This window comes from Protomyctophum bolini (genome assembly GCF_963924005.1).
Source record: "Protomyctophum bolini genome assembly, chromosome: 10".
Classification (NCBI taxonomy): domain Eukaryota; kingdom Metazoa; phylum Chordata; class Actinopteri; order Myctophiformes; family Myctophidae; genus Protomyctophum; species Protomyctophum bolini.
In genome coordinates, this window is record NC_137871.1 from 24543543 (window position 1) to 24615631 (window position 72089).

Genomic DNA, 72089 nt, shown 5'->3' on the forward strand with positions numbered 1-72089 from the left:
TGAACAATAATTCAATCAATAAGGAATTAATGCACCTAGACAGCTAGCATGCATGGTGTTACTGCTGGGCAGAACTACTGTACTATATTTTAGTTCATTGCTAAATGAAATGCAGACACTATGACGTAAAGTTCTCCATTCATTGTCAATGGGAATGCAATGTTTGTGTAGGACAAAGTTTGTGGACAGACACCAAAAGCTGGATATAGGAGCCCAGGTGGGGCTAGCCAAAAATATTGAACACATTTTTCAGCATTTCCTGTAACAGCTTTGGCCATACAATGTTTCCTCCCAACGGAGATGACGTGTGCGTGCACAGTTCTGCATACATACTGTACCTCAGATGAGCATAATGCAAGTGGGCCCCCAAATAATTGGCAAACAACTATGTGTTTTTGTGATAATGTACGACCAATGTCATGGTGTTTTCTCCTTTCTAACCTTAAGAATATGTTAAATATAGGAACCAACTACTTTAGTACCATTTACCCAAGCCCTGAATACGATTTGATCATTTGATCATTAACCCATTAAAACCAGAAAAGCATCTGTGTCATTTTAGATTTTTTTTTGCAGATCTACAAGCTCACATTGTGTCACTTTGTTGAGTGGATTTAGAAGGCATTTGTAGAATCAGTTAAAATGGGCTGCGGACATTTTGGAGATTCAGAAAAGGTTGAGAAAAACTGCTGTATTGCTGACTGACTCTCCTGTCTCCTCTCTCCCCTCATGCAGTGGTTTGCACTAAGAAAGCGGCGGCGCGGGCCGAGCTGTAACCCACGGGCAGGTCAAATTATCATGAATGCAGGCACCGGTCGTATTTTTCCCCAAGATTAGCATCACTAGCAGACGCATGAGGAGTTGCAGTGACATACCGTACTGGAGTGGTTGTGGGCTTGAGTCCCATTCTATTATTACATGTCCTCATCATACAAACACACTGTAGCCTACTGTAATACCTGTGTCATGTACTGTAATACACCTGAAAATAATGTTTTGTAATAAAATTTGTATACAGTATAACCACTGCCTCAATGTTCCATCAATCATTCAGGGGTGTGTGTGTGTGTGTGTGTGTGTGTGTAGCAACCGCAGCAGTGGAAGCTGTGGGGATCCAAATAAAGAGCTGGTCCATTTCACATTGCAGATATATGTGTATGCAGTAGCATACCAATTTTTTGGAGGGACCAGATTAATTGATTCAGGATACAACAGACTGTACATGAGCTCATAGGCCTGTACTGTAGGTTATATACTTATTGACCAAAATAAACTATCCTACTATAAATGCACCACATCTCTGTGTCAGACTGTGTGTGTGTGTGTGTGTGTGTGTGTGTGTGTGTGTGTGTGTGTGTGTGCGTGTGTGTGTGTGTGCGTGTACGTGTACGGTTGTAATGCACGTAACTCGAGAAGTGCCCGGCCTCGAGTCAGTTGGACCCACGGTTCTCCATAGCCCTGGTCCAGTGCGAGTCTCTCACCGACGCCCTGTGAGAGTGCCTTCCACAGCCCTCTAGCAATTTTCTCACTCCCGTGCGAGGGTTTACAATTCCCAGCAAATAAACAAAACAACGTAACTACTCACCGAAACAGAGCCTGCTAGACCTTGGTAAAAGTCTATTCTCGAAGCTGGGAAGCGTCTCAGGTCCCCAGCTTCTCTAAAATGCACTATTTTAGTCATTAAATAAAATTAATCCAACCAGATCGGCGCAGGCAAAACCCGGAAATGCCGTAGTAGAAAAAATGAGTCTTGGCGTTGGCGGTCCGGTACATTGCTGTATTAAAATGGCTCAAAGTCCCAGCTTCGAGAATAGACTTTTACCAAGGTCTAGCAGGCTTTGTTTTTCGGTGAGTAGTTAGTTAGAGTTAGTTTTGTTTATTTGCTGGGAATTGTAAACCCTTGCATGGGAGTGAGAAAATTGCTAGAGGGCTGTGGAAGGCACTTCCACAGGGCATCAGTGAGAGACTCGCTGTAAGCACTGGACCAGGGCTAGGTTCTCCAGAACCACCACAAAAGGCTCTGCTCAGGCTCTGCCAGTGGGCCTAATCAGCCTAAATCCCCTCATCTGTGCATTTTCCAGCCTCTGCCTCAGCCAATTGATTGCCATGGCAACCCCACAACCACAACCCACAAATTGATTACTTAACCACTCCACTTTTCACAGTCAGGGGCTTTTAAGTGTGTGTGTGTGGGGGGGGGGGGGGGGGGGATTTTAAGTTCTCAGTTGAAAAGACAATTAAATAAGCATCTGGGAACAGGGGAATTGTGGTCATTTGAATCAGTTGTTCTCGACATGTCAAACAAAGTCATGGTATCTTCTATGACGGCGTATTAGCCCCATCATGTGCCAGGTGCAGAACCATTCTACAAGGCTGAAGTGTGTCATATTCAAGTTTGGAAGAGAGTATCCTACAGCATCCATCCTTTGCATCACACACCAGACCGTGTGTGATGCTTGCTGTCCAATGTTGTATTATTTATATATATTATTTTAATGTGTTTGGGTTTTTTTGCGGCTTTCGTCATTATTTTATATTTTTTATAGAGGGACAGACAGTAGGCTGACAGGAAATGGGGGAGAGAGATGGGGAAGTGACATGCAGCAAAGGCCGTCGGGATCGGGAGTCGAACCCGCGGCACACTGCCAGACTCTGACTACCGGCCAAGGTGCCTGGACAGCTGAGCCAGGGCCCAGGCATATTATTTTTATGGTAGGACACTCTAGTCCTACCATAGACTCTAGTCCTACCATCATCATTATAACAGATCCATGATGCAATGATCGTTATTATGTTTTGTATGTGTTATGTGTACTGTCATTTTGTTGCAGCAGTTTTGTTTTTGTTGAATTGTCTGTAATAAAAATGTCTTTATGTATGAAGTGTAATGTTTAATTTACGGACCCCCTTGAAAACGAGATGGTTCATTTCAGACAGACAGTTCTCTTCATCCTTCATAAAGCCACTGTTCCACTAATGATTTGAGTTTGTTCCACTAAGGTTTTGAATTAGAGTTTTCAAATTCTGCCATCTCCTACTTCGACCATGTTCTCCTGTGTTGGTTGCCAGTTTGGGCTATCCACACACACTGTGCAAAATGTCAAGCACTAAATTTGCCTGAGTCATGAACTTGGTTTACCTTAGTCATGAACTTGGTTTACCTTAGTCATGCGCTCGATTTTCTTGAGTCATGAACTCGTTTTACCTTAGTCATGCACTGTTTGCCTGAGTCGTGTTTACCTTAGTCATGCGCTTTATTTGCCTGAGTCATGAACTCTGTTTGCCTGATTCATGTGACACAGCAGTATTGCTGTTTACATAATCCTGTAATGTTTTTTGCAAAATTTGGCTGGACCATTTGGACCAATACTGCTCCAGTCCCAATTACAGAAACATCCCTTGCATTAATATTTTTGAGTACATCAGTAGCCCCCTCTACATATTGACATATATAATAAATCAAGTAAACCTAATTTATTTTCCATTACACACTCTTTAACACTCACACAAGCACTGGCACCAATAAAATAACCTGCAGGGGGACTCCCAGCATGAAACCTAGCCTGGTGCGGCCAGACTCATAGCGAGGATTCACTAACGCTTCCTCCTGGGGAGGAAGCTATGAGTCTGGCCGCGCCAGGCTAGGAGAAACCATGTTGCACACAGATTATTTCGGGATGCATTGCCAGAGCCTCCTATGTGGCATGAAGTTGTTCGTTGTAATTTTGATCCATAGAGTCCGAGGTGATATATTCAGAGTGGTGTAAGTTACATAGTAACACATGTGCTTGTGTTGCATATGTCACTACATTCCTGATTCCTGTTTATGACCGTAAGTCAAGGGAGTGTACCTACATGAACTGTACCTACATGAACTGTACCCACATGAACTGTGTTTTTTTAGGATTTATGTATGTTGGACTTTGAGGTCTAAAGAGCAAGCCATGTAGGGAAGGCAGGTGCACACATCAAACCAGGCTCAAGTCTCATTTCCACTGATCCAGAATACAATCAGCAAGTGACAATTCCAAGATGTGTGCTCTGTACAAACTGATGGCACTGGTTGCACTGGCTCTGAGCTGCAGAGCGTAGCTCACACCAGAAGAATGTGAGCCCATGACTCATACACTGACCGCTGCTGAGGTGGACATAGTAAGTGTATTTTAATATACGTCCACTGTCCACTGTCTAAATCTCTCTACCCAGAGGGCACAGCCCTACTAAATCTGCATGTTGGAAAATGTGGTGAGTTCCACACTAACATTTCTGTTGGGCAGAAACTGCCAATCTCTATAATACCTTTAGTGTTTCTAACGCCCTAATTGGATCACACAGTGTCAAACAAAAGTAGCAGATCTACAAGCTACAGTTTTGTACATATAGGAGACTATATAAAATACAGATAGGCTACAGAGATGAGATGAGATTTGCTTGCTGGTGGTAAATTTTGCTGTGATGCTGTCACTCACAGTGGTGAGAAACAGGAGATGTACAGAATACAGACACGAGGAAGAGTCAATTAAGAACCAAACCAAGATAAGAAAATAAATACATAGTCAATATAAAACAAAATACTGAGTTGCTGGCCCTTTGCTTGATTGATTGAATACTTTAGTCGTGGCACAGTAAGAAAGCTAAAAGGATAACACAAAAAATGTCCTGGGGACTTGTTTCCCCTATGCCAAGGACCTATATGTGGTCCTCGATATCTGCAGTGGATCTCTGAATGAATGAATGAATGGTTTTTGAATGGGTAGTGTTTGCAGTGCAAGCCGGATACAGTATAATGTGTTTGTATAATTTGTGTGTGTGTGTGTGTGTGTGTGTGTGTGTGTGTGTGTGTGTGTGTGTGTGTGTGTGTGTGTGTGTGTGTGTGTGTGTGTGTGTGTGCGAGCGCATGTTCCAAAGAGGGAACAGGATGACATTAAGTCCAAGCACAGTGCCTCAGCCGATGTGGTATTCTACAAGACCTGCCCGGACTGCCTGGTCAGAAACTACAAAGCAGTCTACTCTGGACATGAGTCACGAGTCCTCTTCTTCTACAGTAAGTTGCTAGCGCAGTGGGCTTTGAGCAACTAGTCGACTATTCAACTAGTAAATCAACTAGTTGACCTTGTTGGTACTACTTGCCTGTTGAAAAAGAAACACCCCCCCACCCCCTGTTTTTGTAGGCCTCAAGATCAGCTAGAATGCTAGATTATAGTCACCAATGTACACTGTTTTTATACAGGTTTAATGTTTGTGTTTAGTTCATTGTTTGTTTTAAAAACGCCATTGATGAAGAGAATTTTGTTAATGTACAAATATTATGAAAGAAAATAGGTAGTTAAAAAACTAGGCAACTAGTACAAATCACCAGAAGTGAAAGAACACACACACACACACACACACACACACACACACACACACACACACACACACACACACACACACACACACACACACACACACACACACACACACACACACACACACACACACACACACACACACACACACACACACACACATCAATGTTGTCTAATGTATTTGTCTGTGTGTATATTAGGATCAGAAGGCAAACATCACGAAGCTGATAAGCTGGCCACTTCTAAGGACTACATTAAGAAACAAGCTGAATGTCTGAAGTTCTTGCTCGATCGTCACTACATGTACGACGGGACGTCTGGTATGTATTATTATGCTTTAATTCACAGTGAACAAGAGTTCAATAAATTCATGTACCTAGGCAGCATGGTGTCTATCAGCTATTCATTCCGCTCCTTTAAATCAGCTGTCTCTCTCCATGTCAACTAGTAACTACCCTCACTCTCGTTCGCTGGCAGCTAAGTCACTCACGGCCACATTCAATCAGGTGTTCTTTTTAAGCAGTCACTACCCTGTCCTCAGTCTTCATGCTAGCTGACTCTGTGGTTGTTCAGTCTTCATGCTAGCTGACTCTGTGTCTCTGTTGTTCAGATGTCAGCATTCAAATTTCCTCCACCTCCCCAGCCTCCTCCCTGTGGCATTCGTTCTGTAATGGGCAATTTTGTGATTATACATGTGATTTATGGATTGTACTATACTAGCCCTTACCCGTTGTGAGATATTTGCCCCATCTTGTGGCCGCGGGGGGTACTGCACCCAGGCGCATTGCCCATGGGATCGTGTGGTGATGTAAAAACAATATGTGTACAGTAAATATGACAGTTGTGTCTGTAAAAAGTAGCCTAGCTGGATTCTGGGAGCGTGCAGAATTTTTTTGGCATGGAGAGATGTGTGCTAATAGTGTGGCTCGGTCGGAGATAGACCACAGACGGAGACCACGGCTGTAAACGGCTGTAAACGGCTGTTTTAATCCACTAATAAATTCATTATTAATCATTAATGTGTCAAATTGAAAAAAGATGATTGGTGCAGCCAATGATGAGATAACGCTCTGTCAGTGACATTCATTCAGACATTCAGACAGACATTCAGACATTCGCTGAATTATAGTATGATGATGTGGTATCTAGTTCTGTTATGGGTATCTGTGATTATAATATATATTTTATTATTATTTTTCCATCATGGCTATATATATAGTTATATTCCTTAGTAGACTTATTATATAACATTTCCAAATATATAAGTGTCATTTGTTAGGGTTATTCTTTTCTATGATATCTTGAGAGATTATTATTTTGTGTGATGCTGCTTTTGTGAATCTATACTCTCATAGTATTTTCAAGTTCCATTATTGACTTTTATTTTATTTTATTCAATCCAGTTATGTAAATGTTGCCGTAATTCCTCTTATTCTGTTAATAAAATACATTATGCTGCAAAGTGGTTGTCCTCCATCCAAAATGTTGCGAGCTCCTAGCCATAAGGGCCGTAACACTGCTGGAAAAGGAAAATCAGCATCTCCAGGACCATAAAGCTTGTCAACGTACTGAAGCACACATTTTCAACACTGCAATGTGTGTACATAAACACAAATATCATGTTCAGCCAATAGCATAACATTTCAATGCCCCTATTTTCAGCTCTCTCCTATAATCCATGTACTGTGTAGCTGAATTTAGCAGCAGAAAGCTTTATAATTGGACGGCTGCATCAAAGCAAATTCTAGATGAGAATTATTCTAGCGGTTGCACCACTCTACACATGAAGGTGCTCACTGCTTAGTTGCATTATCCCACATGCCATGATATAGTTTATCAACCTTATAATTGACTATTTTAAGTCCTTAACCAATGCCTCAACCCCAGATGTCTGATCATGGCTATAGTGGTGGTGCATAGTGTTCCCTGGCCCAGTTCCTAATTAATAAAGGAGAGGGGAAAGAGGAGGAAGTTGGGTAATCAAATTGATCCACTCCATTAGAACAACCACGGGTACAACATGTCACAACATTAATTATCAGGTCATAGAAGAAGATTAGATGAGAGAAAACAAGCCAAGAGCCAAAAACAGCCGCACTATATACTCCACACTACAAAACATGTCTTCACAATTTGTACTGTGTGGCTCTAGAGGCTAGCAATCTATGACAGTGTGTGTGTGTGTGTGTGTGTGTGTGTGTGTGTGTGCGCGTCTGTCTGTCCGTCCCGAGCTAATCTCACAAAACTCTGCCAGTAGTCCAGGTACCTCAACTATTTTTATTCATCGTCACCTGTCTTTTTGAAATATTGAAACTTTCATTTCATAAAGGAAGTTAAAGGGGCCGTGCTCGCACTGAAACCTTGCCCGAATTTTCATACCTTCGTCACAGACATTATTGATGACTGATGTCACAGGCTGGTCACATGAAGTCGGAGTAAAAGTAGAGCTAAAAGTAGGCGGGGGGTTGCCGCCTCGAAGTGGAGTATCCATGGGTCTACTCTCAATGTAATGATTTGGTGCCTATGATGACTGTATTGTCTGTCTTTTTAATATATATATATATATATATATATATATATATATATATATATATATACAGTATGTAAGCATTTCCTGAATAGGAGTCTATCAATAGCCACTTATTGCCATTATGGTTCATTGTCTTGCCATGTCTTTATATATTCCATCTTTTTATTTACAATAGTGTTGTGCCTGAGCTGTTTCTTTTCTTTCTTTTCTTGTCTCGTTTGTTATTATGTTCTTGTTGTGTAATGTCTGTGTTTATTGTCCTTAATTTTGTTAAAACCAATAAATATACTTTATATAAAAAAAAGAAAAGACAGCCTGTATGCCATGCATACACTGGTCACCACACGCACAAAGAGGGAACACGCACGGATGCGCACACGCACACACAAACACATGCATTCGCACACAAGCACACAGCGTGTGCAGTTTTGATCTTTAATTACCAGTATATTTGCCATGTAAATCTATGACAGTCGACATGAACAAACTCCTTACTGTGAAGCCAATGGATGACACGCTGAGACACACTTAAGATGCACACAAGCACAAATAAACTCATCAAAGTCACCACTTACAAGCAACATAATGTACAGTATGTTGTTTGTCTTGTATCTGTGTGCTCTACCATGCAGAGCAAAGTGAGGGGATTCACTAATGACGTATTTGATCTAAATGCAAGGAACAGCAGGTGATTTGATAGACCTGCTGAACTCAAAGAATGTCATTCAATATTTTATTAGTTGAGCTAAAACCAGTGTCAGCAATACCATCTCATTATATTATCATTGTAGCATTTAAATGTTGATCCTAAGTGATAAATATGTGGATGAACTAGGTTTATGTGCTTTATTAAAAAAAAAGAACTGACTCTATAAGCCAAATGAGTATTTGGACCTATTTTTTAGGCGATTCATATGGATGAGAAAGGACATTATTTGGCTCTCTCTAGAGAAGCAAACATTGTTTACATGAAGGGAACCGAGTTTGTGTCCTTTCTCTAAATAGTTTAACCACATTAACCCTAGTGTCCCTAATGTTGGCAAATTGTTTAAAAATAATAATATATAAAGTTTAAAACAAGCAATATTGACGATATATTGACAAAGTGGGGCTTAATCCACTTAGTGGCAACAACCCCGTCTATATGCTCCCCTCCCTTCTCATGTAATCTGTTCTTTTATAAATCAACAGCAAGCATAAACCAAACAAACACATACAATTTCATAAATACAACCTGACACACGGGACCTGAGGTTTGCCTGTTGGTTGTGTTGAGCTAAACCGTGTTTGCTCCACAGTGTGCTAATCCTGGAGCCTGGCCCAGTTCTGTCTCACTGCAGTTGTGGTTCAGAGAGCACATTAACATGCTTAAAGCCACCATCCGCAACTGTTGAACCCGGATCCCCCGCGCAAGCGCCAACAGTTCTACTGTTGAGAGGTATATAAAGGAAAAGCGTGTGTTCTGTTGGTAGAGGGTTTATTGCACTTTGACCTTCATGCAAAATACCACTTGTCTACCAATATCCTACCCGACCACAGGATATACATTTCTCAACAGAAGAGCATGTAGGCCAAATACATCCACCAAATTTAAGTTAGTTATATTGTTTTCAACACAAATTGGTCACAAATTGAATATCCCCCCCCCCCCCCCAATAGGTTATGGATTGCCGCTTTATGCTAACATGCCAGGAGAAACCCAACAGATTTCACCCAGCATATGGAAGCTCTTTGGGGGCCAGAACAAAAGCAGCCTGCCTGTGATGCCCTCTGCACCTGCAGAAAACATTTAATCCTCAATTCTCTCTGCATCAGTGACTCCTGTTTGGACAAACGGTTTGCTGCACAGAAGTATTGAGGAGAAGACGGGAGCATTGATGATAAACTGAAAAGAAGCAACAAGGCTGTTTGTTCACCACACGCTTTATTCTCCTTGGAGAATAGAGAGTACTCACACTGCCATAATAAACAGGCAATAATAGAGACAGGAAAGAAAGTAATCTCATTGTCATACTTAGATGTGGTAATTTTGGATCAGCATTTTCCTTCCTTTTACATTTGAACTTCAAACAACCTCCTGTGGACAGGTGGTTTGTAGTGTGATTTTCCTACAAACACCAAACAGTGAATGTGGTCATTGCAATGTCTAATCTAAGTCTACCATGATATTCACATCTAATACAATTATGGTCATTTTGTCACTTCATATGGACACCTCCATTAACTCTGACCATGATACTGACATAATATTGACCACGATACCAACAATGATAATGACATAAGCAAATTGCAATCAATCAAGTCTCTCCCATGTAATGGGAGTGTTCAATGTCTGATGTCAAGTCAGCTGTTGACCGTGTCTGTCTCCAGAGCATCTGCCTCCACAGAGAATCACATCAAGTTTATAGAACACCAGGGAACGTCCTTTCCCATAGCACAGCCATCTGTACATTATGAAATCATAAGCATACTTCAGAGTTGAAGCACTGATGCACTGATGGAAGGAACCTGTCAGCATCATTTCAGTGCTTTACATTGACTGGTAGAGGGGAGGAGGTCTCCGTAAGACTTGTAAGAAGAATTTGTTCCCCTGTTGCCTGTGAGAAAATGTCATCACACACAGTAGCCTATCCATTTCACTGGTGTGTGCATGCATATTCAGGAACACATCTTCATAAAGGTGCTTGTGATGAAGTGATGAAGTTAGTAGCTCAGAGGGGATGAGATGAGTCTTTGCTGACAGCGCAGTGGGAGCACATTTGGCATCAGTTGACATCTGGAAAAACGACAGGCTGCTGACAGGGAGATAATTTCCACCAGGGGCTTGCGTCTCAGAGAGGGCTGTCCACTGTGGGAGCAAGGCTCCCTGCATGGGACGGAGGCCTCTGAGATGTGCCAGACTATTTCACTGGCACGTTATGAATTGAGGTGGAAAATGCACAATACATTCACCTCACTTAGCCCACCATGTCACACAAAAAGAACAGTGGCGAGGGCATCCATCAAACAGCTGGTGAGAGATGGAATGCAGGAATGCAGCCATGATGAAAATCATGATGGTTGCTGGTATTAACTGGTCTAACCTTGAATGCCCGGATGTAGTTGGAATCAGTAAATCAGTGTGCCCAGCGATTTGCAGCTTCAGAGCCCATTTCAAGGTGACACAGCCGTCAAAAACACAATCTTGAGCTGTTTGAATATCACAGGTGATTGTATAGTCTGCAGTACTGTACTGGCTCTTTGAAAGACAGTCTAAACGTGTCACTGAGATCTACTTGTGGACAAATTTGATGAATTGAGTATGTTTCCACCTACAGTACCAAAGTGCAATAAGCTGTGTCTTCACAAAGAAAGGCAAAGTCACACCACTACTCGGTAGATTCAGAGTTATTCGCGTTTAGATTTTTAATCCCATCCATTAACTAACTGGACTTAACTTAACTTTCTAGGTTAAAGTATAAAGGAACAGCGAGGTGTAGTAAGTATTCAGATAACAAAATACGTCAAAGTAAATCTTTTAAGCAAGTACATAATGTCTTGTATGTCCATTTACATTTTTTTTGAAAAGATTATCTATAGGTGAAAGTGGTTTTATTTTAAGCCCAATTTCCTCCCACCCCAACTTTACACCAGAAAAAAGTGACCTTTCAAATGACCAGGTTCGGATTTGAGTGAATATATGCCAGAGGTCTGTCTAAAAAATGTTGAATGCACACACACACACACACACACACACACACACACACACACACACACACGCACGCAGTATCCAACAGCATACAGTACAGTACACCAAGCCAGCATCCAACACAAACAGCATAAAGTACAGTACGTACACCATAGCCAGCATCCAACACAAACAGCATAAAGTACAGTACACCATAGCCAGCATCCAACACAAACAGCATACACCAAGCCAGCATCCAACACCAACAGCATACACCAAGCCAGCATCCAACACAAACAGCATACACCAAGCCAGCATCCAACACAAACAACATACACCAAGCCAGCATCCAACACAAACAGCATACACCAAGCCAGCATCCAACACAAACAGCATACACCTTAAGCTCTAGGCCAAGCTTGAATGATCCTCTTTCAATCTGCCGAGCTTTTGTTTCATAAAAATCCACCGTAGACATGCTATGAGCTACTTTCCGTCAAGAAATTCTATGCATCTGATTCTTTTTATAAGTGTTGCAGTTTGGAAGCACTCGTTTTTATTAACGGGTCGTGCTGCTGCCTCCTGCATTATGTGCAAATTCAAAACAGGTGGTACACAGGGCCGTTCAGTGACTTACGACGAGTGCTTCCAAACTCCAGCACTTAGAAAAATAATTACCTGCACAGAATTCAACTTATTCCCATCCAAATCTACAAAAACTAATAACTAACATTTTCAAATAATTGTAGTGGAGTAGAAGTAAAATAGGGAATGTAGTGGAGAGTAGCTATAGATCAAAGAATTTAAAATTATACTGCAGTAAAGTTAAGATTTAGACTCGTATACGAGAGTCTAAATATTAGGCTGCAGTAAAGTAAAAGCTCCTAAAACATTTGTACTTAAGGTACTTTACACCACTGACCAGGCCTGATAACCTGCCAGTCTCACAAACAAAACCCAGCTCAATACAACATAGGTTACCGGTATTCACTTCATGCTGCATCCGATTCCTGACTACTTGTAGCTTTTTACCAACTGAAATGCCATGTTGTAGCTAAGCTAACAGACCTGCAGGCACCTGCAGAGAAAACTCACCTCTTTGTGATGGAGAGAGAATTCACTTGTCTTTGTCTCACGTTGTCTTTCAGCAGCTTTTTTCCAGCAACCACCCTGGTAAACCACCAACTTCACTCGACGTCCACAAGGAGGAGTAACATTATTGCATTATGGAGATGTTTATTTAATTGTTTTACTCCCAAACAAAATGGAGCTCAAAACAAACAGTGTGCCGTGTGTTGTGTGTGTGTGTGTGTGTGTGTGTGTTAGAGGGGAGGGCGCGACAATTGGAGAACTCAAATAGCCCCACCCCTTGATTGATTGAATATTGATTGTTTGAAAAAACAAAAAAATAAAATAAAGAACACAAAGCACAGTTAATTGTTTATACGGATTTAAACCCAAGAAAGCACTATGCTTGTTTCCTTTAGGGTCCTTATGTACCAAATTCATCAAAACGTTTTATGACAAATAAAATAAAACTCTTAAAATAAAATGTTAAGAGTAGAAGTCGAAAAGAGAAAATATGTACAGCATTCTCCCTACACACTTTCAGCATCTGAAAGTTTGATGAGATGCATTTTTACACACAAGTGCGGTGACTACTTTTACATTGCATCTTATGGTCAGTCTTTTGTCCCATGCAGCCTGTACCATCTATAGCCAGTGTAGATCGACTATCGGCCTTGAGTCGGTCGGATACACTGTTGTCCAGTCAGTCCAGAACCGCCAGAAAAGGCTCTGGCCAGGCTCTGCCAGTAGGCCAATTTCCAGGCTCTGCCTGAGCCAATTGATTGTCATGGCAACCCCAGACTACTGCCGAATTCCCCACACCTGCCATTTGATTACTTATAGTCACTCCACTTCTCAGTCTTCAGACATTCTTCACACATTCTCCACAGGTCTACGTTTACCACGTGCAGAAGGACTTTCCACAACTACCGTTCAACTTTTCTCTATATAATAAGCAAATAAGCAAAGCCAAGCCAATGTTGGTAAAATGTATGTAACATTAAAAAGGAGCGAATATATCAATTCTAATGAGTCATGCAAAAAACATATTTTAACGTATTTGAAAATAAATTAAAGCTGCAATTCAACCAATAATATCAATAAAGAAAAGTACAAGTTTAGTAGTTTAACACTGAGCAGACAAAGCAGATATTCTTCAAAGAGGGATCGAGTGTCTCCGGGACAATGACACCTTCATTCTTTCAACTTGGTACTGTCCGGCGTCCGCTGTAATGCTGACATAATGAAGTGACAATATTATTCCTTTAAAACAAACTCGTCTTGCACTATTGTTTTCTCTCTTTTCTGTCCTCTCGCTTGTTTTCTTTCTATTGCTCTCGTTTGGTTGTTTACTTGGTTGTCTCTTGTTTGTTTACTTAAATGAAAATACTTGCGCTCTAATGACGTCAGTAGCGCTCGGGTCGCGCTGCAAGTGACATTTGGACAGTTTGATATGTGACTCGAGTCACTTCATGTGGTCGTTGCATTTAGACTGAGCCAGATCTCCTCAGATCGGATTTAAATCAGATTTGAAAACCACCTCTGGATGTGACTCAAGTCACATTATAAAAAATCGGATTCCATGTGACCTGCCTGCGTTTAGACTTATTTAAGCAAATCGGATTTCTATATCTTGAAGTGACACAGATCTGATTCAGGCTACATTCAGGCTAGATTTGGCTGCCAGTGTGTGTGTGTGTGTGTGTGCGTGTGTGTGTGCGTGCGACTGTGCGTGTGTTGCCATTTTCAACCTGGCATACGTATTTTGGACATGCCATTATACTGTAGGTGAAAACTTTATAGTATATTTTTAATGTATACTATTTTTTTTACAAATAAAAATACAATCTAAAACAGCTGATCTACAACCTCACAACATGCTGCATTGCAGTTATATTTGCCATGAACACTGTAACACATGGTGTGCCTTGAGATTTTGACTTTCCCATTTGTATGCTTTCGGCACAAAATGCATTGTCCTGCAGACCCGCGCCGTAAAAATGTACTTCCTGTTGTTTGATGTTGTTCAGAGCCATGCTCTAGCTGTAATTTAACACTGATAAATCTCTGACCCAGTCAGCAACCTCCTCGTACCACCAACCATCCTAAAATGTGTTCTCTATTTGTTCTCTCTAATACAAAGTTGAGGTCGGAGATAAATTATATCTTGGTCTCCTGACTGTGCTCTACTGCTCTAGTATTATCGCGAGCCCCGGCCCGCTCTTAAGTGAAGTCTGTTGTGTTTGGAAGGGAAGAGGTACCAAGGAAACCTCAGAGGTCTTCAACGTTTTTGAGTTTTCAATGTTGCATACTGTGTAGTGCTTACCCGTTTTATATGGTGCTTCCCTAATTGTATGCCTATGGTACTATAACCAGAACGCACACCTTGAAACACATTTTCACATTTAAAAAAATAGCAGACCTACAAGCTCAGTGTGGCACGCGCTATGAGCTTGTAGATCTGCTATTTTTCAATAGCTAAAGTAGAATATAATGCTTAAAACGCCAAAAGGGGTTCCCGTTCAGAACAGGTCGTTTTGAGGAAACAATCTGATTGGTTGAACATCTTTCTAGCCGTGCTACAAACCACATTATTTCAACGCCTAATCAAAACAAACAATTCAGCCGTGCTTTTCTCTCAGAGCAGCAGACTCGGTGACTAGGCTAGCTAGTTTCTTGGGACATTAGTGGTCGTATAGTGACTACATCTGTCAATGAAAATTATTATTTCCAGCTTTTTTCTTAGTTTCAAGGGTAACTGTTAACTGTATAATTGCAATATTACTCGGTAGCAGACTTGGTGACTAGGCTAGCTAGTTTCTTGGGACATTTGTGGTCGTATAGTGACTACATCACTCAGCGATTTTCTTAGATTTAAGGGTAACTGTATAATTGCAATATTACACTCGATGTACACTCGGGTGGTTTAACGTCATTAATGCACTTGCCCGCAACGCAGAAGTGCATTAATGACGTTAAACCACCTCTCGGGTAATATTGCTTAATTGAACAATGTCAATTAAAAAATATATATATATACTGCACTGACTGTAGCATGTTGGAATTTGATTTATGTAAATGTTATAGCCTGCCTGATGACGAAGGTCGTAGAGGCCGAAATGTTTTTTGTTGTTGTTTGAAACGGTGTTTCTAGTTTATATATTTTGATAGTGATGTGCGTGCACCTCTTGACTGCTTACTAGTCAAACATCATCCCTATAAGTGATTTTTACATCATGCTCCTTTCAACAATCCCTCAATTCAGTAACAGATGTCTGCTTGCGTATTTATAGTATACACCCGGACGTAACACAATTGAATAAGTAAAACTCAACAGGGAAATTATATTTTGTGTCAATGGAACGGTGTCAATCACAAGCTGATGGTACTCAGCTGATTGTGACTGACAGACAGAAGCGCTGATCATTCATGGCTGGACATCATTGTTTTCGGGAAGGGACACTGCATAAGCAGGAGTTTGGGGTGAGGAGCCTACGCACGCCTGTTACGTCGGCATTCATAGTATGTCCCCAATATAACGTTACTTATGTCTGTGATAATTCAATACACCTACTCATCCACATCCACAGCTGTGTAACCCTGGAAGCCAGTCTGATGCTTCTTTACCAAAGCTGTGTTTGTCACGGACCACGTTATTAACAATGCAAGAAGAAATGGCAACATTCATACACTCATCTGATAATGATCCATCACCTGTCTGCAGTATACACACCTTGGTGGATTAAATCAGGGATACTCAAATAGATTTACCTGTGGGCCACATTACAAAAATGGCAAGGGGCCAGGGGCCAGTAGATAAAATTACGACATTAATGATACTGTACTTGATAACTTCTCTCTTTCAATTGCTTTATTTTCGCAAAATGTATCAAAGTACAATGTGCATGCACACAATATGTAAATAAATAAACGTGTTACATTTTCTTGCATAAACACAAAGAGCTGTTTCCATAACTGCACAAATTATTGCACATAACATGAGTAGCTGTTATAATAACATAACATGAGTAGCTCTTTGCCTGCCTGCCTGCCTGCCTGCCTGTCTGTCTGTCCATGAGTAGTTATTAAGTCTGTCTGTCAATGAGTAGCTGTCTTACTGTCTGCCTGTCTATGAGTAGCTGTCTGCCTGCCTGTCTATGAGTAGCTGTCTGTCTGCCTGCCTGCCTGCCTGTCCAATTGTCCATGAGTAGCTGTCTGCCTGCCTGCCTAATTGTCCATGAGTAGCTGTCTGCCTGCCTGCCTAATTGTCCATGAGTAGCTGTCTGTCTGCCTGTCTATGAGTAGCTGTCTGCCTTCCTGCCTGTCCAATTGTCCATGAGTAGCTGTCTGTCTGTCTATGAGTAGCTGTCTGCCTTCCTGCCTGTCCAATTGTCCATGAGTAGCTGTCTGCCTGCCTGTCCAATTCTCCATGAGTATAGCTGTCTGTCTGCCTGTCTATGAGTAGCTGTCTGCCTGCCTGCCAGCCAGCAAGTTGGTTAACAGAAAATAAATTGTTATGGCTGAGTAAAATAAAATACAATAAACACAATTTGCCTGAAAATAGATTACCCAGCTATGACCTTTTTCATGAAAAAAAATGAGTAGTGATATGGCTGACTGAGTAAAATAAAACAATCTACCTGAAAATAGATAGCTATAAGTGAAGAGCAATTTCCGCAATTACCATTTCCGCAATTACCATTTCCGCAATTTCCGCAATTTCCATTTCCGCATTTCCGCAATTTCCATTTCCATTTCCAACTATTAATGGCAGCTGGGTTTCATCATTCAAATAAAATAGAATTCTGTCCGTTTAGCTATAAAATTATGTCAGGGAATAGGGATACACAGTATATGTCTTTCATTTGCATTGCATCTCCCCCCCCTCCCCAAGCTTTTATTTTCGTTCGAGTAATAGTACAACTCTAATAGTATTACTTATAATAATGTAATTAAAGATAACTTCATTCAGATTTATTTATTTTTATTTCATTTTCCAGATCTTCTTTTTTTTAGATTTTCATTGGTGGGCCAGTCATAATGGTCCCGCGGGCCTGATGTGGCCCGCGGGCCTGAGGTTGAGTATCACTGGATTAAATGATAAAATAGCCCAATATGCTGGAGAAAATATAAACTACTCTTTGAAATTATTGTCATGTCTTAATGTTGCTAAAATAATCAAATAAGTATTATACCATGGTTGATTTGCGGAGCAAATGTGAATCACTCGTTAGTAGACTACGTACATAAATTGTAGCTGCCCGCTGCCTCTGTAATTGCAGATCGTTTTGAAGAATTAATCCAACTTTTTGAGGTGAAGTCCAGCTCAGTCCAGTCCACAAAGTTATATACCATCTTTTTCTCATTATACTTTGCGGAAGGAGAAGAAATTACGGAAACAATATGAGACATATAGCTTTACTTTGTGTTTTACAATGTGTCAGTATGAGTGGAAGGTCGGGAATAAATAAATAAATAATAACTTTATCAACCTGCACCACAATGAGGCCCATTTGAAAAATAATTGGGGCAAAGGTTTTTCCTTGGCCTACTGGGAGTGTGCGTGGTCCAGCAGTGCCTGAGTTTAGCTGTTCACAGATGGACACAAGACAGACTGACAGACACACAGGCGAGAACGGGCAAGGCTGTGTAAGTAGGCTAATCAAACATAAATATCTGTTAAATATGAAATATTGAAAAAAGCAGCATAATGTCAACAAGTCACAACGAGGAGTACAGAAATGTGGTGGAGAAGTGTGGTACAGACTGTAGGCTCAGGTCCTTTAATGTGTGTAGCAGGCAACTAGTAATGTTTTATCAGTCTGTTGTAGCCAGCAAGGCCGGGGAGTTCAACAAGCTCAATAAGATCATAAAGAAAGCCAGCTATGTTGTTGGCCTCTGAATGGAGAACCTGCAGTCAGTCGCGGAGAGGAGGATCATGGACAAACTGAACTCCATACTGGCAAATCCCTCGCATCATTTTTATGTCATGCTGCAGGATAGGGTCGAGCACCTTCAGTCGAAGGCTCACCTTCCCCCCGAGAATGCATACGGAGTGGTACAGACTCTCTTTCATGCCAACTGCCATCAGACTCTATAATGCAAATGTTATGTAAGAACTGTCTCCCCAAATTGCATAATGGTCCTATGGTGGTCCTGGTTTTGTGTGCTTATTATGTCCACTTGTGTCTGTTGTTTTTATTGTTGTGTTTGTCTAGTCATTTTATTTATGTGACACATTATGCTGTTGTAAAGCTTCAATTTCCCTTTGGGTGTATATCTCATCTCAATTGTCACATTGATTAATCTCTTTTTAAAACAAAAGATAGCACACAGTTGTGTTCTTAAACAGTAAGAACACAACTTACTTACTTGTTCTAGACAGTAATGTATAATCTTCTGTCTAGCACAATGTCCCTTAAAAAAGTTTAAACGCTCCTAAAGTTTGCAAGGGCAAAACAGCCTCACATAGATCACCTTCTGCTGGTCTTCAGTAGAAGCTGGTTTTCAAAGTTTTTGCCCCTCAGTCTTTTGCCTGGGAAGATGTACCCAGTACAACTGAACTGTCTCTCTCTAGCTGCAGGGGCCAGTAGGGGCAGTACTTGTTTATCTTGACGAAGAGCATCTCGAATGCAGGAGTGTAGCAGGCCATTTTCTCTGAGGAAATGATGACAGATTCATCTGGGCTTTTGGTTCAAATACTGTAGATTGTTTTCTTGTTAAAAATAAGCTGAGGTAGCTTCACTTTGTATCATCTCAATGTTTCTTCTGACATAGTCCATCCCTGTAAAATGACCAACAACAACTTATTACTATTACATATATGTTTTAGGGCGCGTTCAGAAATAGTTTTACTTGACAATAATTTGATACACTGCATGAAAACATACCCCAATTTATGATCCTTTCTTCATCTGTCCGGTTGGTTTTGAACTAGGAGCAGAATGTTTCAGAGAAGAGCCCTGCAGGGTCCTTCTTCATGTCCCCAGATAACATGTTGAGGTCATGTTGCACAGACTGTGGTGTGGTAGTGGGAGGCATACATTGATGCGCGTCTCCGTCTTTGCCAGCTTGTCTTCTAGGAGGTGAATGGTGTGGAGAAGCTCACACATGTGAGAGTTTGTTTCTGCCTGGAGAATGTTGAGAGCTGATGCGATAGGCTGCATCACCGTGTATAACTGTGAGAAATTAGTAGAGCAGAGACAAAAGGAGGGACAAATATAAATTAATCACATAGCTACTCCTTTGCTGGTGTTTTCTCTACAGAGCAACTGTAGCAGTAGTGGCTCAGAGTCTCTGCCTCATTACCAAAAGCCTAATATCTATCTCCCCTGGCCCTGGGTCAAGTCAATGGGGAATTGCCCTTGGCCTTGAAATACAAAACAATGCCTCCAGACCGTCCCTGTCCAAAGATTATACAACTGCAAAAGGAAGTCTGCCCCTGACCCCCATGACAACCAGGTGTGGTCAGGGATTGTCACTGTAAGAGAAAGCTCTCGTGGCTTGACTCCATCGTTTTTCATAAATTAACACCCCTTACTTGATCACACTAGAGCACCACACAAAAGCATCAAAAGTATCAGATCTGCATGCATGCCGAATCCGATCTGCTACTATTTCTGAATTGGAATCCAGTAAGTAAGTAAGTTTTGGACAGTTTCGGAGATTTCCACCCGATAGAGACGAACAATTTGCTTCTTCTGCTTTTGTTTAGGTAAGGTTGTCATACGTCGAAATCACCATGACAGCTATTGTCTATCAATCTGCTGATTCGCCAGAAGACATCAGGACAGCTCACTTGGTTATGTTCAGTGTAAAGAGTCTATGTGCTCTTGATGCTCTGGAAACCACAGAAGTTCCAGCGTTTCTCCAGACTGGCTCCCACCCCCTTCAGCTCCTGTTTGAAGGTGCAGGGCAGCCGAGAGAGCAGGGCATCCACCTCACCAGGGTTAACCTGGACACACATAAGTTACATAACACGCACGCACGCGCTCACACACACACACGCACACACGCACGCACGCACACGCACACACACACACACACACACACACACACACACACACACACACACACACACACACACACACACACACACACACACACACACACACACACACACACACACACACACACGGTAATGGTTAGACGGTGAAAAAAGAGAGACCGTTTAAAACCCATTAATTCACACATCCGCCTCTGAGATCCTCACAACTTCCAAAATGACTTGTGCGCTCACTCTCACCTCCACCATCATGATCTAAGAATCATACAGTAGGCTACACGCAGTGTTAATGTTGTTGACTAAGATTAAAATACTTTGATAGATTTTGATATTCAGTCCACTAAAACTAGACTAAGACTAAAACAACTTCAAATTACAAAAATAGGACTAAAACTAAATGGTGTTACTAAAATAGGACTAAAACTAAATGGTGTGTTATTCAAAGGGCTACACGTGTGACTTGGCAGTTAAGGCTGACTCCACTCCCTGTGTGTGAGTGCGTGTGCGAGACAGCGACACAAATTCAGACTGCATGATTTGGTGCTCATGCACGCATGCACGCACACACACACACACACACACACACACACACACACACACACACACACACACACACACACACACACACACACACACACACACACACACCCACACATAACAGACCTTCTTGTTCTATTCTCTGCATGCGTGAGAACAGAGAACAAAGTACATGCAGTCATCAGCAGACAACTGGGGTAGTTTCAGAGATGGGGTGTCAGTAAGGGTCGGTATCTAAGGAAGACTGCGTAGACTAAGTTGGGTTACTCTTGAACGTCCCATCAGAGGAGGTTGAAAGGTGTTGATGGACCTCTTTGCTGAAGGCTTGAGATCAGACAGTCATCACCTGGCAGACAGGAGTGGCCATTAAACAATTAAAACAGTATAGTTGTTGAGGCTGGGGCTACAGTATATACCAGGTCCGCGGTTTGTTGCACTCATGTGTCATAATAAGGTAATAGCTCCCTGAAAACCACACCGGTCGCTGCTAACCAGATATAGCCGCTGTAGATACATAACGATGATGGCTGTGACATTTAAGGAACAGCAAAGAGAGAGAGAGAGAGAGAGAGAGAGAGAGAGAGAGAAATGTCAGCACAGAGCAGGAGACACAGGAGAACTATCGTCGATGGCTTCTGCTCCAGGCAGAGAGAAGAAGAAGAGGGAGAAAAACGTAGGAGGAACTGTCTCCACTCCACCAAAGTTGAACTTTCATTCCATAATTTAGAACATCAATGACAATTATATTGAGTTGCAAGAACACTAAAGGGTGCTTTTATTACACACGCTTTCAAAGAGACCAATGTTGAATTGGCCTGTGTCTTCTATTTCCAGGCAAAACATCAACCAAACAGCAACTGTACCGGAACTGTACAAATAAAGATATCAAACAAATCTTCATAAATAAATGACCCTTTGTAGAGTAATTAAACAAATAAAATAAATCAGTTGAATATAATTGTCCCTGGCTGGTCCTCAGTTTCAGTAGAACGGTTTGAAAATGCAAGTGTCTGTCTGAATGTGTGTGTGTGTGTGTGTGTGTGTGTGTGTGTGTGTGTGTGTGTGTGTGTGTGTGTGTGTGTGTGTGTGTGTGTGTGTGTGTGCAGGTGTGTGCACGTGTGCGTACGTGCGTGCATGTGTGCGTGCGTGCACGTGTGTGCATGCGTGCGTGTGTGCATGCAAGAGCGAAATGTTAGCAGAGGACAACCCCTGCTGTGCTGTGTCTGCGTCCAGTACCTTGGTGCCCAGGCACTGTAGATAGGAGCAAATGTACTCGATGCTGGCTCCAAACGGATGGACATGGAGGAAGGTTGAAATGATTCCTGAGGAGGTGCAGAAAAACACAAGGCGTGCAGAGATGTTAATCACACTGTCAGTTGAACAGACACGTCCAATCGTTAATCTAAATCCGTCGCCTGCTGAGTCTGATGTACAAAAACAACAACATCTCTCACATAATTATTATAAAATAAAGAATGTAAACCAAAACCATCTGCTATCAGCTCAGTCATAAGACCATGCTGGAGACTAGAGACATCATACTCTATATATCTACTAATATCTATCTATATATCATACACCTCTTCATCTGATGAAAAGTACGGACATAATCATTTTTGAGAGGCCCCTCCCATGTCCAGCTTTTGTGTGTGTGTGTGTGTGTGTGTGTGTGTGTGTGTGTGTGTGTGTCAGGGATTAATTAGGCTGCAATCGCGCAGGCTGTGTCCGTGGGTCAGCGGCATTATTCCAACTCGCCCAATTACTAATCGTGTCCCTAACCCTAATCGGATGAATGCGCCGCCGGACTTACGAGCGGATCCCGTGTCCGTGGCTGCGAAAAGAATTATTTCTCAACAAGGTGTTGCATCAATAGTTTCATGCCAACACATGTTCTTCAGAATAATGAGCACTAGTCTAAAATTCGGGTCTGCACAAATGTTTCATAAGGTTGATTGATTCATCTGGCTAGTAATGAATCACAATAAGGTATGGCCATATAGTGACATAATTATATGTCAGGAGCGCGTCCATGCATATAGATTTTGAGAAAGTTGAACAAGCTTTTGTGGTGATCTTAATGTACAGTCTCCTGACACTCTTCATAAATTCAAGTGGTGATGTTTGTTTAGTTGTTTACAGAACTTTACGGATTGGGACCGTGCATGCTTTCCATCTTCCTGGTTTAACCACGATACGCGACCTGATGCTGAAATGGAGAGCTGTTGTCTTTGCTCCATGCGTGTACATTTTCTTGATTTCCGTGACAGTTCCACGCAGAACTCCACAATAGCCTACACAGAACATCTCTGCTGTGAAGTGCACACAAGTGTTCGAGAGAGAGAGAGATAGAGAGAGAGAGAGAGAGAGAGAGAGAGAGAGAGACAGAGAGAGAGACAGAGAGAGAGACAGAGAGAGAGAGCACAGCCGCAGCAGAGGATTTGAAATGTATTTGCAGACAGTGATAATAATAAATTATAGTGGGTTTTTTAATCCGTCAGGATGTCTGTAGGGAATTATATTTTTTGGTCTTGGCCTTAAAAAACGATCAACACGGCGAAACCTCTGATCTTTAGTAGTTGTATTGATGACTATTGGAGTACATCAATAAATGGTACATATCATTGGTATTGTCAAAGATGTATAGATGTGTAATCATACCAACAAGGAGGGCGTCTCTCTGGGAGTTGACAGAACTTAAGGGAATCTTCTCTGGGGGGCCGTCCTTCTCCTGACTGCAAGACACCACTGATGATGCTGTCACCTCCTACAAATACATAGAAACTGATGTTTTGAAATACAGTCTATCCTTGAACCCACACTATATGAAAATGCATGTCATGCTTTTCGCATCATAATCATGGTGTGAGCTTAAACTAGAATATGTTGTCAGCATGGAAGATATAAAAACAGGATTGAGGTATATTTGACCAATGAATGCTCATGTCCTGTTTCTGAATGGCGCCAAGTCGCTTTTTGACTGTTTGGAAGTTTCTTAAATTTTAGATTAGGTTAGTTAAAAGATTTCATGTTGCTGTGTTATGTTGTTTCTTTTATTATAAATATTGTTCTATGCTACCTATATGTGAGAGTGAGAGAGTGAGAGTGAGAGTGTGTGTGAGAGAGAGAGAGAGAGAGAGAGAGAGAGAGTGAGAGAAGAGGGTTCAGTAATGTCTTACGTTGGTCTGATTAACACTCTCCTCAGTCCCTCGGTCATCTTGCTTTGATGTGTCCAGCTGCAGCAGAACATGAGAAAGATAGAGCAAGTGTTTTTCATTTGTTACATTAACATTGTTGTGTTTCAACATTGAAACACAACAATGTTAATGTAACAAATGAAAAACATGTGGACAACTGGACGCACACATTATGTGAACACATACAGGCGCGCGCGTGCGCGCACACACACACACACACACACACACACACACACACACACACACACACGCTTTTAGCGTTGGCTATTTAAAAATATCCTAGCTGCGTGTGTGTGTGAACTAACCTGTCTTGTATGTGTACTCTGTATGTTCTTCAGTCCTTCTTTGAGGGTCTGGACTTGGTTCTGCAACTGCTGTTTTTCCTCCATACTGTTCTCAAGATCCGCTTCCCGTTGTTTTAACTTCTCCCTCATCTTTAATAGTTGCTACACCAAGAAAAACACAACAGGTTCTTCAGTAGCCTTCAGCATGTAGCATCAGTCATTAACTGTGGTTCACACACAATAACTAGCAATTACTGTCATTGTTATTTCGTATCTTGTTCTCTCTGGCAGATCCATCCTCAGCAGGTGCTACACAAGGACTGTCACCGAAATAATGACCATAGAATCAAGAGGTGATGTCGTGACGGCACTAATGAAAGTGTTTTGCAGAGAGAAGACAAAGCATAAATTCTGTCTTGTGTCTGATATAAGCCTGTGAAAACCCTTGGTAAGCAATAGAGCACTTAAGTCTGACATCAATGCCGCTAGAGGGCGCTATTCTCCTGGTTTGTGGGGTTATATCTTTTGTTGAAAACCCCACAATCTTAGGGCCTATTTTACCGCTGTTTCGGCGCTGTAGTCCCGAAATGATTTCGGCTTGCCAGAAATTTTCATTAGCACTGAAGAGCCGACTTTAGGACGGTACCCGCCCCCCGAACCTCAAATGACGTCACATTGTAGGCTCTACAGAGCCGAACCGACTTTTATTCGGCTCTAAAATAGGAGTATGAATCGCGCCTTAGATATATACCATTCCGGGTCTGAAATCAATGTCGCTACTAGCCACAATTTGCAACTCTAGATTTTTTTTATAATGGGATGAATCTAGAGTTGCAATAGCCTCCATTGACTCATGTCCAATTTGCGTTTGCGATCTGCTTGTATTAAATTACGTTAAACTCAACATCATTGCAGCTCTAGGCCAAGCTTGAATTATCCTCTTTCAATCTGCCGAGCTTTTGTTTCATGAAAATCTACCGTAGACATGTTATGAGCTACTTTCTGTCAATAAATTCTGTGCATGTGATTAAGTGTTGCAGTTTGGAAGCACTCGTTTTTTAACGGGTCACGCTGCTGCCTCCTGCATTATGTGCAAATTCGAAGCAGGTGGTACGCAGGGCCGTTCAGTGACTTACGACGAGTGCTTCCAAACTCTAGCACTTAGAAAATGAATCACCTGCACATAATTTCTTGACAGAAAGTAGCTCATAACATGTCTACGGTGGATTTTTATGAAACAAAAGCTGGGCAGATTGAAAGAGGATAATTCAAGGCTGCAATGATGGTGAGTTTAACGTCGTTTAATACAAGCAGATCGCAAACGCAATTTGGATGAGTAGGGAGTCAAAGGAGGGTATTCTAGAATCATCCCATTATAAAAACAATCTAGAGTTGCAAATTGTGGCTATGTCGCTACTAAAATACGCTCTTGTAGTCTTTGGGTTGTTTGACTCGTTTCTAGTGTTTGTGTTACTCTTTAAGTATATTTGTACATTTCCACCTTCACCTTTTCCACAAACACTCCTTGGGCTAAATTCGGCCATAACCACTTGTGTGATAGCCTGGAACTCACCTATGCTTTTTATGGCATAGGCAGCTCCCGGCAGGATCCGCCGGGAGAATATATGCGCAGCTGCGCGACATGAGACTAATTACTTAGAGTGACAGCGAGAGAGAGGAGCATGTGTGTGTGCAGGTGTGTGCACATGTGTGCGTGTGTATGTCAATTTTACAAAGGTGCAGACAATCAGAAATCAGCATAGAGTGAGCAATGTTTGCGCTACTCTATGCCGAATTGAAGTGGACTCAGACCCAGACTTTTTTTTTCTCCCTGGAAATAAAAATGTCTGGGTTTCCGAGGCTACTTGTGTGATGACCTCATCACATTTGTGATGACAGCTAAGGCAGTTTTTTGCCCAAGGAGGAGATTCTTGTGCAAAACGAATGCTTACAATGGATTCAGAATCATGAAAAGTTTGAAGTTTGAAACACCACATGCTAATTAAAGCATAATGAAATTTAGAAAATGTTGCCATATATAGGCTGTTAATGGTGGCCATATGGATTTGGCTGCTGTGGTGACCCCGAAGGTCGCCGGCTCGGGCGCTGCAGCTAAATCATTAAAGCATGCTACATCTTTAGACGAATTAGCGCGAAATATCCCTATGCTGCTCCACTATGGGGCTTTCAACACAACTAATAACCCCATGGACCAGGGGAATAGTGCCAACTAGTGGCAGTGGTGTCAGGACTTCAGTGGTCTACAGAGTGGTTCCCAAACCTTTTTAACCTGACGCTGCCAGATCCAAGAAGCTTGCTACACAAATTTGTTTCACAGCTTATTGGGATCTGGGATTGCGGAAGCAAATTCGATGACGGGGCTGTTCCTTTTTTTCAAGATACTTGGTAGATGATTGGATGGGACCGTCTGTCTATCACCGTGTGGGCGTGCAAACACAACCAATCATATTGACGTGTCTATATAGCTTCACATCCGGTTTCGCACATATCCCGCCCTTACGTAGCTCACGCTGATTGGTTCGGTACGGAACGGATTGGTGTTAGCTGAACTCCCTGAGAAATCCCAGATGGAAGCTGTGTTGGGGAACATGCCCAATACCGCCCCCATCTGGCAGCGTCAGGTTAAAACCTTTTAGCCTGTGACACAAAAGACAAATGAGACGTTTGCTCGGGACCCAAACAAGTGGCGCTCACAACGTGGCGCTTGTAGATTTTCTATCTTAGATTTTTCTTCGTGAAATTGCTGAATTCACGAAAAATGTAGCTTTTGAATGTTTTTTAAATAATTAAAAACAAAATGTAGGAAACCAAAAATATAGGGATCCAAAAAAAATGTGTCCGCGACCCACACATGGGTCCCGACCCAGTGTTTGGGAAGCAGTGGTCTATACTATAGACTCTATAGGCAAGATGTGTTGACAAAATAATTAAAAACGATCAGAAAACTAACACACGGTACAACTATATTTTATGTTCACAATGTGTAATATAACCAGATTTTGGCAATGGTTTGATCACGTTAGGTTCTCCTTCACTGAGAACCCAGCTAAGATGACAAGAATTTCAATACCTAGCCCCTGACCGAGTTGTGGAGGCAGCTTTAGCATGCACATGGGAGCATATTAATCAAAGTGTGACACATTCAATGCTTTCAAGCTACAATAGCCAAGAGGAAACAGACAAATGACATACTTTCACTGTAATTCATGTGGCTGTGTGATACAATACGTGGACCAGACAAGAGCCATTCAAACTTGGCATCTTCCAATTCATTTAATCCATTCAGCTAATCTTTTCATAAACACACCATGAGAGAGATACTGTATGTTTGGCACAGTCATTTCTTTCTGCCTGCAGAAATGAACAGCAGGGGCATAATGGATTCTCTTCATCTAAACAAGAATCTATCATCATTTCCATTACCTGTGGCAACTAGCTAGGTGATGAACGAAAGGTGAAGGAATCTGTTCACAATTCAAAAGACACATTTTGAGCATGCCAAACAGTGCTTGGGTTCTGGGGAAATTGCCTCAAGACGTCACAAATCGAAGACATCAAAACTGAAGAGGAAATAATCTGCAATGAGCATACTGTATACCATGAAAAAATGGCCTCCCTCCTCTTCTTCCACTCGTTATATCTCTTTTCCCGTCAACTAAACTACAGTCTAGGGAACCAGAGGTTCTGCCTATGTGAGGACGAAGGCCTTAAAAAGCCCAATTCATAGTTGGCAAAATAAACAACAGTGATGGACACCCACAGGGTGAACGCAGACATAATGATGTCACAGTGTTGATGTCCCTGATTTCAACACTATAACAGCCCCTTTAAACTCATTTCAACATACAGTATTTGATAGAAAAATGAGACACATACGGTAGGTAGCGTGTGTGTGTGTGTGTGTGTGTGTGTGTGTGTGTGTGTGTGTGTGTGTGTGTGTGTGTGCATGCGCTACCTTCTGCATGCCCTGCAGAGCCTGCTGAAGGAAGCTGAGCTGCTGACAGCGTGTGTTGTCCTCTTCACTGATTGGCTGCTGGTTCTTGCCCTGTTCCTGCTTGAGGAGTTCTACTTCGTTCCTGTAGGCGTCCAGCTGGCAGCGAAGGGAGTCATTCTCTTCCTTCAAGGCCTCTGTCTGTAACACAGCTACACACACACACACACACACACACACACACACACACACACACACACACACACACACACACACACACACACACACACACACACACACACACACACACACACACACAGTTAACTATGTACATTCATAATAGGATCTTTCCAGTGGTGGAAAAGTACTGGAATTCAATAGGCCTACAAATGTTTAGTATCAAAATCAACAAAAGTAGAAAGTACTCATTGTGCAGAATGTCCCATTTCACAAGTTTTAAAATTTATAAAATCTCCTGAAAATAGCTGATTTACAAGCTCACAATGCGTCACAAGCTTGTAGATGTCTATTTTCAAATGGCCAAAATGTATATACGGTATAGGGCTGAAGTGGGTAATGTATGTATTGTAATATTAATGAAAATCCACAAAGTAACTAGTAACTCAACAATGTAACTGTTATAGTTATTTTTGCTTTGGACACTTTCTGTTTTACAATTTACTGTATATATTTGATATTTCTGTATTTAGTGTATGTTGATTTTGTGTTTTGTATTTCGGCTACATTGAAAATGAGGACCTGCCCCTCAATTGTATTCCGAGTTTAAATAAAGGTTATGATGAGTAGAAGTAAAAGTAGTGAAAACTGGAAATTCAAAACTACAGTGAAGTCAAAATATCATTACTTTACAAAATTGTACTTTCTGTCTCACATCCTGCAGTCCCCAGTGATGCTTTTGGGCAACATTTATATTTAATCAAAAACAGAGTTTAAATAATTTACAATGAACCACTGAGGCAGCATTCACACAATTTCAAAATCTTTGGACTGAAAACTCACAAAAAGTAAAATGCCTGTACTATATATTTGCTGTGATCATTAGATTGTCAAGAACATGTACAGTGTACATTTATTATTGTAAAAGATATCCCCCAAGCATACATGCAGACTTACAGAAAGGGCTTCCTCATTTGATCAGAAAGCTTCATCAAGTTGCTGCCTAGAGAAGCGCACGCACGCGCACACGCAAGTGTCTGTTTCTCTGTAGAAATGTTCTGCATCGACTCAGCAGACTCTGGAAGGTGCCTTCTTTCAATAAGTTTCTATGCATGCATGCATCCATGTATTATGAGTTACAGATGTCCAAGTGTTTGTGTGTGTGTGTGTGTGTGTGTGTGTGTGTGTGTGTGTGTGTGTGTGTGTGTGTGTGTGTGTGTGTGTGTGTGCATGTACGTGCGTGTGCGTGTGCGTGCGCACACATACCCGAGTCCTCAGAGTCCTTGCTGTCTGCACCGTTCACATCTTCCATGTCGTCGTCTGACATCTCCATCTCCTCCTCTCGTCTGATGTCCATCAGCTGCGCGTTGTGCATGTTCCTGATTTCCTGGAACACAACGACAGCCAAAGAGGAGCAGAGTTAATGATCTATCTCACAGCAAAGGCTCTCATGGGCGATGTAGTTTAGATGCTTAGAACTAACAGAAACAGAGTGTGATCAGTTTCGTCATCTCTCCTTTGCTGTGTCTGCAGACATAATTTACAAGCAGGAAGACTGGTAGTGAATTTGAGCAGTATGGGATGTTCTCAACAGCAATAGAACAAAGGAGAGTAGAAGAGTAAAGTGGAGATGGTTGTTCTGGGGCTCAGGGCTTTATCTCCCTCTGGCACAGAAACAAGGCAGATGGAACAGTATTACACTGCACTGTTGGGAAACATCAGCAATGACTCTTTAACACAGGTTACCAATAACGAATCAAATAGTGAGTAACACCATGGAAACACCATGAAACTGACTACTATACCACTGCTGCTGCACTGCAGCTGTGAGACCAGGAGGGGGCAGGACCAAATGGGTTTGCCTTCAGTTTTCAAAGGTTTTATGCACCTTTGCTTGCTGTGAATGAAATCATATCTTTTGGGGTCTGGAATGCAGTGCATTGCACCTTTGGTGAACGTTGGACATTATGGTAATAGGAGCTATTCTAGCTGTGTGCTAGAATGGCTGACTGAACCTACCGCTAGCCTCCAACTTCACCTACAGGAGGGTTGTTTGGGCAACAGTAATGTCTGAGCCTTCCAGCTATACAGAACCACTGAAGCTAATGGAGCAAGAGAATGGAGGGTAGTCAACCACACTGTGTGAGGAGACAAATCACACATGGCAACACACAACACTAAGACATGACGCATGTGATGAACAGCAATACAAGCTCCACACCAACATACTGACAACATCTCCTAGGAAGACATGGGAGCAAAGAAAACAAGAAAACAACAGTAAACAATCTCAACCATCTGCCTGCTGCCACCATCTACCTCAGCCCCCGGGCAAGGTAAGCATGCACACACGCACAGCCTGGGTAGAAGGTTTGTCAGACCGCATATAAACAGACATGGTGGCAGCTGTTGTCTCCACTGCCTCTCAGCTGCAGTTCGTTTGTCTTATACATTATGTTCATCCATTCTTTGTCATCCCACTTTGGTTCTCACTTTAGGGCAAGAATAAGTATTTTTGGTGTGTTTGCACGCACGCAAACACACCAAATTTCCCATTGAAATGACTTCCTATTAGAAAATGGAAAAGGTAATGTTTACACAAAACATACAGTGCAACACTGATGATAGTGCTGTCAAACAAGTCTATGAAAAAGTTGAATCTGCAACACAATATAGTGTATTGTATGTGTTGTCCCTGTTTCCCTCTCTCTATCTCTCTCTGCTTGAGGGTTTTTGGCCTGAAAAACGTTGAAGAAAACGTTGTTTTCCACTGGACTGACACTCCTCAGAGAGACAGCCCCAGCAGACCAGAGTACCAAGAAGATCTGATCAGACCAAGACCCCTAGAATGAGGACTGTCTCACAATCCTGATGATATCTAACATCATCGTCATGATACATACAAGGACATTTGAAGATGGACCAAATAAGGTGTTCCTTGGACTACCCCAGAGATGGAAAGCGATAAGAGAGAGAGACTGGGACTAAATTAATTCTTACAGTATTGTAAGACTGCCTACTAGCAGAGCCTAATAGCAGAGAGCACAAACACCAAAGAAATGAGTCAAGGAGAATTCAGACCAACAACAGTCCCATGTTGTCTAACAGATGCAAACAACGAGTACCACTACTAACCTCGGCTTGCTTGCGCCACATGTCCAGGTTCTTGCGCTGCGCCTTGGAGAAATGATCCCATGCCTTTTGTTTGGAAGCAGCTTGGAATACAGACACGATCTGTTCAACTGTGGCAGGATGCAGGGAAGGACAGAGAGACCATCCAGAAAGACAGAGAGAGAGAGAGAGAGAGAGAGAGGGAGGGGGGAAAGGAGCAGAGGAGGAACATTTTGAGTCAACCAGGGACGCATAGAACTGTGTGTGTGTGTGTGTGTGTGTGTGTGTGTGTGTGTGTGTGTGTGTGTGTGTGTGTGTGTGTGTGTGTGTGTGTGTGTGTGCGTGTGCGTGTGCTCGCGCACGTGCGTGCGTTCGTGGATGGGTGAGTAACAAAACAGACAGAGCTCCATAATGCCGAAACTCTGACCTCCGCCTACCTCAGGTGCACGTGCGTGCACAACACATGAATGCGTTGAATGTTTTCCCATAGACTTAAAGCAGTCAGCGATCACACAAGACATTTACACGGTGCGTGCGTGCGTGCACACTGTACAGTGTCGCTACAAAGGTTATTTGGACTTGGACCAATCATTCTGAACTGAAAAACCAAGGACATCTCAGTGTCTGGTCTCAAAAGGACAACATTACAGCTTTGAACAGGCAGCGTTGACACACAACTCCTTGGCTATTGATTTAACCTAGGTTTAATGGGGGAGGTTTGTTCAGGTGTGAGTGCTTCCGCTTCAGTGAACAGCCTGTTGTGAGTGTTGTCACATTCATACCCTTTCTCAAAAACGAAAAGATCTGTATCGATCTGTATAGACGTATACCCCCCGTCCTACCCAGAACAGTGTCATCCAGGGCCAGCCAGTGGAAATCGTTATAAGTATCTTGGCACGATTATCGATAATAACTTGAAATTTGATGCAAACACTGACATACTGTGCAAGAAGGGCCAGCAATGCCTTTACTGCCTTTTGGCTAGGCTTAATGTTGACAAAAGCCTGATGAAATGGTTATACGTATTACGTATAGTGCATACATTCCGTCATTTCTTTCTCCTGTATCTGTTGGTACGGTAACCTCGCTATCAAAAATAGTGAAAACTGCTTCTAAAATTACTGGCATCCAATTGGAGAGCCTCGATTTCTTTTATAATAGACAGCTGCTCAAAAAAGCCCTGTCCATCCACTCAAATAGTGCCCACGCACTCAGTTCGGAGTATTAGCTGCTGCCATCTGGCCTTCGTTTGTGTTTCCCTAGGACCACAAAAAACTGGTATAAATACTCCTTTGTCCCTGCCTCGATCCGAGCAGTCAATGCTGCCGGAAGAAGGTACTGAAGGTAAAACTGATGATGATGATGATGATGATGATGATGATGATGATGATGATGATTTAGTACCTAGCACTTATCACTTGGCTCTTGGCACTTTATGATAGTGACAGTTTATGATGCTATGATGCTTCACTTTGTACTGTACTTGGTTGGCTACACTGGGAGAGACCTTTGTATCTCATTGGATCACAATGTACACAATGGAATCAATAAGACCCCAGAGATTTGGCCTCGGTCCAACGCTCACGCGTGCGTGTGTGCGTGCACAGTGAAAGTGAACAGTAAATGGATCAATAGTGCCTTTCCGGGATCCTTGGTTCCCAAACTGTGGTGCGTGCACCCCTTGTGGTGAGCGAGCACCTTCTAGGGGGTGTGCGACATGAAAAGGCTTATGGTGGTGCTATGGTTTTATTTTAAATATATTATTAACATATTATGCCAATATATCGATAAATATATGCAGAATATAGCCTATGCTGCATATAAAAGCCATATTCAGGTTCATATATGTGCATTGTGCATACGTGGATAAATATCCCTATACTAGCAGCTTATGCAATTTATATTTCCATGTGTGGGGGGTGGGGGGTCATCAGCTAGGTCAGGAGGTACAGTAACAGGGGGTGTATGGCCAGTGGCGACTATATCAACGGTGCAACCGAGGCCCAGCACCCCCAAGGGGCCCATGAAGGGGGAAGAAGAAGAGAAAAAGAGTCAGGACGACGGTGAAAGCCTCATGGTTTCAGGGGCTATCAGTCGCAGGAAGAGTAACACCAAGGATTCGTCAGTGATGTCACTGACTGACTGGTTTATAAACAGCTTCAAGTCCATACTACTTCCGTGTATTGCAGTGACATCACTGTCCACTCCTTCTTGGTATCTTTACCACCTTGTTTCAACGTGTATGTAACTTACTGTGTTCATGCGCTGCCTGTCATTAGCCTATGACAGGCAGCCTATTCTGTCACGTTCCGTCACGCTAATGAAACAATAGATGGGATTATTATGTCATGTCAGCACTATCAGACGATGTAACTCAGTTAAAGTAATCTGTCACTCTGCAAGTTTATTCCATCTGTCCAAAGTCATTTCTGATAGCCTGCATGCTGCAGTCCTACAGATACAGATACAGTAGATTGAAAGTGAAAAATGCACATTTATTGAATATTATACTATCAGATCGCTTAGGTACAGTTCAAAGACGCATTTGGTACAATGAAACGCGACGCATTTATATCACATCGCATCGCATCGCCTATAAATGCGCCACATGTACGTGTGTGTGTTGTAATGCACATAACTCGAGAACGTTTGCCCCACCGACTTCTAATTCGACACACACGTTCCACCCCCCCGCAGTGGCCGGTACCCCCGCAGGGATTACAGTGCCCGGTATCGAGATGATCGGACCCACGGTTCTCCAGAACCACCACAAAAGGCTCTGCTCAGGCTCTGCCAGTGGGCCTAAAGTGGGCCTAAAACACCCCTCAGTGCAATTTCCAGCCTCTGCCTCAGCCAGTTGATTGTCATGGCAACCCCACAACTGACAATTGATTACTTAACCCGTCCACTTTTCACAGTCAGTTTGCACTCTTCAGAGTTCAGACACAGGCAGACAGACAGATACAGAGATCTCCATATACCATATGGGCACAAAAGGGACACAGACAGATAGTTAAAACGGGTGCTATGACAAGTTGACAACTATATATAAATCTCATTGCTTATACATCTTTCTTTGAGATTTACATTAGACAATTAAAAATCAGATCTTTTCTCCTCGATTCCGATCTTTTGAAAATCATGAGTTCGGAGCTGATTTCCGATCACCCGATCCGATCGGGACAACCCTAATTATTATGATCCCAACTACCAAGTTACATCGTTCTCAAGTAGGCCAGTGGCCAACGGGCACGTACAGTTCTAGTTCATTAAATTATCACTGAACAGTGGAAAATACACTAAATTAGCTAAATAATCCATTCACAGTGTGTGGTGCTGTACACTCACATTGAACCAGTATCGCGGACAGGGCATTCTTCAGCTTCTCTTTGGCTTCCTCCATCTCCTTCTCATGCTGAGTCTTCTCACCCATCAGACGGCGGATGTGGCTGTTGGAGGACTGGATCATGGAGTAGAAGTTGTTGGCGTTCCGGCGGTTCACCTCGCCTCTCTCCACCCAGGTCAACAGCACCCGCACCGCCTCAGGAAATGTACCGTCATCTGACCCGAGAAGAGAGGAGGAAAGGAATCAAATAAAATAAAAAGAGGTTAGAGGATGAGCAAGCTAACTGTATCTGTACATGTCTGTATTGTCTATTACACAATTGTGCATTGTGTAACTGCACTGTACTGTATGTAATGTTTTTCCCTGTGTATGGGACCTCCTCTAAAATGAGATGCTGCATCTCAAGGGGCTATCCTTTCAATAACATTCTGTGATTCTGACCAAATTCAGAATAAGATAAGAGAATAAATAAAACTTACTAAAATTACTCATCATTGTAAATACTTCCTCAATAATGGCACAGGGAAAGGGAGAGAGAGAGAGAGAGAGAGAGAGAGAGAGAGAGAGAGAGAGATATGGGGGCTGTAGAGATCTGTCCAAGGATGTAAATTAGCATAAATTAGCATTGAATAGTGAAAGCAGTCTGACAGCCTTCGTCTTACTCTGAAATGCAAGTGTTTCAATAGGCATCAGGCTTACCTTCATTGTAGTAGTGATATACTGTAGTAGGTTAATTTAAGGTTGCATCATGCGCCTGTCTGCCATGCATTTATGGTAAAGACACGCTTCCAGCACTCGAGAATATACGAATCCACAGAGCGCTGGCCTGTAATTGCAAGTTTCATTATGGCTGCTTGCCACCGCAGTTATGATTGCCGCTCTGTAGCGCTTCTGTGCTCCCAACACCCAGTGCTCATGCTAATAAAAAGAAGACAGAGATTCTCTTCTTCCAAGGTACGTGACGTCCTGTCCCATGCAGGATCTATAACTATTTCCATAGACAACGCCCTGGTGACATCAGTCTAGACCAGGGTTTTTAACGTTTTTGGCTAGGGACTCCCGGAAATGCTTTGCCCATGTCTCGTGACCTCCGCCCTGCCCCCCTCCCCACCACCAATACAAATAGACTGCTACAATATCCTTAATAATAGAGAAAATACATAATTAATAAATACCAAATATAATAATTTATTCAAGGCACACATTGTAGCGGTCACTCAATCCTGTAGGTTTACACTCTATAGTTTCAACTCTGCATGTGAGTGCTATGGACATGATATCTGAAGCGCCCCTCCACTCAAAAGCCTTTCTGTGGATATGGTCCCTCAAACATGGAATATTCTGTTCACTGAAACAATATGCTAGATAAATATTTGAACAAACTAAAATAATGCTGGGTGTAGTATGTTAAACATACGTTTCTCAGTATAACTGTTTTTACAGCAAAACTAAAGGCTGAAAGAGAGAGTGTGACTCCTGTAGTAGATGATGACAGAGAGGCAAGAAGTCACAGCATGGAAACAATTTTAACTGAGAGAGTGTCATCCAGGGCTGGACTGGCCATAGGACGTACCGGGCATATTCCCGGTGGGCCGCAACCGTAGGGGGCTGCCATTATATCATTTTTTTAAAACATAAATAAAAAATGTACAGGCAGGCAGGCCAATAGGCGGCAGGCCACCAGGAAAGGTCTGGGCATGCTGCCATTCTGCCAGTGCCATCATGATAATTTCACTGTACCTGTATCAGTGAGTGACAAATAAATCTTGAATCCTAAACCTCAGGTCAAATGCTTGGCTGCGGTGTGTAGTACCAGCATTCAAATCCGAGGGGGGTAAAAAATGTCTGGCCTTCTTTGGCCCTTGGTCGTGGAATGATCTACAGTCCAGACTAAAATTGGCTTTGAAAGTTCCCTTGAGAAGTTTCAAAAGGATCATCTTTGATGTACAATCCAACACCTGCACATGTTTGGATATGTACTAGCCTATGTTCATGCCTATATTATCGGCTCAAATCGTGTAGATTGTGTATATGGTGCATTTTGCCCTGCTACTAAAAAGTATGACAGGTGACTTGTTGTATTTATGCATAGGTACTTTAAGGTGTATTATGGATGTTGTATTTTCTGGTTCAAAATGTAACATTGACAATGTGGTATTGAAGTGTAATTCTTATTTCTGCCTCTTGGCCAGTTCCCACTTGTAAAAGAGACGAAGTCTCAAAGTGATTTTACTGGTTAAATAAAGGTTATATAAAAATAAATAAATAAAATCCTTTTGCCAGCAGCATTCTCGTGAGAGCAACAAAGGGTTGTGTAGTTGTCTGTTGGTTTTTATCATTTATGTTGTTCTGTAAAAGTGGTGGTATTAGGGCTTGTTTGTTTGTGTGTGCCTCGACGGAGCGGGTTTAGTTTCTGCTATCTGCGCTGGTTGTGGTGGGCTGGTCTGGGCCAAATTTACGCGAAAATGACCGGGCCGAATTTTTGTCCAAGTCCAGCCTGTTGTCATCTCATTAGTGAAAGGAGTTTACACTGCAGGCAGCAGCTGAGCAGAAAGCTGAGAATAAAAGATGTGAGAGAGGGTTAAAGAAGAAGGACAGGAGAGACATAGAACCACTAATAGAAATCCTGTTCAGCATCTTTTCCCTTAAAGCTTCTTGACAAACAGCTTTGCTGACAGTACAGGAAACAGAGATCAGACACCATGACTGAAAAACTACTATTTTGTCAAACTGTTACTTTTGCGCAATGAGGGCTACATGACTTTTGCAGCATTCAAATTCAAAAATAGTAAAAGTATCAGATCGACAAGCTCAAAACACGTCGATTTGCACTTAATTTTGTGACACTGTAGTATGATCAAATTAAATTTGGCATTAATCTACAAAACAATATATGGAGATAAGAGGTTTATCATCACTGTTTTCCATGATGCCTGGCTCTGTGGCTGCTGCCCTTCACAGGCACAGAGGTACATCTCTCTCTAGGTTGTCAGATAAATTAGATTGTGGTTTGAATAACTGGTGACTGTACAGTACCTTTGATCTTGTCTCCCAGCTGGCTACATTCATGATCAGAGTAGTGGGTGATGGTTGGTGGGGAGGGCGGGCGGAAGCGGTCCTCCTCCATCTTGCGTCGGTGTCTCTCCTCTCTGGCCAGAGCGCGCTGATTACACTCCCACTCATACAGGTCATCTCTGGCCTGAGCAAAGTCCACGTGGAGGCGACCGATGTCCTTCTTGTCTGAGCTGGAGCCCAGACGGATGCGGTAGCCTGCAGAGGAGACAAGAAGAGGTTAGAAAGCGACAATGTGGAGGAGAGACAAGATGCTCGCTGCCAAAGACGTCTTTGATGTCTTTTGGAGGTTTTATCTGATTTATCAGAATAGCCTCTTTTATATTTACTGTATACATATAGTAGCTTCCTCTATGCTAGGCAATGCTCGCTTCCGCTGTGGTCCATCAAAGAAATGTTTCCCTGCCGTCCACTTCCATTATAAGTATACAGTATAGAGAAGTCACCGGATTTCTCCTCCCATCCACTTGCATTGAGGCACAGCACATGAGGCGATTTCAATTGGGCCATACGTGAACGTGCCGGGCAGATTAGTCATGGCTGATTTTTACTTCCGGCTCAAACGGGGTGAATTTCAGGGCTTGAGGGACAATGAGGGACATTAGACTGAATCACGGGCGGCAGTCAATTAAAGCCCTGAATGGCCAGGCTCCTAGCTATGTCTCCGACATGATGAAACCCTATAAACCACTAAGGTCCTCAGACAAGGCCCTCTTGGAGACTCCTACAGCTCACCTTGTCACTAAGGGCGGCAGGGCTTTTGCAACCAGGGCCCCCACGATCTGGAATGCCCTACCTACTGACCTAAGATGTGCAAAATCAATATCCACTTCCATTTAAAACTCTCCTGAAAACCCACCTTTATGTAAAAGCCTTTCCTAACCTAATTTGTATGCCTGGTATTGCATGGATTGATCTTTTGTTGTTCTCTTTTGATGTAAAGCACTTTGTGAATTTGTCTAGAAATGTGCTATAGGCCTATAAATAAATAAATTATCATTATCATTACTATAAGTGGGCGAAGGCAGATTGTGCAAGAAGCCATTTTAGTATGAACATCTTGGGAAGGTTATGGGCTGTATTTTGCGTGTCTTAGGGGCGATTCACACTATGGTCCCGGGTGTGCACTCGGGACCACTTGGCAGATGTTCAAGGTAGTGTGAACGATGCGTACCGTTCCCGGGAGCGGATCGCCCAACCGTCCCCGGGACCGCATGGGGGGAGGGTCTCTGGACCGTTGAAGTGTATTCAGATACGGATCGTTCCAATGTGAATGCATGCGTACCTACCTACAGAAGGAAGTGGACTGTTTTTTTAAAAGAATGTGACATAATCTGTAGTCGACCAAGCCAAGTCAAGCGTCAACAAAAAAAAACACACAGACGCTGCACGACGCGTAACACCAGCGCATTTCTCAATGCCGCCCGTCTCCTGTTGAATCTGCGTATATACGCACAGCACCGCAGTACGCGCTGATCTTATTCTGCGGACTACACGTGGCTCTTGGGCTTTGCTTGGCATAGTTTCCAAAGTAAAACAAAATATTAATAATGCTAAAGTAGAATCCATAGCAAACTAATATCAAACATAACACTGGAGCACAGAACTGACTGACACAGTGAATAGCAAGCAGGCTGACAGTGAAGTAGTATAACGGCAAAGAGCCAAAGAGGCAATGCAATTTGTGTCTGGATTTATTTGAGACAATGTCGCAGAGTTGATGGTCAGTGTCCGGGCGTGCCAGCCATCAAGCACACCGCCATCTGGAGGAATTAAAGTGTGTTATGCAAGTGTACCCGGGTGCGCTGTTGAATCTCGGGCAATGTGAATCATGGCCATCGGGGACCAGGCAACCGTATTTGGAAACGGTTCCAATGAAACGGATTCAGTCCGTCTCAGTGTGAATTGCCTATTAAGTACCAGGTCTTATTCCCTAACTTGAGTAAACTAAAGACCTGGAGGCGTGATCAATGCTCTTTGGACACTCAGAATAGCCAAATGGCATTGATCACGTCTCCAGGTCTTTAGTTTACTCAAGTTAGGGAATAAGACCTGGTACTTAAGACACGCAAAATACAGCCCTATATGTCTTGTGTAATTCATAATTCAGTTCAGTGACCACCATCATGCAGCTACAGGAAGTAAACAGGAGATGACATCTATTTATTTTTTGTGTGTCTTGGATAAAATGTCTCACCGGACAGGTAGAGAGCCCTGTCCACGGTGCACTCCTCTGCAAAGCGGATGTGACAGAAGTTCTTCTTGCTCTTGCGGATGGTGACAATTTCTCCACACTGTCCAAACACCTCCACGATCAGCTGTTCTGTGGAGTTCTCTGGGAGGCCGCCCACGAACACCGTCTTACAGCCTGGTGGGCGTTCTCTGAAACCCGGATGTGGAAGGTCTGTCGAACATGGAGAGACGGAAGAACAGTGTTATGTGTTTGACCTGCAGCAGGATGGAATACTCCTACTGCTGGGCAGGTGTCAACCTTTTTATCAATGTTACTTTTGGTTGCAGTTAAACAGACCGCCTTAGGTCTGTGGTTGTATAGGTAAAGGATAATTCCTTACATTACATTACATAACGGAAATAAGAAAGTAGCTGGTTTGTAATTGTTCCCACTTCCCGGTGTGTGCACTCACTGCACTAGCAGCGCTGAGAGTTGCGATTGCATCATTGTATAGCCTATGCTGCCTCCCAGTTATATACGTACCTTACAGTAATTTGAGACAAAGTAAAATAATAGTTTAATCAAGCTGCTTTTGTGTATTTTTCTACTTGTCTGTGCTGTATGCTGTTCACACTGAAACAATTATTTTAATTATTATTATTAATTATTAAAATTATGACGTCATGAACGGGGCCTCCCGATCCTTAAGGCCGCCCGCCCATGGTTGTATTTAAAGTAACATACTGACCTACAGGTCTGTGATTGTAGGAAAACAGACTGGCCTAAGAGGTCTGTCCTCAGGACACCCTGCATTCCCATGGACATGGTACAGAGTTATGCGATGGAACAATGTGGACACTCGGACCCCTTTTCCACCGGTTGGGTTCAGTTCTTTTTGGTTCTTAGTCCCTGAGCCAGATCTCCAAAATTGGAACGTTAATTATGAATGGAGTGGGCAAAACTTTTTAAGATTTTTCCTATTTAATGCCTTATTTGCATATTTTAAAATGTTAAATTTGTAATACAATAAATCATTGTCTTCGTGTAAGTAACTGGGGACATTTCATGGTGATAATCTAATATAGGTATGGTTTGATTCAATTCATGATTAACATTCCAATTTTGGAGCTCTGGCTCTGGACTAAGAACCACTATAAGAACTGAACCGGTTCCCATTGGGAACCAACCGGTGGAAAAGGGATAACAGAGTTCCTGGCTGCGAGCCAGTCTGCAGGAATAGATGTGTCCCTGAGGACTGCTGTCTCTGTGGCCACTCGATGCTACTGGTCTGCTACACAAACCCATCCAGAACCTAGATATTAGATAAATATTTTCACAATCTGACCTGCTAGAACCAGGACGCTCCAACCCTCTCTTATTGGGAATGCCAAGGATCATAGCACAACACAACAAGATATATTGTATATTTTAACATATTTTTTATCCCACGATTTTGTAACCCATGCATTTTTCACCCCTGTGTCAATCATCTAATGTGATCCTGGGCTCTACACGCCCTCCACCAACCTAGTCCCCATATGTGGGGGACAAGGGGAGAGCAACGGACTTGAACTCATGCTTCCTTCATGCCTGAGTGTCCAAGTTGCTCCTTTACACCTGACAGGGGGGAGTTTTTGTTTAAATATAAGAAACCTTTCAGACAGACAGACAGACAGACAGACAGACTGACACTGAAACTGTGTCACACTTCCAGTAGCCTGAAAGAGACCTATGCTTTTCTGGGAATAGAGGGGCGGGTCAATCTACCCCCCCCCCCCTGTCTAGACTGAGTGGCAAAACATTGAGCAGCATGGAGCATTGGAGTTTGTAAGCGCTCGTTGGAAATCACTCAATGGTTCTGCGTACCAGCTGTTTCTAGTAAATTGCACATAGACCTACAGTAATGCAGGAGACAGCAGGACGTTGCGTTATTGAAAATGAGCGCTTCCAAACTCTGACACCTCAATCCCCTGCACAGAATTTCTAGATTGCCATAGAATGTCTATGGTGGATTTTTATGAAACTAAAGCTTTGCAGATAGAAAGAATAATTCAAGCTTTCCGTACAGCTGCAATGTTGGCGAATTTATTGTTGTTTAAAACAATCAGATAGGACTTTTCTGTTTGGATGTATGGGCAACTGTCAAGGCCAGAAAGTTGTTTTTTTGCCACTCAGTAGGTGTTCCCGCATAACTGTCACACGCATATAGCCTCTATTCATCTAACGTCAAAAGGTGTAATGTCAGAGAATAACAAGTCTTTTCAGAGGAACATTATTATAACCATGTAAACATACTGGGGTTCGCGGGGAAGAGGGTGCAGCTCTTGCAGTGGATGATGTCCTTCATGATTGGGACATCCTGGGAGATGGGCGGGGCCATCATGCCCAGGCCGGGCATCATGGGGTTCATGGGGGGGATGCCATTCATCATGCCGAGGTTGGCATCAAAATCTGGATGGTGTCAGAGAAACGTTTGTGAAGAATACACAGCGATATCTGGCTGCTGGGAATGCACAGAGCCATACAGTAAGACAGAGTCTTACAACATTGAGGGGGGCAGAAAACTGAGTGCTCGAGCGCTTTGCATGCAGCCTGGACAGTGACAAGCTGGAGTTTGAAATACATTGGTTTCAACAAGGGTGGCGCAAATAAGAGCTATGTTAGGCATGTGTGCAACATGACAACAAGTACCAGTATTGTACAGTGACAACTAAAATCTCTGTAATGTGTAAGTTGTACTATTACTAAAAAAACTATCTTTAAGATCATTAAAGCTAGGCTGTTGCCTCAGTCCAGTGCATTCTGCCAACATCCGGTCCAGGACTTTGTCACTGTTTGCTATGCTCTTCGGCAATAGAAGTCTATGTAGAAGAGCCACCATTGAACTGGCCCCATGAAGTGAATGGAGTTGTCGCAACTCTGTCTGTACTCTATCTGCCCCATCAACTTCTCCGCGTGAACAGAAAAAAAACACAGGTCTCATTGAAAATTAACTATAGGCGTGTGTTAAATCGCTTCCTGTTTGAAAGGCCCTTTACTGTTCTCTATTAATCCATTAAGAGTAAGACCTGCAGGCCGATTCACGTAAATGGTGCATTTATATGGCACCTATATTTAAATAACTTTACAATGTGCATTACATTCACACACCACCAGTAGAGGAAACCATGCAAGACACCAAATTGCTCATGGGGAGTGTCCTTGAAGTGTCCTTGAGCCACACACGGAACGTGTGTGGCTCAAGGACACTTCAACACATACCAGTGGGAGCTGGCCTGGGGATCTTACAGAAGCGGCCGCTTTACCTCCTGGGCCAATACCGCTCACTCAATGGCAGTTCATTCACACAATATACCAGACACATTATCAAATTCAGAAACGGGTCTCATGGTCGCAGCTTACGGATTTCCCGTAGGCGGAGCAGACATAGCTGTGGGGTAAACCCGCACCTCTTCTACTACAGTGAATGGTAGAGTGACTGAAGTTAGTCTGCCTCAAACGTTACTCTTTACTCGTTACGCTTTTTACTAACACTAACATTACAAAGATGCCCAGAACATCGGGATGAACCTGTGTAGTTTATGGTTGCTCCAACAGTATTGGCAACATAAAAAAAAAAAAAAAAAAAAAAAACGGAATGTCAAAATATCCACCGCGGTGTACTTTAAGTACAGCAACCTTGTGTTCATAGAACAGAACGATTGGGTATTGGGTAAGACTGACGCTATGTATCTTTCAGGACCTTTCACTGCTTCGTCTCAACCATTACTCTATGGCTCTGGTCTCAGCCACCGTGGTGGATATTTTCACATTCTGATTTTTTTAATGTTTTTTTTTTACTGTTGGAGCAGCCATAGACTACACAGGTTCATCCCGAGTAAAAAGCACGTACAAGAGTAACGTTCGAGGCAGACTAACATCAGTCACTCTACAATTCACTGTAGTACAAGAGGTGCGGGTTTACCCCGCAGCTATGTGGGAACGCAAGTGGGAACCAAGATAGGTAGGCTAACCCAGCCAGCCCACCACCACCAGTGCCACATGAAGCTACGGTTTTGGCTGCACATTCATATATTTGACAGTTGACAGCCCAGCCACTGCAGCGATCCGACTGCGAGGCAATCTAAATAGACTGTCGAACATGCATGGTCAGTTGGTCACGGTGTCACGGACAGACCACTGTGATAGAGACAAACAGACAGACAGGACGAGATGCACCTATTTGCAAAACAGCAGCGTGTGTGTGCCTATTTGTCATTTAATTCATGCAGGTTCTCAGGTTTTCGTTCACCATATCTTGTTGTATATTCAATTAAAAATACTTTAATTGTTGTGATATCACCCAAAATGCAGAGTCTCAAAACAGTAAGGTTCAAATTAAACTTATGTATTAAAGTATGAGGCAAAAGGCACAAGGCAGCAGACACAGAGAAAAACAACGAACCAGGAACACACAGGACAGCTCAGGGAAAATGACTGAGCATGAATGAATATGTTCTGACAGTGAGTGTTTGTAAGGAGTCCAGTATAAGGTGGGCTGACGAGGGAGTAGGAGACAGGTGAGCAGTGTGATGGAATGGAATGAGGGAGTGGCCAGGGTGGAGACATGGTCCGTGCAGAGACAGACCCTGACATTAATAATTTAATATACAACTAACAACACAGTGACAGTTGCTTGCAAATTGCGATATGTGCGTGCGTGCGGGGGGGGGGGGGGGGGGGGGGGGGGGGGGGGGGGGGAGAGGAGAAACAGACAGGGTAGGCCTACAGCTTTATTTAATTCATGCAGGTGTTCGTTCTTTATTTATAAAACCAGTTGGGCTTGCAAGTTGCATGTGCGTGCATGCGTGCGTCTGTGTGTGTGTGTGTGTGTGTGTGTGTGTGTGTGTGTGTGTGTGTGTGTGTGTGTGTGTGTGTGTGTGTGTGTGTGTGTGTGTGTGTGTGTGTGTGTGTGTGTGTGTATGAGAGGGGGGGGGGGGGGTGCGGCGGGCAGCAAGGCAAGTGCTAAGGGCATGCGGGGGAAACTTTTGTGGTCGTATTGCAGTAGTTCATGTTGCAAAAACGAGGTCGAGGCTTGATTTCATAGGGTGTGCCAGATTGATTTCAGCCGTCACATTTATCACTGCTAGGAATGAAAATAAGGAAGGATCAGCTGTTTGCGATCACTTTATAAAAGCAGTGGGGCAGATTTTACACTCAATTGATAAATGAGGGCCTTTGTGTGTTCTCTTTCCCAAATTTTACTCTACCTCTGCAATAGGGAGAGCACGCACGCACAAGCAAGCAATTTCACCCACTTTTACCGTGTAACTGTGATGTGACAATAAAGTATGTTTGTTTTATTGATTTATTGATTGATTGATAAAGAAAACATCTGTAGTGTTTTTTTGTATGCCTGACATAAAGCTGGTTCACTGTTCATTCTCGGATTAATTCCATTCATCAGGTTTCTTTGGATTTTGGACCATTCACTGTAAAACTCTGCCTGAGTCAACACCACCGAGTAGGTAAACAATAGAAATAACGTGGGCGAACCACCCCTTTAATTCAACCTTCATGTTCTATTTTACATTGTGCTTTATTCTCTGGCTGATTCTTCTGTCAACACCAGTGACACACAAGCAACCCAGAAACAACATAATACACAGCTTCTCATGAATAAATCATCTGACATACACCATGCATATTTAACAACATATTTATCAGACTCACACTCGCCTTGTCATTTCCTCCTTCTGTTTGAAAAATTACTTTTATTTTTTTACCACAATCTGCTGGTGAAATACATGGATTTTCTGTTCATTCATGTGTGCACACTGGGACTGGATGTGAAATGTTTATTAAACGTTCATTGTGAATAGAAGCTTAATTGGAACCGGATCGAAGAGCTGTGTGTAATGTAAGTAAACAAGACATTTAGAGCAGTGATTTAGATCAGTGGTTTTCATAAATAGCAGATACATTGTGGTATTGACTAACTCATGCAAACCTATTTCAAACATGCCGATTGTCAAAGGCAGACTTACCATTGGGCTAGGGTGGGCTGCAGCCCGGGGGCTATATATCTTTTTAATGATAAAATTGTAAAGTATTGAAATCAAATTCAAATGAAATGTGTGTATAGTTATTGTATTTAGTTGTATTATGGTTAAACCATTGAGAGCTTCTGTCTGCAGTGCCCACTGCCGTGGGGTAGCTAGCTATAGCCGTGGAAAGCCTGATCCGGTCTAAAGCCCGCCTACTGTCTGTGTCCGGTATGAGGGCCCCCCACCCCCCACACACACAACAACAGTGACACCACCAACACTTCCGTATCTCCACCCAAAGATCCATCCAGGCCTGGAGGTGAGGTCAGTTCACCTGTCATGTAGGCGTGACATCTGTCTGTCTGTTGTGAATCTTGTGATTGAGACAATCATCATGGCAGATAACTTTAAGAAGAAGAAAGACAATGAACAGAGTCGTCCTCGTCCGACTGGTCCGAGTCGAGTGGATCACAAAAAAGAAAAAAGAAAGAAGAAAAAGAAGAACGTAAAAAGGTGACAGAGCAAAATGAAGAAACTTACGGGATTCTTCACACCAGTTAATTTAGCGACAGCTTCAGCAGCAACACTGCCGACAACACAGCATGAACGGTTCGACCCCAACAACAACTATATCTCCTCCAATGATGAGCAGGAAGGTGGAACTGGGAACAAGTCCCCTATCTGCGCCCGTCGCTCCCCATGAAGATGATGAACAGGTTGGTGTCTATAAGTGTCTAAACCTAAAGCCTTGCTCAGATTTGTTTTGCTTTGGAGCCAGGCCTGTAATAAATGCACCAAAATGACCATTTAGGTGGCTTGGTAGTGAATAACTCCAGCGGTGAGGAGGAGGTGGAACTGGAACAAGTCCCCTATCTGCTCCCGATGAAGATGATGCCTTCATGCCTATAAGCCTTGCATTATAGTTGCATAATAGTTTTGTTTTATTTTGGTTCGGGGTGCAGTGTCTGTGTGGGTATAGCCTATATCAGTTTGTTGTAGCCTAATTATGCACATTAAAGCGTTTTGGATAAAAGCGCTATATATAGGCCTAATAAGTAGCCTAATGAGAACAGTGACAGCCACAGGAATGAGATGTTAGCATACATTAAACGTGCATCAGAGATTGGAGTAATTGACACTGAACTGAAAAAACAGCTGGAGTCGCAGTATACAGGACTTATATGTAGGTGAGTAGTGTCAGTTGTACAATTTTTGTCAGAATGGCTTTACGGGGCTCTAGTGAAATAATTGGCAGGCCTGACAATGGAAATTACCTGGGCTTCATGGAGGTAATAAGTCAGTTTGACCCATTTTTTAAGTCACACATCGAAAAATATTGTAAGCCATCATATCTTTCCTCGACCATATATGAATAATGATGGGGGATCGAGTATTGTCAGATATTATCAGTGAAATTAAAAATGACCAAATACTTATCAATTAGTGTTGATTCAACCCCTGATGTTTCACACACGGATCAGCTCACATTATTGAATATTATATATTGAAATAAGCAATTGCAGGGGGCAATGCTACGATAATGCTGCAAATATGTCCGGAGTTTATAAACAGTCTTGCATGAAAGCGATAAATCCGCTAATTGAATGGGTCCCGTGCGCAGCTCACACGTTAAATCTTGTTGGTGTCAACAGCGTCAACTGCTAGAGACTGAATTTTTCAAGTCAAGTCAACAGCTAGATGGACAGTCGGACTCGTAACATCCAGGCTAATGAAAATAAACGCATTGAAACACTGAAATCTCTCTCAGACACCAGATGGGCTGCACAAGCGACACAGGCGCTGTGCAGAAATTATGCAAATATTAAAAACTTCAAATCTCAAAATCGGTCAGAAAGACTGCTCCGACGTGCTAGTGTAAAGAGCATTGCCGATAACGAGGCCTCTCTTTTTAGGGGCCTGGGTACCCCAAAATTAAAACAAAATAGCCCAAATGCGCTGTGATAATATCTATAGAGCACTGAAGTCTGACGTCAATATTGATAGAGGGCGCTCTACCAATGACATGAACCAAGTCCAGTGGTTCATGTACTTTTTATTTGCATTGTAATCCCCATAGGGGGATTTTAGATCGCCTCATATACAGTAGGAACTGTGTTTGAAAAATAAACAAATCATCCCAGCTGTTTTCATTCAAATGGATATGAAGAATCAACTGACTGAGAGAAAACACTAATGTTACTGTTGCAGAATTAGTTACATTTTCACTAGAAACAGACTGTATCAAATATGAGGGACTGTCAGGACTGACTTTCATAAACAATACAAAGCCACCTCCCCGACAATATCGCCGATACAGTTTGGACCACAATTCTAATATGAGATGATTTTAAGATGACCCCATGTTATTCTCCATAGAGAAAAACTTCCATGAACCAGGGGATGAGCGAGTGACGTCAGGACTTCGGCACCTGACAAATTATTTTGAAAATAATTTACAATATTTGACTGTCCCCCACATAAGCAAACAAAACATACTCTCTCCCCATGCCTTCAGCCTGGTGGAGACAATAATGTTATAGTGAATCTACCCCCACCTGAAGAATACGTCTATTCATGTTGAAAGTGAAGGACAGACGGTGTGTTTAACATGCCTTCAGGCTTAGCAATACGTCTTTTTTTTCCTTTTTTTTTCTGCCGACATGGCTTAGCAATACGTCTTATTCAAAATAATATAAAAGATCATACTTGTGTGAAGTGAGGGGCGCTCTTAGCCAATGTTTGTGTTGACACAAACCCGGAAAGCTGGGCATAGAGGGCTAGCCCCTCAAAAAGGTTGCACATCAACAATGGGTTTTCTCAGTGGAGTCCAAAATCCAGTATACATCAAAAACTGTGAATTGTGAATCAGGCTCTAAGGCTAAGCCATGTTTATTGGTGTGTGTCAATACAAAAGTGGAAATGTGAGTAGTTTGTCCTCCATTAGTCTCTCCGTCAATTCAAAGAAAAGAGGGCAGTGTTTTCGTTTATTGTTTGACAATGGGTTCTCAAATTGGTCCTCCATTGATTCAAAATGTGGGATGTGCTAGCATTTTGCAATTCCTGTTTTCGACAGTTTGCCTTATCTAAGAGACCTTGAGCGCCTGCTCTATGAAAGAGCTCTTGTTTATCTCTCTTCGAAAAGGAATACGACTGTGTGTCTCCAGATAATATTAATCTTTATTGTTAGTAAAGGAATACAACTGTGTGTCTCCAGATAATATTCATCTTTATGGTTAGTAAAGGAATACGACTGTGTGTCTCCAGATAATATTCATCTTTATGGTTAGTAAAGGAATACGACTGTGTGTCTCCAGATAATATTCATCTTTATGGTTGGTTTTAACTAACTAAATGTCCTCCATGTACAACAAGGATGCAGCCTGCACAACATGATTACCCAAACATTTATATCTACGCATGCCTGTAATATTAGATTACACACACAGTTCTGTTAGTATGCAGTTACACCACACACACACACACACACACACACACACACACACACACACACACACACACACACACACACACACACACACACACATCTTTATTTAATATTTATTAACCTTTAGTTATTATTGTGTATAAGACATCCTGTCCTATTTCACGATTTTTGAGGGGCGCTAGACCCTCCTGTAAACAGCTATAGTGTAGATTCTGTCTTAACACAAACATTAAATGCCATTGACAATGAATGGAGAATTTACGTCATTATGTGTCTGAGCAAATCGGCTGTTGGTATGTCGGTGGAAACCCTTGGCCAAAAAGGGACCCTGATTGGTCATGGTGACGTAACTAAGGTATGTTTCAAGGTTGGTAAGGTCAATAATTGATTAGAGCGCCCCTCACTTCACACGGGTGTGATTATTTATTATAACCCTTTTTTTTCACTCAGTGTCAATTTGTCTAATGTAGACCTAGCTACCTGCCAACCTGGGGAGAGCAACGGACTGACAGGTCAGATCCTGTATATAGGTGAGACATGACCCTATTGACACTATCTACATGTCTTAATAGAAGAGCAGGGAAACAAAATACAACCACCCCAATTGTATATGTTATATTGTATTAACATACACTAGCATACAGATTGGACATTACATTTTATTCATTTATAAAAAGTTACATAGTGTCTCTTTAAGGACAGAGAGTGTAAAAGCATCATGCTAGCACACATCTTCATAGCTGGACAGAGTGAAGTGACAGCAGAGTGGAATGGCGGTAAGTTGAGTTGTGAACCTCATGCTTCATAGTAAATGTTTCCCCAGCTTGTAATGAGCTTGGATAAATAATAAACCTGAGCAATGAAGCCCCAGTGTTTTTCATTAATCTCCCCTCTTGGTTCTGAACCATTAAACGTGATGTTATTAAACCAACGTCAGTGGAATGACATCGGCCTGGATGGAGTGGTGCTCAGTTTTCCCTCAAGGATGAAGAATGACATTATCTAAAGAGAGACATGTCGTAATTAATCTGCACTATAGTGTTTGTTACAGTCGGCAGCCTTGTTACAGTCTGCAGCCTATACAGCTTTAATATATGGAGTGAGTTAGAGCAGTGGTTCTCAAAGTGGATGTCTGGGGACCCCCAATGGTCCTTGAGGGGGTTCCAGCCAAATTGTGAATAGTTAGGAACCAAATGGACTGTTATTGGTCTGTAACTGAGTGTGCAGGATCTATTTGATTCCATTTATACGCTTTCAGAGTTAAATTAACTGTGATCTCTAATGACATCCCTAGGGTAGGGTCCTTTGTGCGTTTTTCGCTGTGAGCACTTTCACTTCAAGCGCTTTTGCCCTGACCAAATGGATACACAACAGTCGTTTTTATTTTTGAGTGGTGCAACCACTCCAAGGAACAGCAATGTCTGTGACGTTGGTTAACCTATGTGTTGGTTAATGAGCACCAATATGTACCAGTAGGGGCCAGTAGGGGCGCCAGAAACAGAGAGAGAGAGACAGTGCTGCACTGTCTGTCTACCGGTATCTATCTACACAGATACTACACAGTGTGGATTGGGTTCCCAGAGATAACAATGGTATCAAAAGGGTTCCGTGGCCTAATCAAACCGAGGGTCCTTGAAATTAAAATGGTTGAGAATCACTGGCCATAAAATGTTATGGGGCTCCCGGGCGTATCTTTTCAAATGGAGGTCTGTGCTCCGCAGGCGTCAAATTGGGGGTCCTTGACATGGAAAGGTTTGAGAACCACTGAGGTTGAGTAGATAACGTATGTAAAACGTACTCCCAAATTGATTTGAACAATTCACTATTTGGAGTTGGGATCCACATCAGTGGTGTATTGGACAAGACCTACTGTGGTTGTCACAGAGTGCTGTGCTGAGCGATTGCTGGGTTCACGGTTCGAGCCAAATGGAGGGTGTGAGAGCAGAACATGCATGAAGTGCTGCCAGGAGCCAGAGATCTCTCCCCCACTTGAAGTAGGGAGAGCCTGCATTTTACAACCCACCATCTGTACCTATACCCCTCAGAAAACAAGAGAAAGGTGAAGAGATTGAGTGGCTGGATATGGAAGGGAGGCTATCATCATTGGAGAGTTCTGCAGAACAAGTTTCGATTTATTTTTTTCATTTAGAAGCTAGCGTAGCCTTAAGGGACGAGACTATAGCCACTAGCCATCTTGTCAGAAACCCAGAGGAGTGTCAGTCTAATCAGCCTCTGCCTGCCATCTTATGGATGCGTGCGTGTGTGTGTGCGTGCACGTGTGCGTGTGTGTGTGTGTGCGTGCGTGCGTGTGAATGAGAGCGGGTGTGATTCTCCAGTCCTCAGACTGATAATAGTCAGAACCATGTCTCGCTGACTCAGCTCGACAGCCTGTTCATTTGAATACAGTCACTCCTAATGGCCGACGCAGCCACACATGCGAATGTACAATATCATCCTACAAGGCCCCAGTATATAGCAGAGTTCTCTACAGCAAACACTGTAGAGAAAATGCGGTGATGTCCGCTTTTACATGTCAAGATACAGTCCAGTGTGAAGAAAGTACTGTACTGTAGTTCTGTTTTAGAGTCATGTGGTATGGTACCTACTGCCTACCTGGCATGAAAGGCTGTCCATTCATGTTCATGGCGGGAGCCATGCCCAGGTTGTTCATGGCTGTAGCCCAGGCACCCGGATCTGACATGGGCATCGTCATGGAGTTGGAGTCCATGGTGATGTTATGGATCCCTTCTGGCGGGGCGGGGGGGGGGGGGGGGGGAGAGAGAGAGAGAGAGAGAGAGAGAGAGAGAAAGAAAAGATTAGAAGATTGCAGGATTGACCCTAACCCCCATTCAATAACATCTAAGACCTGAAGTAGAATTGCCTCACCATCCAAGAGGATAGAGACAGATTTAGTACAATTTTAAAAAAGTCTGAAGAATGAGACGAAAGGAAGAAGTAGAATGAGAGAAGAGAGGATAGGTCAGTGCACTGTTTAAACCTCCACTGAGAGTTTAATCAGCTTGGCCTCCAGACACTTCCAGTTTATCTGATCTTTAACCAGCCTTTTTCTGCCCAGCTTCATTGGCTCCCTATCAATTTTATATTACATTTTAAGGTACTGCCATTTGTTTTTAAGTTACTTCATGGGCAGGGCACCGATTGATATTTCTGATTTGTTACACTCCCATGTCAGTCAGAGCGTTGAGGTCCACAGACAAGCTACTGTTGGTAAATACGAAAAAAGTGGCGCAGTCCACTGAGGTTTTCAAATCCCTTTTAATTAAATCTAAGTGGGCACTGGGTTCTTCTGAGCTTACTTAGTTTTACACGTCATTGATGGGTATGTCAAGAGTGTATGGGATTGCGCTTTTGTGATGCTTTGTTTTGTTCTTTCTGTGAAGCACTTTGGTCAACGGCTGTTGTTTTTTAACTGTACTATATACATTTAATTTAAATTAATTTAATTTGAAGTCTTGCAAGTGAAGCAAACACATTCAGATCCTAGTGGCAAAAACATTTAGGCCTGTCACAATTATTTGTGTGTGCATATGAATGTGTGAGCGTGCGTGCGACCATGCGTGCGTGTGTGTGTATGTGTGTGTGTGTGTGTGTGTGTGTGTGTGTGTGTGTGTGCTTAAAAGCTCTCTGCTGTGTGTTGCTATAGTGATTCTGATACAACATTCACTGCCATGATGCTGCTGATGATGAGAGCTTCGTGGACGTGTTAACTAATACGACTAACAGAGATACTGCTGGAGCATGACTTACATAACAGAGAGCTGGGTGGGTTGGCTTTTCTACTGCAGTTTCACTGGGGAAATAGTTGCTATTTCCGCTATTTTAGTAAAAAGTATGAACATTTTCCACATCTATCTTCTATCTAACATATAATTAAGGGAATGTCTGAATGAATGAATGTCTGAAACACTGTCGCTGCTCCTCACTGGCTGCACCAATCGCTCTGAATTTTCACACAGGCATAATTACATTATGGAGGTCTTTTTTCAATTTAACTAATTTAACGCTGTTAATTAAATGTATTAGTGCATTAATTCACTAATACATTACAGGTTCATAATAATTACAAAAAAGTATAGATATTTTTTTAACATCAGTCGGCCTCATGTGGTGCTATAACGGTCCACTTTAACTTTTGCCCTATAACTCTTGAACCGTAAGTCGTACGGTTCATGACGCATCTCCCCATATAGGCCACGCCCATTTGCGTGTCGAAAGATTTTGCTAGATTTTTCTTCTAAACACACTTTGCCGTTCCACCTACAGACCAGATCTGATTAAAAAACCACAGGCAGAAATTTGATAGTACCTATCGTTCAGTCGTAATTGGCTTAGTGGGAGGGGAATATTTTACAAAAAATGCCACAAATCACAGAATATCTAATCCACCCCAAATTTTAATCACATGCTGAGGACAGTTTAATAAACAGAGAGCCCAAAGAAATTCCATTTTCATCCATAGGGAGGGCGCAATGGGCGGCACATGTGAGACATTTACACCTTTGTTGCAAAAACAAGATTTTGGGGGGATAGATCCCCTCCAAAATGACTTACACATGATCATAGGGGTGACTTGACATTGTAATTGGCTAGCATTGCAACATCAGTGGGAGGGGCCTATATTTCCAAAGGCGTCTGTGCGATTGAGGCAACCACACTTTGCAATTTCCCCATAATTGCACCTTTCCTCTAGGACAGGCAAGTGCCTCTGAGACCAGACTGATTACACCTCAAAATACATACAGTACACCCGTAATATAATATATAATCACATTACCCACACTGTACATCATATTTGAACCAGTAAGGACTAATGGACACAATTTGAATGATTATGCAAATTAGTTGTGATTATCTAAAATAATTGCCATTAGGCGATTATGTCATAATTGTGAATGGCCCAATACCTCCACCTTGCTGTTTTCCAAATAAAGTACATTACATCGCAGCCTGGGATAAAATCAACATTCAAGGCATCTCCTGTGATGGAGGGAAAGAAACAAGAGGCCAGAGGTCTTGAGTTAAATGTGACATTACGCTGACATTCATCTGAATGGCAGCAGGGCAGCAGGCCAGAGGTCCTGAGTTTATGTGACATTACGCTGACATTCATCTGAATGGCAGCAGGGCAGCAGGCCAGAGGTCCTGAGTTAAATGTGACATTACGCTGACATTCATCTGAATGGCAGCAGGCCAGAGGTCCTGAGTTTATGTGACATTACGCTGACATTCATCTGAATGGCAGCAGGGCAGCAGGCCAGAGGTCCTGAGTTAAATGTGACATTACGCTGACATTCATCTGAATGGCAGCAGGGCAGAGGTCCTGAGTTTATGTGACATTACGCTGACATTCATCTGAATGGCAGCAGGGCAGCAGGCCAGAGGTCCTGAGTTAAATGTGACATTACGCTGACATTCATCTGAATGGCAGCAGGCCAGAGGTCCTGAGTTTATGTGACATTACGCTGACATTCATCTGAATGGCAGCAGGGCAGCAGGCCAGAGGTCCTGAGTTAAATGTGACATTACGCTGACATTCATCTGAATGGCAGCAGGCCAGAGGTCCTGAGTTTATGTGACATTACGCTGACATTCATCTGAATGGCAGCAGGGCTGCTGCTGCGTTGGACCCTCTGGGACGCTACATTAACCTCCTGACCCCTGCTGCTGCTGCGTTGGACCCTCTGGGACGCTACATTAACCTCCTGACCCCGGCTGATGGGCGGGTGGGTGGCTTGTTGGTGGCTGTATCCCTCTCCCACATGTCAATCATTGGCAGCTATATAGCTGGCCGATATTGGCTTTATTGGTATACCAAACATCAATATTGGAGAGTTTTCAATATTGTCATGTCGCAAACTAACCTTCTGACATCGACACAATGGACAGTGATTATTATATATATTTTTAAACCACATATACTGGATAGTAGGGAGCACAGACCGAGGATAACCAACCAGCCACAGTATCCTCTGATTTCCCTTAACCCGCTTGGGGCCAAAAGATTCCCATTAAAGGTGGTTGCACACTGGACGCGTTTTTCGGAAAACCGTTGGAGAAACGCCGCTAAAAATCTGAAAGACGCGCTCAGTGTGCAGGGACCTTAACTCTCTCTCAGGAGGCCAGTATAGGAAATTAATTCACTTTAATGACCATTGGCTGTTAGACCATTGCCCCTCTGGGATCGTGGAGAGAAGCTGTGGATTATTTAGTTGAAAGTGGACGAGGTTTTAACAGCCACAGCAAGTACAAGGCCATTACGGGGGGGGGGGGGGGGGGGGGGGCAGGGGGGGGGGGGGGGCAGGGGGGAGGACACAAAACGAAAGAGGGAGAGGGGAAATAAGGGAAAGGAATAGATTAGGGAGGATGACAAAGAAGAAGACAAATGCAGAAAGATGAGAGGATTGTAAAGAGTAAAAAACTGTTGCAAACCTTACGGAGCTGCATTTCAGTCGAATGTTAAAGAGACTAAATTTACCAAATTGTAAGCAACAACTTGCCTCTCTCTCTCTCTCTCTCTCTCTCTAATCCACAGTTTTGTGATTCTGCAACAAGCGTTTGCTCGTCTCATTATGAATCTTTAGTCTGAACTAGGCTTTAAACAGACCTGTTCTATATGTAGCATCAGAATACCTGGTTTAGGCACATATTTTATTAATGTTATGAATAAGGGATGGGACTGTGGTTTGTCTCAATTTACACATTTCAGTGTGCAGGCTTAAAGCAAATGCTCCCACACAGACGTGGCACGCACGCACACACACATGCACACACACGCACACAATTAATGATGTATGACTGGCCTTCTTCTCTGCTGCTTTGATCTGTTAATTATGATAAAACCAGTCGGGAATCTAATGATTATCGTCGGTGTGTTCCTCAACATCACATCGACTCATTTAAGACCGTGCAGGAACAAAGACAGCAGGAATTAGAGACCCAGCACAGAGAGGAGAGACCCGAGGACACTGGTCTCACGGGACATTTCTCCTTGCATGCTCGGTCAGGAAGATCCTGAAAATGACTTTGATGAGGGAGATATGGATTACAGAATGCAGCTAATAGAATGCAGGTATATCTGAGCACTGCACACAAGCACACTGCACCAGTGTTGCCAAGTCTCCTGACTAAGTGATACTGATAAGAACTGATCAGAACCAGAGCTCATAAGAACCGATACAGAACCAGAGCCTTGCACAAATTATGCTTGAACTGCACCTTCGCTACTATATGAAAAATAAAAATAAGAAATGCTATATATGCACATTTATATATGATGCTCTTCTATTCTTGGTTTGCTAAAGGCTCTCTCTTGGCCCTATCCCTTTTTTGCTGTTGTTATTGTCTCCACCAGGCCGAAGGCATGGGGAGAGAGAGTATGTTTTGCACTCCGTCTGTCCGTCTGTCCGTGTGTGTGTGTGTGTGTGTGTGTGTGTGTGTGTGTGTGTGTGTGTGTGTGTGTGTGTGTGTGTGTGTGTGTGTGTGTGTGTGTCCGTCCGTCCGTTACCAGCTAATCTCCACCACCGTTAACCCGGTCGATGCCAAACTTTGCACACACACTCCCTGGATGCCAACGACGAACCTCTGCCCCAAATATTCTTCAACGGCCTGTTATAGCGCCGCCATGAGGACGATTTAGGCAAAACACATTACTGTAGGCCTGGGCCATGGCTCAATGGTCCAGGTACCTTGGCTGGTAATCCAGTCTGGCAGTGTGCATGTCTTCCCCCCATTTCCTGTCAGCCTACTGTCTGTCCCTCCATAAAAAATACAAATAAAATAAAGGCGAAAGTAAAAAAAAAACAAAAAAAAACACATTTCTGTAGATTACTTGTACACATTTTATCCATACATCACACAATTCGGTATACACTATCTCCATAGTCATGTGATCAACACGGATCTTGCACCATTTCCCATCTTATCCTGATTGCCTAAGATTGGCTTCCAAAGGTCACATGATTGGTCCGTTTCGAACAAAATGCCACAAACCACAAACACATTGAGCAATTTCCGTGAAATTAGACACACACATTTATACTAGGCCGCGGACAACATGCCACTCATTTTCTTCCAAATCAGCCTCATGGTGGCGCTATAACAGGCCAATTCCTGTTTATGGCTATAACTGCATGATCTGTATACAACTTATGTATGCGCACTCCCTAGAGGCCATGGGAAAACATTGTCCCTGCATCCCTCCACATCTACTGGTTATAGCGCCACCATGAGGCCGATTTCTGCAAAACACATTGCTTATGTTAGTCGCACAGATTGCCTCTAAATATCACGCAAATCGGTACACACCATCTCTGTAGTGATGTGATCAAGACGAGTCTGTTGGATTTCTCAGATTCTACAATGATTGGCTAACTTCCAAACTTCCAAAGAGTGGCCCGTTTCGTTCAAAATGCTGCACATGTCCTGCTCATCCAGAATTCTATCTTCAGAGATGCTATGAGTGATCTGGCTCTGCATTTTCTCAACAAAATGAAGAAAATCAAACACAAACAAAAAAACATGATTATATTAAACAACCTAAACATCTCACACAGTCCTATCTTCCTGGTGCCCAGAAGGGCACTTTTTCTAGTTAACTATGCTGCACTGCATTGTCTGACTCTTCTTATCTACCTGTACACAAGATGTAACAATAAAGTAACAATTGATAAGAGACTTTGGGATTGCTTGTTATTATTGGTGCTCGCAGGTCGTTTTGTTTTTTCCGTTTTCTTTATTTTGTCAGTATCACGTTTTCCACATTAGTGAGCTCTGACACTGTTTGAAGGAACAACTGAGTGCCTCAGCTGTCTACTGTGGAGCTGTCAAGAACAGACAGACAATGTTTAAACATTTCAATTTGCAAATGTCGCTGCATAATAAAACATCATACTGACAAAATAACCAAATTCTTCTAATTTGCAATTTAGATGAAGTGAACCCGGCGAGGCCAGAAATGAAAACAAACCAAGCAAGAAAGGTTTATTTCTGTCATCATCCTCTCTGACATTTAGATTCTAAAGAGCAGCAAAATATTCTACCCATTCATTTACTTGTATTCAACAGGAACAGGAAAGAAAATGTGCTGCCATGCGGAGATAAATAAATATGATTTTCCTCCGATATTTATAGGAATGGCAATCGTTTCAATATTATTTCGTCCCCAACAAGTCAATCTCATTCTGGACTGATTAAAAATTACTGATTTGAACCAACACATTAGAACTACTCCAACATGAACTCTACAAGCCAGGCTAGTGACGGAGCTAGATGTCTAGTTAGTTCCTTGAGAAATGCCACGAATGAACCCAAAGGACTGAATTATTTGATTGCACATGAACAGCTGAGAAGACATTTAGGCTAAAACCTCCAATAAATGACAACACTTTCCTTGAATGATGTTACAGAGCTTTGAAGAGGCAGGGTGTGGGGAAGAGAGAGAAAGAGATACAAATTCACATTAAAGCATCCCGGCACCAGAGGACATATACTGTAAGCATGTCTTTGAAGTCGTGTGCTGAGGACTTCCCAGGGCTGATCGCTTTTCATAAACAGTCTCAATTCGTATTCCCTTGTCAGGATCCATTTTTAGACCAACATATAGCTGGGGTGGAGGTGTTAAAAGATAAATAGGGGAGGAGAAGAGAGAGTTTAAGATTTAAGAAAATATTTAGAGTATTGTGGGGTCTCGCTATAGGAACCACCCCCCAAGGCCAGCCCTTGGACTAGTTGTGGGTGGGAGATTCCTAATTATGTCCTGAGACAGAGTGAGATGATGCCTCCACGTAACTCGAGAACCCCACCGACTTCAAATTCGTCAAACGCGTTCCACACCCCCACAGAGAGAGCAGTGCCCGGTGTCGAGTCGGTTGGACCCATGATTGTCCAAAACCGCCACAAAAGGCCTCTGCCCGGACTCTAGACAGGGGCTCTGCCTATATGCTCCATATATGGAGCTGGCCTGTTCTGACATCACAACACTCCTTATAACCGTATCCGTGCCAAACGTTGTATATCTCGTGAAAAGCTATTAAGGTCATCTGAGCCATACATGAGAAACACGAGATTTAATTAAAAAAACATTGAAAAAAAAAATTGTACTCAATAGTGCAAATACCTACATCCCGATCCGTCACGCACACAACCGCGCGCACGCTTAATAGTCATTTTTCTCCTCTAAAGACCTTATAAAAGTCAAAAATGTGATCGTGCTAAGAAAGTTAATCCATCGCGCGTCGAAGCACAGCCTAGAATGAGGATGTGGCTCAAATATAGACGGCAATCATTTCCGGGTCGGGCGGAACCTATGCATATTTTTCGCTGATTTGTCTGGCACTGGCGCCACGTTCTGGCCTGGATGGCTGGCTCTTATTGTGATATATATTTTGGCATGCCTGACACAGAACTAGGAATAAAGGGACACAGAGAGATGGGTGGAACGGTTATTGCGTAGTTGAAAAATAATGGTCTTTCATTCAAGAATGCAATGTGTTCTCCACTCTAATCTCCTCCTAATACAACAAATGACATGATTCCATGGCCTAACTAACAAATGAACACTTACCATTTCAGTTTCCACGGCCTAAAGAAGAAAGACATTATTATCGAAATTATTATTTCTGTTGAGTGCATATTTAATTGGTGGCAATTTGTGTTTGGGAATAAACCCCTGCTGTGGCACGTCAAACCTGGTTCCTTTCGTCTCTGTGTGGTGACTTATTTTAGTATCAGACTTCACAGTATACAATCACAACTCTATGAGAGAGTGTTTCAAACTAACCTTGTTTTGACGATGTTTGATGAACATGATGGTCGACACCATTATCAGTCCCCAGGCTTTTGAAGGACACACACTCAATTTACCCTCTACAATAATTAATCACTATTGATTAACTCATCCAAAACCAGGCACTATTGACAACTACAAGCGGCACGATTACTCCATGAGGGATTCGGTTTCAGGAGGGCATCGATTGGTCCATTGATCCTAATGATGTAGCAGAAGCCACCATTGGCTGAGGAATGTTAAGCTTTATTAGAGGAGGACGACGACTCCTTAATGAACACAATGCTAGATTATGCTAATGAGACACCCTCTTTGTCCAAAGAGACATCCTCCTGACTGACTGTCTCCGGATTGTCTCCATATTTTTCCAGAATATGTATGACATTGATTTACTATGACACTACGGCACATTAGGAGTCCACTAGTACAGTAGTGGTTCTCTAACTGTTTTATTTTCAAGGACCCCCAAAATTCTGTAGTTGTAAATAACGTGTAAATAAAGTGACTAAAAGAGGGTGTATTTTCTCTAAGCAAAAACTGACGTGCAGTTCATCAAGCAGTGTGTAAATCCCCTTTACCGCCAACACCCCCATCTGGTGTCTGTGTACTCCAGGACCACTGCAGACTCGGAAACCGAGAGTCATAAAGTGAATTATCACTATGTAACGGGTCCCGCAAATGTTATGTAATTCACCCAAAACATACATTTTGTAACTGGGGATCATTATTGTTTAGAGAAATGAGGCGCAAATCAAGCTTGTTTTTATCCAAAAAGAAGAATCAGAGATATTACGATTCTAAAAACTGCGTTTCCACTTTTTTTTTCATCGCACCTGAACCGGAGTGTTATGAGCGCATAGAGAACAGAGTTGTTAACCGTAATCAATTTATATTAAAATAGGTGTCAAAAGGCGATGCTGTAAAAGCGTTAAGCCTGACTCAGCACTTTGTAGTCTGCACTAATGTGATCATAAACGTCATTACGCTTCAAAATGGACAGATCTACATGCACTGCATAACTTGTACTGTAGATCGGCTTATTTTGGCAAGCGAGTCCCTCACACCCTCCCTTTTCGGAGCACGCAGAGGAGAGTGGAGGCCTCATCTCCCCATGGCAGGTCAGAGGAGAGTGGAGGCCTCATCTCCCCATGGCAGGTCAAGAACAGGCTCCTGGAGGCGACAAAAATAACTACAGCCTCATTAGCTTCATATCACTATTGTCTGTCAGGAAACCTCTCATCTCCATATTCTAACTTCTAGTGATTATGTGGTTTTTTTATGCCCATCCCGCACTGTCACAAAAGCATCAAAAGTAGCAGATCCACAAGTTCAAAAAAGTTTTTCGAGCTTGGTCGATCTACTACGTTTGCTACTTTTGAATTTGAATCTTGAACAGTTTTGGACATATAGCGGTAGGCTATGGTTTCCACCCGACAGAGACGATATGGATCCACATTCATTACTTCCCTACTTCAACATGTCTCTGGGGCTACAATGCTACTCACACACATACAGAATGATGTTCCTTTGATGGGAAACATGGTAGCCTGGTATATTTTGTTGCCCCATAGGAGTGTTCTCTGCTCCCCATGTTTTTCACCGGAGGAGAGGAAGGGCTTTGCAGGCATTCATTCCATCGTAATTGTCCAAAAATGTCACTGTGCTTGTACACTGCAGCTGTCTGCGAGTACTGAATGATTTCTGGAATAAAAGTTCTCTTGTTTCCTTTTGTCCAAGTTGTAGATGTCTGCTGGTATGTGTTTGGCATGGATATACCTACATCCTTTTTTATTAAGTTTCATGAATTTTAGCATCAGGTTCCATGGTAACATGAAATGTGAGATGTGTACTGGACAGTGGTAGTACATACTGTACAATTTTGAGGTACCGCATTTTTAACTTTACTGTAGTATTTCCTATTTTCTACTTCACATCTCACAGCCATGCAAATATTGTGGATTTTATTCCTCTACAAATACTTGAAAACTCTAGTTACTATTACTTTGTAGATTTTGATTATTATTACAAAACATACATTAACCACTTCAGTCCCAGTTAACCCATTCTGACCCGAGATCAGATTCATACGAGGTTTCCACTCGACACACACTGGTCTGATTAACCCATTCTGACCTGAGATCAGATTCTAAAAATGTCAGTCGTTCTTCGATTTTTCAAAAATAGCAGACCTACAAGCTCGTAGCGCGCCACTCGGTGGCGCGCTATGAGCTTGTAGATCTGCTATTTTTCAATAGCTAAAGCATAACATGATGCCAACACCGAAATGGGTTCCCGGTCAGAATGGGTTAAACTTTGGCCATTTGAAAATAGCCGATCTACAAGCTCAGAATGTGTTGTGATGCGACGCGTTGTGAGCTTGTAGAGTTTTTTTAGAAATATTATGATTATGATCAATTGTGAAACAGGACATTGTGCGTAATGATGAGTACTTTTGGTACTTTAAACATATATTGATGCCAATACTTTTGTACTTAAATTTGGATTAACAGACTATTACTTTTAAACAGAGTATAGGGCCTTTCAAACGGGCAGCGATTAACACAGCCTGCATGGGTCAATGACAGTCATTGACAGGTCTGTTCCAGGTCTGCTGAAGAGGGGCGCGACACGAAACGAGCACGCGTGCAACAATTTCACGGGACCGCGGCCACATAAATACATTTGCGTTGTTGCCCCTGGACTCCTCCCCGCGCGTACAGAAAAAAACCGCAGGTCTCATTGAAAATGAACCATAGGCGCGTTAAATCGCTTCCCGTTTGAAATAATAATAATAAACTTTATTTATATATCACCCTTTATTTATATATCACCTTTTTGAACGGTGTTCCAAAGTGCTTAACAACATAATTAAAACAATCACAAACATCACAACCAAAAATATAACACAACATCATCAGGGGGAATAAAGGTGTCAAGTTCTGGGGGTTAAAAAGGCCTCTCTGTAGAAATGTATCTTAAGTTTTGTTTTAAAAATTGTGAGGGAACTAGCAACCCTAAGGTCCAATGGGAGTCTGTTCCAGAGTCTGAGGGCCCTGGCAGAAAATGCCCTGTCGCCCTTAATTGGTTACCAAATTGGTTTTAGAGACCTCTAGAAGGGATAAGTTGGAGGACCTCAAGCAACGGACTGGCACATGTGGTTCCAGGAGGTCCGATATATATTCGGGTGCCAGGCCGTTAAGGGCTTTAAAAGTCAACAATAAAATCTTAAAATCTATTCTGAAAGTGACAGGCAGCCAGTGCAGTGATGCTAAAACTGGGGTGATGTGTTCTGACATCCTGTCAGAACCCAATCGCGTCGATTGGGTTTCCTGACGTGTGGAGACGTCCTACGGACAGAAACGGATAAGGGAGAATAGACAGTTGGGTGTTGTCTGCATAACAGTGGAAGTGAATGTTATGTTTTCTGATAATTTGGCCGATTGGAAGCATATAAATATAGAAAGGCCCTTAATTATACATTGCGGTATTCATACTTTTACTTAAGTACAGTACTTTTCCCACCACTGGTGTGGTGGTGGACTGAACTGGATTTCTGGTGTGTTCAGTAGCGGTTTATCATAATTACCTCATTCCCCAGCATTATCCCTCATTAATCAAAATTGCTTCATTAATGGGCCTTAATTACTACGCTGAGGAGAGGGCCTTTGAAGAGGGCTGGGCATTAAATCAAGACTGCTGGCTGAAATGTATTTTGTAAACCACGACAGAAGAATATCTGTAATGAAATCAAAGCCAACTCCAGTAAACTGATTTGCTTCATTATCCACTGCTGGCCCAATTCCATATGCAATCGCATAAATGTTATGTTCATGTTTCTATTTTCAGTTTTTGTCATCATTGAACTTTTTCAACATTTAAAAAATATACCTACATTTTAGTCAAGATTGAACTGAACTCTGTCTCTACAAGTAATGAAATGATCCCAAGGCAGACCACGTGCTTGATTGCCACAGAAAGCTGGCAAACCCCAAACCACATAATAATGTCAAAGTGTTTCCTGGAAGTATGTTCTTTCAAAGGCTCGGTGTGAACTATAACTGTAGCTGTGTTTATGTGAACAAGTCAATGGCACAGCATCTAAGGTGGAGAGCACATGGAGAATAAATGGATGAATAGAATAGTGCTACTGTTTACAATACACCTTGTGACTTTGGGAACAAACATTAGCATGTCTTTAAAAATTAAACAAATTACAAACAAAACATCTTACACATATGCACAGAGGTACTGAGAAACTGGAAGAGCTCTGCTACGCCAGAGATCACAGACTGGACTCAACTTATGACTGAAACTGCATCATTTGAACACTCAATTGCCAGGAGGAATAACGTCAAAGGGAAGTTCCATGAGATATGGGACTACTTTTATTTAGTGTGGAGGGGTGTTGTCCAGGGGTTTTCCTTTTTTTTGACTGCTAGTTGTGTTTTGTTTTTTGTTTGTTTTTTCTTGTCTTTTTCTTTCATGTGAATTGTGTATGCTTTATTGAAAAATCATTAAAGTCAAATTTCTTCTGAGCACGAGAGAGTTTGGGTCTGTAGCCTACCTGGGCTCTATGCTAGGCCTATTTCTGTTGTACATGTAATAAGTTCGATCCAGTGTGTCTGGGCAGCTCAGTCGGTAGAGATCTTGCCTTGGCTTTGGACCACAATGTCATGGGTTCGATCCCGGGCACAGCTAACTCAGCGTATGAGTATCACGGCATGGCGACCTACTTAGATTTCAGATTTCAGTCTTTTATTTAGAAGTTATAGCCCCTTGAGATGCAACATCTCATTTGGGGGACCCTTAAAAACATGAACAAGATACATGGAAACGTACTTACAATGGATTGCATTGTGAGGCACTGTGAGCTTCCAGATCTGCCAATTTTGACAAATGCTTGCCCCCCACCCCAGAATAGGGATGCTATAGGTTCACTAGTGAAACTAGTGAAGTTTCACTCCCACTCCTATGCCACTTTTCCTGCTGGGCATCTACTGATGCCTGAATTACAGATAAAACATATTTATAAAGAAACTAGCTGCATTCTTACATGACATGAGAAGAGAGAGAACATTTCTGACAAAAAAGCCCTGCGGTGCTATGATTCTTTGTTCTCGATTACAGAAAATAACCTAAAAAACTATAACATGACTAAACAATAATTATACAATAATTATGCTGCAATGAAACCATCTTTATTGGTGGTATTTAAGTACACTGAAGCTTAAAGCCAAAAAAGGATTTTATTAAATAATGCAGTCTTAATAAAATAAGTTTAGGACTACTAGACTATACAATATGTCAATTTAACCATGCTGTAAAAATAAAACAATAAAATCTTCCATTACCTAAACTGCACTGCTGAAACATGAATTAAACAAACCAGCATATTAGTTACTAACTCGCTGTAATGACATTGTAACGAGATCCTTTCTTTCTCAAAAGCGAGCCATATCTGTTTTCAGATCACATAGGCTAGTAAGTTCAAAAGGAACTGGGATGTATCATTACATGAACCTTCACACCAGAGAATACAACTTCAATGGGGCTCATACATCAAAACATTGTACTGTATGTTCCAGTTCCAACGCAGTCACATTAACCATTTCCAAAGCACATCATCCACTGCATTGAAAAATATAACATCTGATTCATTCCTTGTTCTGTCAGTTCCCTAGAGTTAGATAGAACAGACAGAACAGAAAATGATTGATTCACTACAACCACACAGCCCACATAATAACATGAGACTCATAGATGATCTACCAAGGCACCTCTAAGTGTGTCTCCATGCTCTGCTAGAGACCTCTCCATCTCTGGGATGACAGCACAGCCTGGAATACAGGGTGGTCTTGGTCTCATAACAGTCAATCACAAATAGGATTAGGCAGTAGTAGTACCCATTTCATACCCCAGGGGTCCCACACATTTTTTATAATTCATTTTCAAAAGTATTTTACCCCATACGTCCAGTCCTGTAGCAATCATGTGGTGCAATAATGAGGCTCTTACACATAATGTGCCATCAATCAGTGTTGATTTTGTCGACTAAAACTAAACACTAAATGTTCGTCGACTACCTTTTTTCTCTGACCAAAACTAAATGGAAACTAAATTAAAACTAAGCTATGATGACAAAAACTAAGACTAAATATATTGACTATTTCGTCAACAAATAAAAACTAGACTCAAATGTTAGTAATGGACTAGTGGATCCAGTATAAGTCCTTTTACACTTGGTTTGAATGCTGAAAATAGCTGATCTACAGACTAAATCAACTGTAGATTTATCTTGAGATTTTTCGTCGACTAAAACTAGAATAACACTAAAGCATTCCAGGTGACTAAAATGTAACTAAAACTAAATGAAGTTTAATTCCAAAGACTAAAATAGAAATGTGCGGCCAAAAACAACACTGCCATCAATGCCCCAAGACTCGAGCAAAGTTGTCACATGACAAAAAAAATAACAGATCTACAAGCGAACAACCTAAGCGACATGTTGTAGATCTTCTTTTTTTTTTGTCACATGACGTCCTGTATACACATTAGGCTACACGCATTTCACGTACATGTTTTTGGGCATGTTTTTCTGAACAAAATCAATAGCCAAAAACAATGGAAATTATATCCCAACATTTTCCAAAACATTAACCAAAACGGTTATTTGCAGGAATTTCATGAGCGTGGGAACCCTATGATAGCCACACATCCACATCCATCATACACGTTCTGTGGAGATTTAAGAGATGCTTTGTCTGCCTTTTGATGTGATCCATTAACCATTAACAGAAGGATGGTTACATCATTGTAGATCAAACAAGATTATCCAGTAAACCACTCGGATGTGATATGAACGATACGGTTTCATTGTCGGTGAAGCCTCCGGTTACAGTGGGGGGGAGGGGGGGCTGCCAGGAAATAGATTTGTAGGGGAGGAAATTAAAGTCTAGTATTTACTTGGACATTGGACATAATAGTGTGAGAATATCTTCATCGGCAGTTCTAGTACAAACACGACAGACTGAGCCAGTAAAACTCAAAGATCTGCTAAATCTATAAGCATGGGTCCAAAAAAGACAGAATTGGCTGAACATTTCAGAAGAATGTGGCCTGGTTTTAGCAGAGCCAGCTTAACTGAGCTATGTACAAAATTGGGTTACAGAAGAAGAATGAATCCCTGCAATCCCGTGGTGCCAATTGCCCCCAGCCCGAAGAACTGTAAACGCCTCACTGTATCTATAATGAAAAATGACCCTTTGTCAAGTCCCGCCCCTGGTTGTGTCCCTCTTCGCATGCACCAATTGGTTACCGTTTCGTGGTTGGACAAAAATCCTTTCTATTCATCCACTACCATTGAAATAAGGTGTTTTTCAGTTGCTTCTTATTGATTCCCATTATTCCTCGATAAACGGCCTGTATTGTATTAGGCAAAATGTTTAGCACTGTGCAGGCAGCAGGTGGAATCTATTAACGAGCAATTAACTGATATTCAGCAGTGTTACGCCCGAATATAAGTCAAACTCATAAATTCACAATGCATTACTACAGCTTTTTCTTTTTTTTGGGGGGTGGCCATCTACAGGCCGGGCATGTGTACTACCGCAATCTGGACACAGGTAAGTTTTATATCGTTTACAAACTTGCGCGGCTAACAGCCCGAGCCGTCCTCGTGTATACAGGGTCTAAATCTCGTCCACCCACACACCTGTTCCTGAGCTGTCGTCTTCTCCTCCTGCACCATGCTGACAGCATCTTATATGCGTAGCAGCCAATTACAGCATGGGGGTCTTATCAGTGGTGGTAAACCAATTAGAAGCCAGGGAGCTGCTGACACTTTCAGCATGTTCACAGCTCCAGGAACTTGAATCCCCTGGGGCCCAGGGCAACCCGAGATGTTGAAAGAGCCATTTTCCACCAAAAAAAAGAAGCATTTCATCAGCAGCAGGGGATTCGGGCGAATCCCCTGCTGCTGATGAAATGCTTTGACTGCAGGGATGTTGTGCACAATGATTCTAAAGTAAAGAGGGTGGATACTGTAATGAGTATAGGCTACTGTAACGCAGTGATTCTCAATCTGATCAGTTTTGTTTTAGTTTAGTTTTTACCTCTGGGACCCCACTGTAAAATCAGTGTTAATGAGAGTCACATACTCGTAAGGGTCCATTTTGGACCTGTGGTGGTCCCCGTCCCCGACGTTGAGAACCAGTGCTGCTGACACATGCAAAACGACTCTGAGTCAATTAAAACCGTTCCCACTACAAATTACTGGTAGCCTATGTTCAATTTAAAATGCCAATATCACATCATCCTACCTTGTAAAAAATGCATACGAGTCTACATACAGTATGACGTAAATTCTATTGTGTAGGACGAAAATCTACACTAATAGCTGAATATAGGAGGGGCGCACCTCAAAAAGGAGGAAAACAGCTAGTCTTTGTTTCACCTACAAGTGCCTGTGTGACACTCAGCTACTTGCTCTTCATCATGAGAGAGAGAAAGCATGTCTGATGCCCTGACAGAGTCTAAGAGCAAAACAAGACCCAATGGGATCTTATTGTGGTTAAAAGGAAAGACTGATGCACGCAGAGGCACTGAAGAGAGGAAGGGGGTGGGGTGAAGTTTAGTCAATCACTAATGATTTGGTGCTGACTTCACATTTCACATTACCCCCTTCCTTCCACAAACACCTGCGGAGTGGTTTACAAGTAGAGGGATGTTTAAAAGGCTGTTAACCAAACCACCTCTGTGTTGGTACAAACATCAGCATGCTAGAATACCCTGCAGTCCGTACAAAATATATTAACTGACACTTCAAAGAGACACGGCTTGCTCTCACTGTAGAACTGCTACATTCTGACGATGGTGGAAACTGCCACTGGATCAGCAAGTCTCTCTGAAGCTCACTGATAATAAGCATGTTGGTTTACTAAAAGTTTTAATCATGAAAAATAATGTGACAAATTAAAGTGATTCGGCATTTCCTGTAACCAGACTCTGCTTGGGATCTGTCCAGTTAATGAAATTAACATAATTGTATTGATGCCAATTTAGTTCCCTCATGTCGAGTGCCGCTATTGATTTTCACATGATTCTTGTTTATGCCACCAATATATGTGACAAACAGGTGATTTGTTTCCAATGGAGCATATGGAAACTGGAGGCGTGATGTCAAAGCAACACTTTGCAGTGATGTGGCAGTGATGTTGAAGATCAACAGCTTGTGTGTGACAGAATCACATCAAAGTGACAATGCTTTTCTGAAAAGTGAAGCTCTGTCATCTTCTGCACTCCCCACCCACACAATGACAATGAGATCCTCTCTCACAGGGGTGAGGGAAAGGAATATAGAGAATGACAGCAGGAGAGAAAACACAACAGTCTCAATCTGATGATAATAATATTCTACGGCAGTGAAAGGAAACTATGCCCTTCTTCTATGTCAAGGATAGAGGAGAGATGGGGGATGAAGGAATGAGTCAGACAGGGGTGGAGGAAGAAGCCAAGGAGGCATGTTGATATTTGAATGGAATCCATCAGCCTCCACCCCTAAAACCACTTGACAAAGCCTCTGTGGGGTCATTTTGAGTTTGTCTTGGTAGGTAGGTGCTGCCAGAGAGCTGAAGATAAATGGCTATGATACGGCAGAGGCCGGTGCCCTTTTACAAAGAGCCTCCTGGCACTAAAAACTTTAATCAAGAAAAGATATTTCCTGAGCATTAGTCACCTGTACCAGAGGGAACAAAGGCTACAGATGGGCGGCAGTAAGGAGGTCGATCACTATAGATGCTGAGGGACAAAGAGAATGGAAGCGGGGACAGAAAAATAAGCTACAAAGAAATACTCACAGCGCACAGCCATTCACGATAACCATCGTTAATTAACATTGAAGGGCACAAATTATAAGGTATTTATTATATCTTGCAAGCTACTTAGAACCACAGCAGACCACTGAAAAGCAGGACTGAATTTGTATTACACTGCAGCGAGAGGAGAAAAGGAGAGAAGATGCATGGTGAGGGGAGGAGGGGGAAGGAAGACTTGCAGCAGAGGTCAGACAGATATTTTGTGGAATCCATTGCCTGCCGTGAGGTGAAATGCAGAGGTAGAGGACGGATCAGAACAGAATGTCCACAGAGGAGGAAAGAGATAGTATTGGCCATCTTACTTGAAGTAAAAGGATTTTGACTTTGCCTTATACATTCCCTCCTAAACCTTTGAGCAAACACACAGTGTCCCATGTCCAACATGGTATAATGATACAGCTGAAACAAATCCTCTTTTCAGTGCCATGATAAAACCTGCAATCTTCAGTTTACTGGTCAGTCCTTACAGCTCAGCAACCTGTCACATGAGAGGAGAGGATAGTGAAAGTAAACAGCTAAACCTCCAGCGCTGCACGGCTGAATGAACCCAGAGGATGATGCCTCCACATGGACACATGGAGAGACAGCTCTCTAGGAGAGGTGTGAGATGGTCCTTCTCACATTAATCACGGTCAGGTGGAACTGTGGGTGTGTGAAACTGAACTGCCCTCCTGCTCTCCGCTGCACTGTAACCATCCGAGACCACTGGGGGTTTTCCAGGACAGTGACTCTCAACATTCAGGGTGGGGACTACTGGTGGGCCACAAGGGTATCGAGTGTGGGATCACAAATAATTGGCCAAACACTGAGATTGTTAATGATAATATAAAATTAATATTAAAAAGTGATCAACAATAAATAATAACTTATGGTATATAGGCTACTACATTAGTTTCACTAGACCTGTGCCCGTCGGCCACCAGCATACTTGAGAACAATTAAAGCAAGTTGGGAACCTCTAGTATGCAATACCCATTGTCGTATATTTGTCTGCCTGTGTCTGAAGAGTGCAAACTGACTGTGAATTTGAAAAGTAATCAAATGGCAGGTGTGGGGTTGCAATGGCAATCAATTGGCTGAGGCAGAGGCCTTGAATTGTACAGGTGAGGGGGACTTGGGCTCATTAGGTCCACTGGCAGAGCCTGACCAGAGCCTTTTTTTGTGTTTCTGGACAACGGTGTATACCACCGACCCAAGGTCGGGCACTGCACTCCCTGTGGTGGTGTGGAATGTGTGTGTCAAATTTGAAGTCGGTGGGGCAAACGGTTCTCGAGTTACATGACTTACAGACGTGTACGCGTACAGTACACACGTGCAGAGACGTGGTGCATTTATAGCAGGAGGGATTCCAAGGTGGAACACTATTGAAATGGAAGGTCAGATGTGTGGGCGCCGAATGCTTTCCTGATGTATTGATTGGGCCTCACATCCAGGAAAGGCGGAGAACACTTACTGGAGGAATATGGTATATTGTCGAA

At 42.5% G+C, this 72089-nt stretch overlaps 1 protein-coding gene across 1 annotated transcript; it reads right to left on the reverse strand.

Moving 5' to 3' along the window:
* Positions 1 to 20435: 20435 nt before the first annotated feature.
* LOC308322793 (ecto-NOX disulfide-thiol exchanger 2-like) lies at positions 20436 to 52683 on the reverse strand (the record flags this gene model as incomplete). The annotated part of the gene is made up of 13 exons (XM_080774246.1): positions 52549 to 52683; positions 42760 to 42915; positions 40489 to 40695; positions 38256 to 38489; positions 35222 to 35434; positions 31898 to 32004; positions 30029 to 30149; positions 28610 to 28797; positions 24655 to 24795; positions 24332 to 24388; positions 23814 to 23919; positions 22392 to 22477; positions 20436 to 20567 (listed from the first exon to the last, which is right to left on the reverse strand). The coding sequence occupies exons 1-13, from the start codon at positions 52661 to 52663 to the stop codon at positions 20436 to 20438; spliced, it is 1863 nt and encodes a 620-aa protein (XP_080630372.1). The 5' UTR covers positions 52664 to 52683.
* Positions 52684 to 72089: the final 19406 nt, after the last annotated feature.